This window comes from Saccopteryx bilineata, chromosome 3 (assembly GCF_036850765.1).
Source record: "Saccopteryx bilineata isolate mSacBil1 chromosome 3, mSacBil1_pri_phased_curated, whole genome shotgun sequence".
NCBI lineage: Eukaryota > Metazoa > Chordata > Mammalia > Chiroptera > Emballonuridae > Saccopteryx > Saccopteryx bilineata.
The window spans coordinates 315861597-315933685 of NC_089492.1; the positions used below are offsets into that span (position 1 = coordinate 315861597).

General features: G+C 41.7%; 1 protein-coding gene across 1 annotated transcript; it reads left to right on the forward strand.

Annotated features, from left to right (window-relative positions):
• The first annotated feature begins 29351 nt into the window (after window positions 1-29351).
• On the forward strand, window positions 29352-33884 carry LOC136330206 (carcinoembryonic antigen-related cell adhesion molecule 21-like). The gene is made up of 2 exons (XM_066266698.1): window positions 29352-29496; window positions 33567-33884. Exons 1-2 carry the CDS (start codon window positions 29352-29354, stop codon window positions 33845-33847), a joined length of 426 nt encoding a protein of 141 aa, XP_066122795.1. The 3' UTR covers window positions 33848-33884.
• Window positions 33885-72089: the final 38205 nt, after the last annotated feature.

The following is a 72089-nucleotide window of genomic DNA, read 5'->3' on the forward strand; positions in this document are numbered from 1 at the left end:
TACCCAGTAGAGGGATTGCTGGGTCATAAGGTAGTTCTATTTGCAGTTTTTTGAGGAACCACCATACTTTCCTCCATAATGGTTGTACTACTTTACATTCCCACCAACAGTGTATGAGGGTTCCTTTTTCTCCACAGCCTCTCCAACATTTGCTATTACCTGTCTTGTTGATAATAGCTAATCTAACAGGGGTGAGGCGGTATGGCCTCTCAATTTTATTCCATTGGTGTGTATGTCTGTTTTTCTGCCACTACCATGCTATTTGGATTATCGTGGCTCTATAGTATAGTCTGAAGTCAATTGATGTGATACGTCTAACTTCATTCTTTTTCCTCAGGATTACTTTGTGTATTCAAGGTTATTTGGTTTATTTATTTTGGTTTTGGTTTGGGTTCCATACAAACCAGGTGATTTTTTGTTCTATGTCTTTAAAATAATGACATTGGTATTTTGATGGGGATTGTATAAAATTTGTAATTGCTTTGTATAATATGGTCATTTTATCTATGTTGATTCTTCCAATCCATGAACATGAAATATTTTTCCATTTCACTCTGCCTTTTTAAATTTCTTTCAATACTGCTTTGTAATTTTCAGTATAGAGGTCCTTTGCCTCCTTTAAGTTTATCCCTCGGTATTTTGTTGTTGTTGTTGCAATTGTAAAATAAATTGGTTTTTTGTTTATTTTTTTTAAAGTTTCATCATTGGCATATCGTTTTGTATATTCATTTTGTATTCTGCAACTTTATTGTATTGGTTTATTGTTTCTAAAAGTTTTTGGTGGAATCTTTGAGGTTTTCTAGATTTAGGATTACGTTATCTGCAAACAGTGATCCTTTTACTTTTTCTTTTTTGATATTAATACTTTTTATTTTTTCTCTTGCCTGATTGCTCTTGCTAAAACTTTCAGAACTATGTTTAAGAAGAGTGGAGGGAGCAGGCAGCCTTGTTGTTCCTGATTTAGAGGAAAAGCCTTCATTATTTTTTACCATTTGGTATGATATTGTGTGATGGTTTGTCATATATGGCCATTACTTAGTTGACGTACTTTTCTTTTATACCCATTTTACTGAGTGTGTTAAACATAAAGGGATGTTTATCTTAACAAATGCCTTTTCTCACCTATTGATAAAATCATATGAGTTTTGTTCCTTTTTTTAAATCCTTTATGTGGTGTATTAGATTGAAAATTTTACATATGTTGAGCCATCCTTGTGCTCCTGGAATGAATCCCACTTGATCGTGATGTATTAATTTTTTTAAGTGTTTTGTGTTCCACTTGCCACTATTTTGTTTAGGAATTTTGTGTCTGTATTCATTAGTGCTGTGACCCACGCAACGAGTCTATTCCAGGATCTTGAGCTGGAAATGGTATGAAATTGAATGAAAAATAGACAGAGACTTAAGAATATATACAGGATGGGCTCGGGAGGATGCCACAGCTCCTTGCCAACAGTCACTCCTGTCCTGGCTGAGCCACAAAAATATGGCTGCCCCCAGAAAGACATCCTTCTTTATTCTTTGGGCAAGGCGGGCCATTAGCAATTCAATGATGTTTCCAAGGCAACACAAGAAAACCATGAGGTACAGAAAACCCCACCACCACTATTTAACATATATAACTTAGTAACTTCCTTCCAGTCCTTCCAGGGAACATGGGTGGGCAAGATGAGTACTGAAGCACAGCCCTTTACAACTTAATCAGGCAGGTGAGGTGGGGGCTTGAGCAGACTGTCAGCTTACAGTCAGCTCCCAGCACCTCTGTCCCCAAAAACCAGACTGCAAAATACCGTTTTGGGGGTTTTTTTTTGGTCCCCAACAGAGTTGTTGGTCTGCAGTTTCCTTCTTCTGTGTTGTCTTTGCCTGGTTTTGGTATCAGGGTTATTGTGGCCTCTTAAAATGTGTTTGAAAGTATTGCTACTTTTTTATTTTTTGGAAGACATTGAGAAGGATAAGTACAAATTATTATTGTATTGTTTGGTAGAATTTACTAGTGTAAACATCTGGTTCAGGATATTTATTTTGGGGGAGGTTTTTGATAGTTTCTATTTCCTCTCTGCTTATAGGACTATTTAGGTGTTCCACTTCTTGTGACTCAGTTGAGAAAGATTGCATAGTTCTATGAATGTATTTATTATTTCCACAGTGTTGAATTTGATGGCATATGATCTTGCATAGTATTCTAATATGATCTTTTGTATATCTATGATGTCAGTGGTATTTTTCATCTTTCATTTCAGATTTTATTTATGTGAGTTCTTGCTCATTTTTCCTTAGTGAGTTTAACTAGGATTTTGTCAATTTCATTGATATCCTCAAAGAACCAGCTGTTTGTTGTGTTACTGTATTTCCCCCTGTATGACACATCCTTTGTTCAAAAATTTGGGGTCTAAAAACTGGGTGCATCTTATATAGTGCTTGTGGCATTTTAAATGCCATAGATGAAACTGAGGATGAGGTAATATATGAAGACAGTCATTTGTCATCAGACACAGATGAAGACAAGCTAATGGATGGGAGTTTTGCCAATGATGAGGAGTTGTATGAATTTTATGATGAATAAAACTTGAATTCAATAACTTTATGTAATAAATTTTTTTTAATTCAGGGCCCCAAAATTAAGGTGCATCTTATACATGGAAGCATCTTATGCATGGAGAAATATGGTAATTTTAAAAATGATTTTTGTTTTTTATTTCATTGAATTCTGCTCTAATTTTTACTATTTCCTTTCTTCTGCTGACTCTGGGTTGCCTTTGTTTTTCTTTTTCTAATTTCTTAAGATGTAATATTAGTTTGTTTATTTAGGATTTCTCTTGTTTCTTGATAAATCTGTTAATGATATAAACTTTCTTATCACTGTTTTTGCTGCATCCCAGAAATTTTTATATGTTGTGTTATTTTTGTTTGTCTGTATATATATTTTGATGTTTGCTTTTATTTCTTCTTTGACCCAGTCATTTTTTAGAACTATGTTGCTTAATTTTTATATTTTTGTAGTTTTCTATACTTTCTTTTTGCAGTTCTAGTCTAATATCAAAGCCTTACGGTCAGAAAATATGATTGGTATAATATCAATCTTACTGAATTTGTTGATGTTAGTTTTCTGGCCCAATATATGGTCTATCCTTGAGAATGTTCCATGCACACTGAAAAAGAGTATATAATCTGATGTTCTGGGATGAAATGTAGTATAAATTCTATTGTTCATTTGGTTTAGTTTGTCATTTAAGACAAGTTTTCATTATTGATTCTCTGTTTGAATGATCTATCTAAAGCCATCAACTGTGTGTTGAGATTTACAAGTATTATTGTGGTTTTGTCTCTTTCTATTTTTAAATGAATTAGTAGATGTCTTATATATTTTGGTGCTTCCCAGTACAGTGCATATATACTAAAGATGTGTTCTGCATTCTTGATATAATGTATCTGTTATCATTATAAAATGTCCATCTTTGTCTCTTGTTATTTCATTGTCTTGAAGTCAACATTGTCAGATATTAGAATGGCTACCCTTGTTTTTTGGGGGTATTATTTGCTTAGAGGGGCATTTTTCAACCTTTTACTTTGAGTCTACTGTTGTCCTCCCAAGTTTGATGTATCTAGTGAACGCAGCATATGGTTGAATTTTGCTTTTTGATCCTATCAGCTACTCTGTGTCTCTTTATTGGTGAATTCAGTCTATTTATATTTAGGGTTATTATTAACAGGAGGATTTAATATAGTCATTTTATGTTTTGTTTCCTGGTAGCTCTGTGTCTCCTTTGTTTCTTCTCTATTGTGTTTCTGTAAGTTGTTTTTGTTTGGTGGTATAGCATACTTGCTTCCTGTTTCCTCTTTTTTTTAAGCTATGTGTTTCAGTGATGGTTTTTTTCTGTGGGTGACTAGCATTATATTACTAAGGAAAAAATTCTTGTATGTACAAGAGTTCCATTGTGTCCTGAGTACTTATGCAGTCCATCTACCTTTGCTACTGCAGATTTTTATCTTCACCCTTTTTATGTTAATGTTGTCAGAAATTATCCTTCTTTTTATTTTGACCTTGTAGCTTTTACCTGTAGTTTATTTATTTTGTTCTTTGTATCTGGTCAAATGACCACCTTAAGTATTTCCTGCAGTAGAGGTTTTTTGGTGATAAATTCCCTCAGCTTCTGTATGTCTGCAAAAGTTTTTATTTCTCCTTCAAATTTGAAGTATAACTTTGATAAATATCATATTCTTGGCTTGTAATTTCTCTCTTTGAGTACTTTATACATTTGGGTCCACTCTCTTCTGGCTTGTAGAGTTTCTGCAGAGAAGTCTGATGATAAACTAATGGTCCTTCCATAACATGTTATGTTCTTCTTTTCTCTAGCTGTCTTGAGGATTATGCCCTTGTCACTGACTTGTGACTATTTTATTATGCTGTGCCTTGGAGAAGGTCTGTTTGGGATGAGCTAACTCAGCATTGTTTGCTTCTTGGATTCAAAGGTCTAACTCTTTCCATTGGCTTGGCAAGTTTTTTATCTATTATTTGTTTGAATAGGGTCTTCATTCCCTCTCCCTCTATTCTTCTTCTAATATAACTATTAGAAGAATTATAATATTATTTTTATATTGGTTTTTCCAATGTAGTCAGAAAAGCCTTGTAAAGCTATCTTTTTCTAAGTTTATAAGTCTCTCTCTTCTTCTCTCTGTAGCATCTCTAGCTGCCTGTCTTCAATGTCACTGATTTTCTCCTGTATCTGACCTGATCTAATAGCTAAACTTGCTACCCAGTTTTTCAATTCATGTATTGAGTTTTTCATTTATGTTTCTTAAAGCTTCAGTATTTTTGGTGAAGTGCTTATTTTGTTTATTAATTTGTTTTTTGAGCTCATTGAATTGTCTATCAGTGTTTTCTCATGTCTCACTGAGTATATTCAAAACTTCATTTTTGAATTCTTTATCATTGAACTTCAATGTTTCCTTGTGATTCAGCTTGCTTTCCAATTTTTCACTTATTTTCTGAACTATGCCTCTGTTGTAAAGCCATAGCATTCAATTTTTTCTTCCTTGATGAAACTTGAGAGTTATATTGTTAGGAACTCTATGAAAAAACAACTGAAAATTGAAAAATATAAAATTTTAAAGAATGATGACAAGTAAGAAAGAAAAACCACAATGAATAAAGAGAAAAACAAAAAAAGTCAAAAGTGAACAAAACACCCACAAAAAGTAAGAATACAAATATAAAAATAAAACAAAATGAAATTTAAAAAGAACAAAAGGAGAAAAAAGATTTTTAAAAAGGGGGGGAAAGATATTTCAGTTTTGAAAGGTTTTTCTGTTTTCTTCCAATAGGTGCTTCTGTACTACAACTTCAGCTCTATGAAACTCTGGGACTGACTCTGCTGAGATGTTACTGTTGCAATGATATAGGGAGGGCTACAGTAATAGGCAGGGCTGCAGTAGCGCTGGTGGACGGGGCATGTTTGAGGGCTTGAGAGCTTTATGGCTTTAGCAATGGTGATCTCTGGTACAGGCACTCCTCCACACATGTCAGCACACCAAGGGACCAGACAGAGAGCTCCTCTGTTCTTCCGGGGAGAGAGGCTCTGCAGAGTTAGCTGTGGGGTCTGCCTCTGCAATTCTCTGTACCCGATGAAGTGAGGTAGGCGGGATCTGGGCAGTAGGGGCCTCACTTTGGGTGTATTATGTGGGGGCTGCCGGCAGACCACGGGACCACTTGCTGTGACCCCTCATTCTGCCACCACTTTGGGACAGTCTCTGCTTCCCTCCTCTCCAGAACCCCAGCTGACAAACACTCAGACAGTTGGGCTTTTTTCCTCTCTGGATCCAAACGCAAGTGTGTCTTATTTTCTGTCCCCCTTCTCAACCCGTACTACCTTTAGTTTACTTGGTGTCCAGATCTTTTAGGCAAGTCTGCGAGCCAAGCTTGGGTTGCTTTGTAGCATGATAGCTGTTTAATTTGTTGGAATTTCAAGGGGCGAGGTAAGGTTATCTCTCACACTGCTATCACTTTCAGTGAACCCAGTGAAGTTTCTTTTAACCAAACATTGTATCTCTGAGATATATATATATTCATATAAATTGGCATGTGTGGTTTTATTTCTCTCATAGCCATAACTATAACATTTTTACACTTCCTAAGGAAGATGCATTTATTAAATACAGGATCATTGACTGTCTACTGGACATGATCTGGATATTTTGAAAGGAAAAGGTCCTTACACAGCTAAAGGTATAGTAACCTTTACAAAGGGCAATTTCTGTACAGTTAATAAAGAGACACGGTTGTTTCATTTTTTTAATGACAAATTCATTACTCATAAAACTAGATATTGCATTTATAATAAACATGATTATTTTATTCTCTGAAAGTACCATATAATCTTATTTTAATGGATGACCTTATTAACTGTAGAAGACAAAAATGCCATTTATTAAAAATGGGTCATCATATTTTTAATAAAAATACATTTTATATTAAAGATAAGGAAATTATGTTTAATGCCAAGATTATAGAAGAAAACTATGAATGTATCATATAAGATTCTTTATCTAGAAAGCATGAGAAAGTTCATAAATTATACACATCAATTAATAATATATAATCAAGCTATTACCTGGGTGACCACTCAAATCAGGAGACAGTTCATTGCCAGCCTTCAGAAACATTTCTGTATAAATTCATGGCCATTATCTTTTCTCCTGAACCCAGCACTGACAATTCTCTGAATTCATGGTCATTTGTCCTATGTATTTACCTTAGTTTTCCCAACTACACTTATCTACAGATTGGGGTGTACAGTTTATCTCCTCCACCTCACAATAATGAATATAATACTCCAAGTACCAAATTTTCTTCAATCTACATTCTATTATTTTGTGTCAAGCCAATGGTGGCAAGCAGGTGGGCATTGTTTTAATTTCCATAACTTTACTTTTATTGTGGTAAAATACACATAAGTAAAATTTGTCATTATAACCATTTTAAGAGCACCATTCATTGGCATTAAGTGCATTCCTAATGTTAAGTATCCAAAACCAATGTTTATTTCAGGTGTAATTTTGTCATTTAAACATTTCAGGTCAATCTGGTTTTACAGATATTGTGTTCAATTTGTAAGCAATAGTTAATTCACAGTCATTGCTATGGATTGCAAGATATCACCTAAAAATGATGTTGTTTTTAAACATTTCACTGCCAATTGGCTATACAGAAAAGTAGACCTCTCGTCTATTACAAATACAGGCAGCCTTTCAATTAGTAATTAGACGTGTGCTTTACAAAGAGTGTTGATTCAAGGCCATATCATTATTCTGTTAAGGATATCCTTATTTTTATCTATGAGAAATAAAAGAATGCAGTCTATTAAGAGTTTCACATTAAGGCAGAAACTGCTCATCAAAGCTTCTTCTTCTAGCAGGCAAAGGACAGTATTTTCAGCCTAACCTTGTGGTGGTGCAGTGCATAGAGAGTCGGATTTGCACTAGAAGGACGCAGGTTGGAAGACCCACGTTTGAAACTCCAAGGTCACTGGCTTGAGAGCGGGCTCATCTGATTTGAGCAAGGCTCACCAGTTAAGCCCAAAGTTGCTGGCTTGAGCAAGGGGTAAGTCGGTCTGCTGTATATAGTTCCTTGGTCACAGCATATATGAGAAAGGAACCAATGAATAAGTAAGGTGCCACAATGAAGGACTGATGCTCCTCATCTCTCTCCCATTCTATCTGTCTGTCTGTCCTTACTGTCCCTCTCTCTGTCTCTATCACACACGCAAAGGTAAACGACAGTATTTTTATTTATAAGCAATATGATCTGAGCAATCAGTTTCAAATAAAACAGAGACTGAGGCACAGAGAGTATCAGGCGTAGTTCAAAGATGGAGGTTGAGATCTCATAACCAACCCAGAGGAAGCATGTCCTCTGATAAACAGCCGCCACTAGGGGGCGCTCAGGGTTATAGGAAAGATGGAGGTCTAGCAATTCCCTGTGAGGAGAGCCCACTGGGGAATGAGGACTGAGTGAGGGCAACCTAGGGGCTGCCTGTACAGGGGTGGGGTGGGGTGTCCCTAGTTTAGGAAGCTGAATGGATAGGCAGACACTAGCCTCTAGGACACGGAGTCCCCCATGAGGACAGGTCAACAGAGGAGCAGAAGGACACAGGGCGAAAGGAGACAGAATCCGGCAGGAACTAGGAGTCTAGAGCTCAGAGAGGTGCCAGGTGTCGAGACAGGTAGAAAAAGGCTGGAACCAAAGGTTTGAGGGTCTCCTGTCCAGCGAAGGAAGGCCTGGAGAAGGAGCAGTTGTGAGGTTTTCAAACTCCGGCCAAGGAGGGGCAATAATTATGGGCGTGCGGGTGAGACGTGTGTGGAGGGACCGCGGGTGCAGGATGAGTGCAGGGTCTCCAGTGTCCCGCTCAGACCTAGTGAGCCAGGAGTGCGGCTCTCAGAGCGCGGGCTGGGGTCCTCCCATTGAATCGTCACCCTGCAGTGTTAGAGCAGCAAACCCCCCACCATTATACCCCGCTGGTCCTGTGGCTGAAATGACAACTTTGCATAAAATATGGAAGAGATGAAAAAGAGAAACAGAGGTTCAGGAGCCAGTGAAGAAGAGCTTGGTGGGCAGTGTGAGAGGAAGAAGGATGGAGGGAGGTCAGAGGTTCAATGACGATAGAGTTCATGGAGCTCCCAAAAGAGAAAAAAAGGTAAAACCCCGGAGGACTTGGGCGCATGGCAGAGGGAGGGTATCTTCACATCCTCAGCGCCATTTCCACAGTTTTCTTTGAACTTGAAAGGATCTCAGTAGTGTACTGCTGTTCAAAACACTAATGCAAACCTGCCATGGAGGACATTTTCCCCAGAAAAACAGGTTTGATGTTAAACCCACTAAGACTTATAAATTGTTCAAGTCAGATTTTTCACTGTCATTTATGTGGAGGCTCCAAGAGAACAAATGGACACCTGGACAGAATCCCTTTGTGTGTTTTTTACAAAGTGACAGGGCTTTTACTGTTGCTTAGAGGTTGACAGTTACATGCATTGTTTTGAATGAAGAGGCACAGTTCCAGGTCAGTCCAGGAGAAGTGTCCCCAGTGAAAGATCGCTCCCCTCACATCCCCTCCTCTCCACGGTCTCTCTGACCCATGCAAGGATGTTTTTGCCTGAAGGAATACAAAGATCTGTCACCATCCTGTGTGCCCACACATGTGTAACCTGAAGGGCAGCCCCAGGGTGCTGAGCGCTCGGACCACTGACAGATGATAATACTGGAGTTTACTGAGACACAGGCTGCAAAGGTTCCCAAGGAAATGGAGGGTCAATTCTGCATACCCGGGGCAGGTGAATCTAGCTTGCGGGCCACGGCCAGGGGATGTGTGTCAGGTTCAGAAAATCTGGTAAGAAATCTTGGTTCTTACAGAAATGCTAATATAAACTACAATGAGAATCCTCAAAGCAGAATTACCATATGAACCAGCAATTATAGGTCTGGTTATTTATCCAAAGAAAACAAACCCTAATGAAAAAAAAATGCAGCCCCATGGCCAGTGCAGCTTTGTAAATCATAGTCAAAATATGGGAACCACGTAGATGCCCATCAGTAAATTAATGATTAAAGAAGTGTGATGTATATTAAATATATATGTATACATAAGGAAGAAAATTGAATATTAGTCATAAAAAAGAAGGAAATCTTACCTTATGCAATAGTATGGATGGACCTAGAGATCATTATGCTAAGTGAAATAAAACAGTCAGAAAAAGACAAGTACCATATTATTTCACTCCTATGTGGAATCTAATGAACAAAATAATCTAACAACAAAATAGAAGCAAACTCACATAGAGAGCAGGCTGACATATGTCAGTGTGGGGGCATGGTGAGGGACATGGAGAAATAGAACAAAACAGATCATAAAGAACTCATGGATAAGAACAAAGGTGTGGTGATGGCCGGAGGAAGGGAGGTGGAGGATGGTGCAGGGGGGATAAATGGTAATGGAGAAACACTTGACTTGGGGAAGGGGTGAACACACAACATGTTGTACAGAGATGTGTTGTAGAATTCGTCACCTGAAGCCTCTATAAGTACAATTATTTTAACGAGTATCACTCCAATATAATTCAATTAAATTGAAAAAAGAATAAAATCTGGGTATTTGTGACACAATGAATGGTTCTGGAGTGCGTTATATTTAAAGAAATAAATCAGAACGAGAAAAACAAATACTGTATGGGGTTACTGTATATGGAATCTAAATAGCAAGGCAAATGAAAAAACAAAGCAAAGACAGGCTTATATTATGGTGGTTTCCAGAGACGTGTGTGGGGGGGTGTTAAAAGTAGGAGAAGGGGATCAAAAGGTGCACACATCCAGTTATGAAATAAATAAGTCACCTGGCAGTGTAGCTCTGTTTGTTGGAGTGGCTTCCCAATACTCCAAGGATGTGGGTGCTACCACCCATCAGAGCACATACAAGCATCAATCGATGAATACATAAATAAATGGAACAACAAATCAATGTATTTCTCTCCCTTTCTCTCTCTCTACATCAATAAAATTATAAATAAAATAAAATAAGTCACTGAGGTTTTCCAAATAATACAGAGAATGAAGTCAAGAATATTTCAATAACTTTGTATTTGGCGACAGAGGGTAGTATTGATGACTTTATAGTGGATATAAATATCAAGTCACTATTTTGTCTACCTGAAACTAATAGGATATTGTAAGTTAATCATAGTTCATCTTCAAAAGACTTAAAAACACAATGATATTTTGTTTCATACCCAGTACGATGGCTATTAGCAAAACCAGGAAATAACAAGTGTTGGCAGTAATGTGGAGAGGTCTGAATTTTTGTGCTCTGTTGGTGGGAAAGGATAATGGTGCAGGCACTTTGGAAACCAGTGTGGTGGTTCCTCAAAAAGTTAAACATAGAACTCACTCTTAACCCAGCAATTCCATTTCTGTCTATATACTCAGAATATTTGACATCAGGGTCTCAAATACATAATTGTATATCCATGTTCATAGAAGCTTTATTTACAATAGTTGCAATGTGAATTCAGCCCTACTGTTCATCCATGGATAGGTGGGTAAGCATAATGGAGTTTAAACAGACAATGGAATATTCTTCAGCCATGAAAACATGATATTTTGTAATATCCTACAAAATAAATAACACTTGAGGATGTTATTCTAAGTGAAATAAACTGGACTCAAAAGGACAAATACTTTATGATTCTAATTATAAAAGGCACTTACATTAATTAGAATTCTAAAGACACAAGTTGCAATTGTGGTTTGGCAAAGTGCAGTGGGTTTTTTTTTTTTCTTTTTCTTTTTGTATTTCCTGAAGCTGGAAACGGAGAGGCAGTCAGACAGACTCCCGCATGCACCTGACCGGATCCACCCAGCATGCCCACCAGGGGGCGATGCTCTGCCCATCTTGGGGTGTCACTCTGCTGCAATCAGAGCCATTCTAGCGCCTGAGGCAGAGGCTACAGAGCCATCCTCAGCGCCCGGGCAAACTTTGTTCCGGTGGAGCCTTGGCTGCGGGAGGGGAAGAGAGAGAGAGGAAGGAGAGGGGGAAGGGTGGAGAAGCAGATGGGCACTTCTCCTGTGTGCCCAGCCGGGAATCGAACCCGGGACTCCTGCACGCCAGGCCAACGCTCTACCACTGAGCCAACTGGCCAGGGCCACAGTAGGGGTTTTGTAGAAAATAATTCTCTCAGCTTCTGTATGTCTGCAAATGATTTTACTTCTCCCTCATATTTGAAGAATAACTTTGATGCATATAGTATTCTTGGCTGGTGATTCCTCTTTCATTAATTTGAATGTAGGGCCCACTCTATACTGGCTTGTAGAGTTTCTGCGGAGAAGTCTGATGATAACCAAATGGGCTTTACTCTATATGTTATGTTCTTCTTTTCCTAGACTGCCTTGAGGATTTTTTATTGACATTGATTTCTGATACTTTATTATGATCTGCCTTGGAGAAGGTCTGTTTCAGTTCAGTGGTATTGTTGAGAACACTAAGAAAAACAAGTAAAATATTAAAAATAATTCTTTTTAAGGCAGAGACAGACTCCCACATGAGCCTGACTAGGACCCACCTGGCAAGGCCCCCTGGACAATGCTGTGCCCGTCTGGGGCTGCTGTTCAGTTGCTCGGCATTCAAACTTTTAGTACCTGAGGCAAGGCCATGGAGAAATCCTTACAGCCCAAGGCCAACTTGCTCAAGCTGTTTGAACCATGGCTCCAGGAGAAGAAGATAGAGAGGAGAGAGGGAGTGAGAAGGGGAAGGTGTAAAGAAGCAGATGATCATTTCTCCTATGTGCCCAGACTGGAAATCAAAGCTGGGACTTTCACATGCCAGGCTGACACTCTACTGCTGAGCCTACCAGCAAAGGCCAAAAAATAAAAATGGAAAAATACAATAAAAATATTAAAATTCTGAAAATAATGACTATTAAGAAAGAAACACCACAAAAGAAAAAAGAGTGAAAAAAAATAGGAAAAAACAAAACACATTCAAAAGAATAAAATTTAAAGAAAATAAAATACAAAATAAAAAAGAGGGTGAAATTTTCAGTTTTAAAAGGTTACTGTTTTCTTCTGTGTCACTATGTTACAAGTTTTAGCTCTGTGAAATTTTTGGGCTAACCTCCAATGAGAAGTTGCTATTGTAATGATGTACATGGGGCTACAGTCACATTGGTGGATAGCACTTGTTCTAAGGGCTTTACGGCTTTATGACTTTCATAATGGGGATCCCAGTCCTCTGGGTGCTCTTTCTCATGTCTCAACAGACCAGTGGACCAGACACAGAGCACCTCTGTTCTTCAGGGGAGAGAGTAGCTCTGGAGGGTTAGCTGTAGGGTCTGTTCCTACCACTCTCCATACCTGTGAGGTAAGGGAAGCAGGATCTGGGAAGCTGGGGGACTGCAATATGGTGTTCTGTGTCTCTGCTCTGAGTGTGGGCTGTGGACAGACCATGAAAACACTGGCTGTTACCCCTCATTCTACCATCACTTTGGTTTAGTCTCTTCCCCTCTGCACCTCAATCTATCTTCTCCTCTTAGCAGAAGTCACCATGGGTTACTCCCCTCAACACTGCCCCGGCAGATAAAACCCAATCACTCTGGGCTTCTCTCCTCTCCAGATCCCCTTTAGTTTATTAAGTACATGGATATTTCAGGAGCACTTACAAGCCCAGATGCAGTTCTTTCACTGTGTTATAGTTGATCAATTTGTTGAAATTTCAAGAAGAGAGCTCAGGAGTATCTCTTATGCTGCCATTACTCCACTCGATTTCCTGTAATGTGTTTGGATATCAAGAAATGTAAGCCTCTAACTTTGCTTTATTGAAGATTGTTTGGGCTACTTAGGGTCCATTGAGGTAACATATGAATTGAGATTGATCTTTTCTATTTATTTAAAAATCACCACTGAGATTATAATATATTACATTGGATCTATACAGCAATTTGGGAAGCATGGCCAGTTTAACAATACTGAATCTTCCAATTAATGAATTTGTTGCTAATAATTTTCAAAGAAGCAGTTGTTCTGATCCCCTTTACTGTGTTCTCTTTGGACTCAGCCTTCTGAGGGAGTTCTCTCACCTCTGTCATCCCAATCAGAGACAACCTGAAATGAGGGTAAATCAGAGGTTCCAAGGCTTCAGAGCCAGTATCTCTGTAAGATTAAGCAGACTGGACTATTTCTTTGCTCCTTCCATTTTATCTTTCTGGTTTAAATTTCTGTTAACCACGAGGGTGATTATAATCTGTAGTCTAAATGTCATTTTCTTTTGAAACTTAAACTCAGTTATGTCTGGCATAAATAATAACTGTATTCAATAAAAATCACCCATTTTAAGAATGTCGGTGACTGATTCATTGGACATATCACTAATTTGGCAGAAATATTTGAAAGTCATTCATGAGAAATATACTCAAATTGTTCATTAGAAATTCTAAAGCTTTGTCTTTCATAAATAAAAGAACTTAATCCAGAAGCGAGTTGAGGTAGGATGAGGCCCCAGGTGCAGAAGAAAATATTGGGCTTTTTACATTAGAAAAAAGTGTAAAGTTGGTGTTTAGTGGGGTCCTTCAAAAATCGGGGTCCAGGGCATGTACTCGGTGTGTCAACCATTACGTCTGCTTCTGACTAAATCCTAAAAAGATATATGGACTGTCTATTAGCTGCAGTCCATGTAATGACTTCAGAACTGCTGGCTTGGCTTTTTGCACAGTTACAGATCTGACCTGAGCAAACCCCAAACCCTCAAGAGCAGATCTTGGCCAAACAGCCTGTGAAATAGTGCCCACCTCCATCTTTACTCCAGTGTCACACATTCAAACTGGATTGTCTGAAAGGATGTCAGACAACACAAATATCCAAGGAGGTGAGAAACAATGAGACCCTCCTTCAGGGCTTGGACCATGAGGACTACAACTATGGGGACAACACTTACCCTGATCAAGTACCCAGGACTGCAACAGGGTAGTTTTTTAAGCTTTATACAATATGAAGATAAGATATCTTGAAGTGTTCTGAATACTGTGATAGAAATATTCATGGCTTTCTAAATATATTTCAAGTTATATTCCTAGAACTTGTGACTGTTACATCCCTGGTTAAAGAAGTTACAGGTGGTGAGATGGAAAGACTACTCTGGATTTTCTGGATTCTCCCTGGTGGAATCTCAAGTGTTCTTATGAGAAAGAGAGAGAGTAAATGACAAAATAAAAAAAGCAGATGTAAACATAAGAACAGGCAAGGGAGGATGCATAAGATGAGGACATGAACCAAGAAAGAGAACAGCTTCCAGAAACTAGAAAAGACAAAACAGATTCCCAGAGAGTCTGAAAAAGATCATGTTCCACAGACACACACCAGAGCCCCTGCACGGTGACGCCCATTTCAGCCTTCTGCCTCCAGGATTGTCACAGAATGTGTCCACAATCTGAATACCTTACTCACTTGCATGTGATTTGGAGACACCTAGTGTAAAGCCAGTAGCCAGGGCTACCATCACAGCAGCCCGGCCCATGCAGGTTCACATCGGACAGTTGGTAAAGAAACGATGGAGCCAAAAACTGATGGGCCATTATTTTTAATCCTAGCTTGCACCTGGCGGGCAAGTAAAAACACACACTGGGCACCAAAACCCACTCACATTCAGTTCTCACAAAGCTACTGACTTATCCAAGTTTCCTAGAATCAAAGGTTTCTAGCTCACTAGACTTATTCACCTCTGTTCCCCATCTCCTTCCTTCTCCCTGCACAAACTCTGCACAAACTGGCTTCTCACTCAGCACTCCGCTATTTTGGCTGCTTCTCCTGGCCTCCTCCATGTGGCCTTTCTCTGCTCTCCTCTCTGCTCTCTCCTGTAATGATAATCTCAGGAACCAAGCTCCCGTTCTGCCCCTATTTTATAGTGTAGAAATCAAAACATTTAATCCAATATACAAAATAGGGAAGTCTCTAATACAAAGTCACTTATCTGGGGCATGATGGGATTGCACCACTCCACATCAAAAAGGGTGGGAAAGGCTTAGTCCTAAAACCAAGCCCCAGGCTACAAGGATCCTGCCTGCCCACAGCCCACCCCCAACACACATTAATATCACCTGGGCAACGGGCTTCCATGTGGGCAGCACCATCTTCAACAAAGTGAGCATAATATATTTTATCTGCCCAACACCTAGGTAACTTACTTGCTCATTCCTTAGTCCTTTGTCTGAAATTTTCCCCATAGATTCCAAAAGATGCTCCATCTGGGAAAAGGAACTCTCTAAGATCTCACCACTAACATTGGCAGGAGCACTGAGCAAATTACATGTGTGAAAAATGACCAACAACTTCCTAGAGGGCAGGGAGGACCCTAACCACCAACATTGTTCTACTTCCACATACATTTCACCTCCTGTGTAAGGCAGTCGATGCACAATCCTTCAAAGATGTTCTGTCATAGAACCTTGACTGTGAGTAGAATGTAAAGATTCCTTAAAAGGTGGCAGAGGGGGAGAAGGAGAGGGGGCAAAAGGTGGGAAATGGGGGACAAGGCAGTGGGAGTGAGGAGATTATACTGCGTGGGGCACCTCAATCCATGTTAACACATAAATTAAAAATAATTAAAATTGCAGCAGAGTTGGGACCCAGCTCTGGTAGATGAACAGATGCTAAGCTGAGCATGTACCCTGCCCAGTGCCTTTATGCCCTGTGACCACTTAGCTCCCTGCAGGGTGTACCCACATCAGGGTAGACTTCCTGTTCTTCTCTGTTTCTTTCTTTGTTGTTCATACAAACGCCCTGTGCCTGTTCCAAAGAGAGTCTGCACATGGATACAGAGTAATGGAAAATGGACTCTACCCTCTGGGTTCTGCTGGGCTTTCTCTGAGTGAACACAAAAATGGTGTACAGACAAGTGTTATAAATTGGATAACTGAAACATATGTAATTATGTTAACCAGTTTTGTCCCAATTAAATTCAACTGAAAGAAAAAGAAAAAAAAAAAAAAAAGAAACAGGAGATCAGGGCAGGCTCCACTGTGAAGGTGACACTGAGTAAGAACTGAGAGGTGACAGAGCTCAGGGGTGGGCACCAAGGCTCAGGCTCCAGCCTTATCCATCCCTGCGATGCTCTGTGCCCTGTACTCAGGGAACCTGCTCTCACTCCCTGCCTGCTGAGCATCCAGGAATCACTGGTCCCTGTCTCCCTCAGAGCAGCCCTTTCCCAGCCCAGCTGTCACTCTTTCTCCCCGCAGAACCCAGATCACTCATAGTGGGGAGCAAAGGTTGCAGCAAGATTAAGAAACAATTTCCAGACTACTTCTATCTACTTGAGGCCCACCACAGTGCTCTTAGCCTCCTCTGCCCTTTTCTCCTCCAATATAACAGGTGCAACAGGCGAAGAGTGGCAGTTTCAGGCTGAATTCTCTCCCTCATCCAGGTAGGAGAGCCCAGAGGGATGCAGGTGACCAAGGATATGGAGAGATGGAACTGCAGAGACTCAGAGGCTCTGGGCTCAAGGAGGGTGGCTGCAGCTGGGAGAAGAGCTGTGCATCCCAACCTTCTCTTTGTTCCCCAGGTGTCCTTGTCCCAGGAGACCTGCATTGTTCGTCCTGTGTGCAGATGGGTGGATCCTGTTTAAAGTCTGAAAATGTCACATGCCTGAAAACACCACTCATTGCTATAAAGGTCACATCAGTCTCAGAGGAGGTGAGAGCTGAAGGCCAGGTCCCAAGGATGAAGGGGGTTGGGAGCCTGGACTCTCTGGTGCTATGCAGGGAGTGTGCCTGAGGCCCTGGTTTGTGGGTCTGTGGGTGGAGGGGGCTGAAAACCTAGACTTATAGCTCTGAGAGTAGAGTGGCTGTAAAGCCAGTAGCCAAGGCCACCATGACTGCTGCCTGGCCTATGCAGGTTCCCATTAGATTCAGACAGTCGATAAAGAAAAATTGGAGCCACAAACTGGTGGGTCATTATCTTTAATCCTAGCTTGCACCCGGTGGGCTAGTAAAAACGCACACTGGGCTCCAAAACCCACTCATTCAGCGCTCACAAAGCTACTGACTTAGCTTTCCGAGTTTCCTGGAATCCAAGGTGTCTACCTCACCAGCCTTATTCTCCTTTGTTCCCCATCTCCTTCTCTCTGCACAAACGCTGCACTAATTGGCTTCTCTTTCAGCACTCCGCCATCTTCACTGCTTCTCCTGGCCTCCTCTATGTGGCCTCTCTGCTTTCCTCTCTGCTCTACCCTTTAATGCTAATCTCAGGAACCAAGAGAGCAAGTTCCTGTTCTGCTCCACTTTATAGTGCAGAAATCAAAACCTTTAATCCAATATACAAAATAGGAAAGTCTCTAATACAAAGTCACTTATCTGAGGCATGATGGGATTGCATCATCCCACATCAAAAAGGGTTGGGAAAGTTAGTACTAAAAGCAAGCCCCAGGCTACAAGGATCCTGAATGCCCACAGCCTGCCCCCAACACACATTAATATCACCTGGGCGACAGCTTGAACGTGGGTAGCGCCATCTTTAACAAAGTGAGTATAATATATTTTATCTGCCCAACAGTGGCCTAAGAGCCTATTCTCTGGTCTGAGATGGGGAGTGGTAGGGTCTAGGATTCCTGAGTCTTAAAAAGTTTAGTTTTTGGTACTCTGGGACCACTCTGACACAATATTCACTTACTATTTGGGTTTTCCTCCATATTTAGCATTCATGGCTGCATGGTGCAACCATCCAACTCCTTGTCGAATCACATCAATAACCTTGGGCAGTTCTTTGAAATTCAGTTTTCTGAGGATGAGAATAATGGCTTCCAAAATCGGGATGCTTCTGTTTCCTACCTTGCTTGGGTGGTAGAGCTGCATCTATCTCTAGCTTTTTTGTATGGGATAACCTCCCTGCTAACTCCATTTCTTCATGACTCTTAGCCCTTGCTGATCCCCTAACTTCAACTCTCCCTCTGGCCTCATTCCCAAACATTTAGTTGTATTCTATTTTCTTCTTTATATTTTCATATCTAGTTTATTGTGTTGACATGGTTTCAAGTGTCCCACTCAATATAACACCCACTGCACACTGCACCGGTGCCCCCGTCCCCCATGCAAAGTTTCCTGCCACCCCCATTTTCCCCTTTTGCCCCCTCTCCCTGGCTCCATTCCCCTTTTTCTTCTGTCTACAGCCTCACTGTTGTCTGTATGTATGTGTTATGTATATATGATCTTGGCTAAACTCTTAATTTTTTTGATCCTGTCCCCCTTTCCCCATTCCCTCTGACACCTGTCCATCTGTTCTCTGCGCTCCTGCCTTTCTTTCTATTTTGTTCATCAGTTTATAGTGTTCATTCCACATTTTATCCAGAATTTATTGATCAGCTCATAAAGACTTAAAAATTAGTGACATTCATCTCACAATGTACTCCCAAGAGATGAAGACTTTAAGAATCATGACACAGCCCTGGCCGGTTGGGTCAGTGGTAGAGCGTCGGCCTGGTATGCGGAGTCCCAGGTTTGATTCCCAGCCAAGGCACACAGGAGAAGCACCCATCTGCTTCTCCACTGCTAACCCTCTCCTTCCTCTCTGTCTCTCTCTACCCCTCCTGCAGCCAAGGCTCCATTGGAGCAAAGGTTTGCCCGGGCGCTGAGGATGGCTCTGTGGCCTATGCCTCGGGCACTAGAATGGCTCTGATTGTGGCAGAGTGACACCCCAGAGGGGCAGAGCATTGACCCCTGGTGGGCATGCCGGGTGGATCCTGGTCAGGTGCATGCAGGAGTCTGTCTGACTGCCTCCCCGTTTCCAACTTCAGAAAAATACCGCCCCCCCAAAAAAAAAATCACGACACATTGGCCACTGAAAAAGCCATGAAGTAAAGACTGTCTTCCACATCATTGGGAGAGACCTTAACAGGAACCGAAATGTAAATGGACATCTAGTCCTGTCTTTGACACTTGTCTTCATCTATAGCAGTCAACGACTTCTTGAAGATGAGAAACCACTGACATCAGAGATAGACAGCTCTCCCAAGGCATCACCAAAGTTTGTAATCCTACAACTTGAAGTTGAACTTAATTCCTTTAATTGTCTTTATCTGTCTGCTAAATATTGTTATTTAATATAATAATAATTATAATTGTTCTTTGGGCTTTTCGAAAACACTATATGTATAGCCCAGCTGCTAACAATTGTTATAAGTTCACATGATAATTTTCGTATTACTAAAAATCTGCTTTTAATGATTTCTTTTTTTGAGTCAGGTTAGTAAGAAGCAAGAAATATTCCTTGGCAAGAGGAACAGGGAAACTAAGACAGATAGCTGAACAAAATGGTGGAACAGTGTACAGCCAGATACAGAGGGTCACCAAGGCAGGACTCCCTGGACTCCTAGCAATGAACAACTGCTGCTACACCTAGCCCCCAGGGTGACCTTCCTGCCCTGGCATGTCACTGATCATGTGGATTACAACACCTGCCATGCTGCTATCCAAACCAGTGCGGACATGACCCTGAAGGAGCACACCTAAAAACCTGATGCATGTTCTGTTGAGATCTCCACCGAGACTTTCTCTAAACTTCCCACCTTTGAAAAGCACATAAAAACCCTTCAAGACAAAAAAGTCAGCAGGTGTTCTCCTTTGGGCTCACCAACTTGAATCTCCTTTTTAAGTGAATTTTATTTCCCCTAAACTCTTAGGGTCCCCACAAGACTCTCAACCAGGGGTGTAGTAGGCAGCAGAAGCTCATTTTGGGCTAAACCCTTGAACCTGTCCCCAAGGCTCCTTTCCTCAGCTCTCCAGTGGGATGTGAGCAGCCCGCCCTGGCTCATTTCCTTCCAAAACGTCTCTAGGAACCCAAAGCAGCACTGTGCAGTCTGTCTCCTGCGACTTCTCCTACCCTCGGACTTTCTGTTTCATTGTTTCCAGCTGTAATAAATGTACTCTCAAAACCACCTGGACTCATGTTGTGAAATACTTCCTGAACAAAGTCAAGAACCCCACATTACTGTCCAGCCTTGGACAAACCTGTTATAAACCTGGCCCCGTTTCCAGTAACATTTTGAAATTTGGAAGGAAAGCTATTGAAAAATGAAGGAAAGAGAAGTTTGTGTTTTTTAGAGAACTTAAAATAAGTACTTTGTCCTAATAAGTTGGGTAATTTTGAATGAGTAAAAAGGGAGTAACTAAGAAGACCAAGGGAAGCTGTAGAAGGTTAGTGGAATAGAAATATTGAGAAAGGAATTCTATGCATAAATGCTAGATCCCAATAATGGGAATGTGCTTTCACCCTCAGCCAGCAAGGACTACTAACTATATTAATTCAAGTGGAAGCAGAAGTGGGATGGACCTCTATACCTGCTGCTGAGCCAAAGGAAATTTACTTATGAAACTCTACTGTCCTCCTGGCCTCTCAACTTCTTAGATGGTAGCTAAAATTTACAAAAGTATTTTCTTACAAACTTCACCCCAAAATGTACTTTAAGGTGGCAGTTCCCAATGGCACAACTAGCAGGAATGAGATTAATAACAGCACTTGAATGTTTCCAAGAGGAATTGGGCGGACCATTGTAAATGGGAACCTATCTCATGGTCCAATTGTGAAAACCAAAGATGTGTGTGGTGTGTCCTCAGATTATAATTAAAATGTTATACTGTACACAAAATAAAGAGAAGTGAGAGAGACGGCAAAACTTGGATCATGACAGCTTATGACCTGGAGTGCTTTTCTTAATAAAGGTCCTTGTAACCCAGCTGTTCCCTTTATTTGTTTTTTACTTTTGAAAAAATTTGACCTTGACTTCTATCTAAGGTAATACAGTTCTGCCCTATCTGTCCATCCAAGTACTAACCAGGCACAACCCTGCTTACATCTGAGATCACATGAGATCAGGCGTGTTCAGAGTAGTATGGCCATAGATGATCTTGCCCCATCCAGAATGGTCTATTGATCAGCAAGACAAATGCTCACACTAGGATTTCCTAGAAATGAGACTCCCTAGTATCATGAAAGCACATTATCTAACCAAAACATTGGTCTTCAATGCATCCTTGAAATTGATTTATGACCAAAGGGGAGGTGTGAATGAAAAAGGATGACATACTAAACCTGACAAGCTCAGAGGAATCCTGTAGGGTAGACCTTATAAACTCAGATTCCTGAAGTAACTGCATAGAATGACCTGAAACTAAAGGCTTTAACTGAAAGCAAGTCATAACAAAGCCAGAAGTATCACAGTACCTGACTTCAAATTATACTATAGAGCCACAATAATCAAAGCTTCATGGTACTGGCAGAGAAGCAGACATACAGACCAGTAGAACAGAATTGAAAGCCCAGAAATAAAACCACATATGTCTGAAAAATTATCCTTAAAAAGGAGTAAAAAAAAAAAACACAATGGAGAAAAGAAAGCCTCCTCAATAAATAATGCTTGGAAAATTAGAAACCTACATGCAAAGGAATGCAACTTGACTACAGTTTCTCCTTCTGCACAAAACTTAAATCAAAATGAATCAAGAACCAAAATATAAGATATGAAACAATAAATTACATAGAAGAAAACACAGGTACTAAACTCATGGACCTTGGTTGTAGAGAACAGTTTATGAATTTGACACCTAAGGCAAAAATAGTAAAGGGAAAAATAAATGAATGAGACTATTTCAAACTAAAACACTTCTGCACAGCAAAAGAAACTAATGACAAAACAAATACACAGCCAACTAAATGGGACATGATATTTACAAACAACAGCTCTGATAGGAAGTAATATCCATAATATATATAAACTCACAAACCTCAACAACAAACAAGTCAACAATCCATATATAAAAAATGAGGAAAGAACATGAACAGACACTTCTCCCAAGAGGACATACAAATGGCCAACAGATATATAAAAAGATGCTCTTCTTAACTAGCTATTTGAGAAATGCAATCAAAACTACAATGAGATACCACCTCACACCTGTTAGATTGGCTATTATCAACAAGACAAGTAATAATAAATGTTGGAGAGGCTGTGAATAAAAAGGCACCCTCATTCACTGCTGGTGGGAATGCAAATTTGTACAACCATTATGGAGCAAAGATGGTGGTTTATCAAAAAACTAAGAGTAGAGCTACCATATGAGCCAGCAATCCCTCTACTGGGTATCAACTCTGAAAACTTGAAAACATTGGTACGTAAAGACACATGCACCCAGATGTTCATCGCAATATTATTCACAGTGTTGAAAACATGGAAACAACCAAAGTGTCCTTCAATAGATGATTGAAAAAGGAGAGTGGTACATATATACAATGGAATACTACTCACCCATAAGAAATGATGACAGAGTGACATTTAGACCACCATGGATGGACTTTGAGAACATTATACTAAGTGAAATAAGTAAATCAGAAAAGTCTAAGAACTGTATGATTTCACACATGGGTGGGATATAAAACTGAGACTCATGCACATAGATAAAAGTGAAGTCCTTACCAGGGGAAGGGTGTGTGAGGAGGCACACATGGGGGAGGGAGATGTGAGGGAGGTGGTGGGGGGAAAGGGTATGAAGAAGGACAAATATAAGGTGACAGAAAATGATTTGACTTGGGTGATGAGTATACAACATAATGAACAGTTCAAATGCTATGGAAATGTTCACCTGAAACCTATGTAATCTTATTGATCAGTTCACCCTATTAAAGTTAATTTTCTAAATTAAAAAAAAAGCAAGTCATGCCAGGTAGTCACATCCTGGGCAGGTACCTTCTCTGACAAATGTTGGTCCTTTCCATAACTGAGTCTTCTATTCTCTTTTAGCATTGATAACACACCTAACACTGTCAGCCTCACTTCCTTTTTTCTGGACCCCTCCCTGACCAGATTAGAGTACACACAAGCCCTCAGTTTTATTTTTATTATGTTCATTACTAACTATCTTGCCCACACCAATGCAAAAGAAATTTGTCTCTTTTTTTTTTATTTTTATCTAATCCCAATGATTTCTTCCTGCTTTGCTTTCTTTGGCCTTTTTTAACTACAGCCAGTGGATTTCAGGTGACCCCTCAGGCCTATAGCTTCCCTTGTAACATGTAAAATAAGGAGCAAAAGGACTCTACTGGGGACCATTTTCTCAGTCAGTTGAGATATTGTTGTGGGGCTATTGTCATCGGTTTGGCTCAAATAAACTCCTAAGAACTCTCTACAAAGTTCAAGTTTTCTTACTTTGACGACTGAAAATTGCAAGATTCTAATCAAGACTTGGTGTTTTTGACGACCTGCCCTCACTGCAAACTATCTACGGACCCATCAGGAGTTGCCTCAGCAGGACAAACGCACCCTTATCACCCTCATTACGCAGAAGATTCCCAGAGTTTTAGTTGCTCTGTTCTAAGAACCAGGAAAGAACACCAAATATCTTTCTATGAAACAACACAAGGGAACAGGATTCTTGAGGTGGGGTCACTCACCCAGAGGCACACAGCTGCCTGTGGGCTCAGACATGCCACGCACTGTCTGCTGACACTTGACGTCTATGCTCCAAACTTTCCTGTGTTCCCTCCTATATCAGAGGGTCTGAAAGGTTAAACACTATGTTTTCCATTCCTAGTACTTGAGAATCCAGATGTGAATTAAGTTCAGCCTCTGAGATGCACGTGTGTGTAACTAGGAAGCTGGAATGGAGGTGGGGTCACTATTTCTGCTCCTGTGTTGACTGACAGGTGGGCTCTGGCAGACATGGCTTTATGGGAAGAAGCAGGTGTTTCTTTACCTGTGGGTGGGGGCTGTGGCAATGCGCCCAAGAATCCACACTCCCAGTGACAGCTTTCTAACTAACTTTTATCTAGGTCTGTAGTGGCTTCACAAGCACTTAATTCTTTTTGTTAAAGATCTTTCGGCCTGACCCTGGCTTAAAGCTTAATTGGTTAGAGCATCAACCAAAAGCACAGGGGCTGCTGGTTCAATCCCTGGTCAGGGCACATACAGGAGCCGATTGATGACTCTCTCTCTCTCCCTTCCTCTCTCACTAAATATCAATTTCTAAAAAACTTTTCCAAAAAAAGCCTCTCTGGCCTGACCTGTGGTAGTGCAGTGGATAAAGCTCTGACCAGGAATGTTGAGGTGTCCCGATTGAAACCCTGGCTTTGCACAATCAACGCACCTATGAGAAGCAACTATGAGTTGATGCTTCCTGTTCCTCCCTGCCAGCTTTCTCTCTCTGTTCTGCCTATAAAATCAATAACTATATCTTCTTTAAAAATACAAAATTAACAAAATTTTTTGGATAAGGGTTTATGGCACGTTTACTTGTAACAGCTCAAAATTGGAAACAACACAAAGTTCAGGAATAGATGAGTGAGTAAACCAATCAGGGCCATCCTGACAATGGAATAGAACCAGGGCATAAAAAGGAAAGAGCTATTTCAAAATAATCATGTCGATTCAAGAAGTCAACCTACACCAAAATTACCTATTATGTAATTCAAATTCCTAAAATAATAATAGAAACTAATGTATAATGACTATAAAAAATGAGAGTTTCCATAGCCCTGAGAAAGCAGGTGAGAGAGTGACTGGATGAGGAGGTTATCAGGGGGCCTGGAAAGACTTTAAGAGTGAAGAATAGCCTGACCTGTGGTGGCGCAGTGGGTAAAGGGTCGACCTGGAAATGCTGAGGTTGCCGGTTCGAAACCCTGGCCTTGCCTGGTCAAGGCACATATGGGAGTTGATGCTTCCAGCTCCTCCCCCCTTCTCTCTCTCTGTCTCTCCTCTCTCTCTGTCTCTCCCTCTCCTGTCTAAAATGAATAAATAAAAAAAATAAAATAAAAAATAAAAAAAAAAGAGTGAAGAATACATTCATTGTCTTTATTGTAACAACTTGTCTGGTGCATTAATCTGGCCAAATTTATAGACACAAAAGCACTGGTGTCCACATGGCAAGAGGCCACCCTGTGCCAGGAATGTCCCAGGGCCAGCTCTTTCCCTCTCATACAGTCAGGAGAGAGGACAGGGATCTCTCATCAGTGGGGTATGGAACCCACCTTCATTCCCCTAAAGGCCCAGTCCTGCCCACCCCACACTGTGAGTGACGTCTCGTCTCCACGGGGACTGGGCAGCAGCCTGTGTCTTTCGTTCTCACAGAGACTTGACCTGACAGAGACTCTGGGTCCTGCATTGCAGGTGCAGTTACCACCAGGGAGGAACCCACCTGACCTCAGAGGAATCAGGGGATGAAGGATGACTCCCAATCCCAAAGTCCCTGGGCTGTGGGCACTGGCCTATGGTTCCTGAAGTCCTGGGGAACAAGAGGAATTTCTCAGCAGGATGGGACACAAAGACCCCAAATCTGTGCTTGCTTCCACCTCAGAGGGAGTGCAGATCGAACAGGGAACTCTCCTCCTCTAACCCAGGGACCCACAGCATCCCCTTGAGACTCTCCATGGGTAACTGTTCCGCTCCTGGATCCATGGTGGAACCTTCAGCCAATAGCAGACAGGGACACAGGTGACTTGGATTCAATGCCCACTGCTGTGAAGGGAACACACGGGGAATTGTGGGGAACAGCCCTCCAGGCCAACCACCTCTCCCAAAAGCCCCAGGAGAACACTCACCAGGCCCTTCCTTAAAGATCTCAGGGACACAGACCTTCTCCCGAAACATCACATCCTCCTGAAGAAACAGTTCTCCTGACACTGCACTCACAAAAGTCTGGACAATGTTTGCTCTCACTGGGCTCACCCTGCCCTGGGATGGAGTCAGGCCCTACTGCCCACAGGAGCTGGGCTGAGCGGTCTCTCAGCCTGGAGGTCAGAGCCCACCTCGTCCAGGCTTCCGGATCAACTCTCACCTCTGGAACCTGGTCACCATCCCTAGTGCAGCACCTGACATTCACTGCAGCCAACTTCCTGACCTCCAGGTAGTGGCACTAAGACACACAGGCAACACAAAGGAAATTCACACAAGAACTGGGCTTTGACTAGGGAGGTGGAGAAGGAGCCTGATTTCCGTCTCCTGCTCTAACGGCCCTTCTGGGCCCCTCCACCAACCCTGTCCTGCTCCTTCTCGGGAAACATGAATGAAAATGGGCTGTGTATTAAACCTGACCAGCTCAGAGGCCACATGGCTTGCCTGAGAAGCTCAGTGACCAAAAGAACCCCCACAGGATGGTCTCATTAACATTCCAGCTGCGCAGGTGATGGCAAGTATTCACGTCCCAGACCCACGGCTTCTGGAGCAAAGGTCACCCTCTACCCTAACTGGCCCCTGTGCCTGTTCTTATGCAACCTGGATAACGTGCTTTTGACAGGTCAGAGAACTATTCTTTGCCAGACCATTCCAAGGATCAGCCCCTGTTACAGAGTACGAGACCGCAGAGCCCCGGGCATCTGGTTCCCTGCACACCATCTCTGTTGTGAGTGCTCATTATCCTGTACTCACCAATGTAAAAATGTATCTGTTTCTCCACTTCACCTTTGATCCCATTCTAGAAATTTCCTCGCATTGCTTTCTCTCACCTTGTAATGGATTTCATGCACTCCCTTTCTCCGTCTTTCATTATATTGTATAAAATAAGCTGCAAATCTACTGTTCTCCTCGGGACTTGAGAACCTGCTCCTTGGTATGTGATATCATTACTACTCAGGTAAAGTCATAAAAACTTTCTACACGTTTACACTTTTCTTACTAAACTGGGCCTAGGAGCACCTGCTCTCTCAGGGGTCCCTGTGCTGCTCCCCACCTCCAGCCCTGCACCACCACTGGGCAAGGCAGGGTGACCACAGGAAAGTCCCCCAGGCAGAGGGCAGAGGCTGCGAGCGGTAAGGGGTCACAAGGACAAGCTCAACCAATAGGGAAGGACGGAGAGGGTCTCCCTGCAACCGCCCACCAAACACCAGGGAGCCCCCGGCCACCTGACCACCAAACACAGTCCTCTCTTCCCAGGACACACAAGACACCTCTTTCTTCATACAAGGACTTGCAGGTATTTTGAGACACCTGGTCCCGGGTTCTGTCCCTGGAAGCAGAGGCCTGCCTGGTGACATTCTGAGATAGAATAAAGGTCCTTTCTACACTCCTGCCCATCTTGACCTCTTTTCACCTCCAACCTCAAATCTGTGACCCTCGTGGTGGGAGAGAATCCAGCCTCCCCAGAGCAGGAGAACATGGGGAAAGCCTGGTGTCCAGCTAGGTTTCTGTGTCACACACAGAAATAATCCTCCGGTGTGGGGACCCCTGGGGCTGTCTGTGTGGTGCTGGCAGACTCAAGAACAAGACACAGCAGAGGCCAATTCTAGGGTGAGAGTGTCATCCTCTCAGGGGGACACGTGCCCCCATCAGCACTGCTATTGCCAGTGTGCTCCAGAGGCCAGTAAGATCAGCCTCCCGTGAGAGCTTGTTAGAGGCAGGGTCTCTGGCCCACCGCACACCTGCCGAGTCAGAATCTACATGTACAGGATCTACAGACCGTCCCACTGCCCAGGAGAGGGGAAGGGGCTATTCTACCCGCACAGGGTTGACGCAGGAATTAGGAGGAGAGGGAGGGATCTGGTCACAGACCCCACCCCCCACCCACGTGACCAGGGAAGTTATCTTGCCCCAGGAGGAAGCTCAGGGTACATTAAGGAGTGACAGCAGATCCCATCAGTCTGGATAGATCTGGATCTCAGGCTTTTCTCACAGAGAGAGGGAAGAGCAGGCAGTGGACACCATGGAGTCTCTCTCAGCCACTCCTCTCAGAGGACTTGTCCCCTGGCCTGGGCTGCTGCTGGCAGGTAAGAAGACAATCCCTGGGCTGGGCGGGTGGTGGGAGAAGGAGACAGGCTGGGGTCTCCCAGGGAGGACAGTGCTCTGAGAGGGGACAGATGGCTTGGACCTGTGGGACAGTACAGGCAGCAGAGTAGGATGGGGGATGGAGCCCAGCTACAGGAAGATCTCATGATCTGGAAGGGGTGAGGGAACGGAAGACCTCGACTGCTGTTTACTTTCTAGTTAGTCATCCATTAACATTGAATTTTGGAAGCTGGGATGATTATAAGAATTTATGTCAAGTGACACCAGAGAAAACTGGACCAGGAGCGCTAAACATTGCCCTTCCTACCAACTTCTGAAACAGGCAATTACCCCCAGGAGGTGCAGGGTCCTGGGAACACTCTACATTCACCCACATGTATGTGCAGTCTGTGCAGGCACTGGGGGACAATATCAGACAAGCCCCTCCATATGGAGCTCTCATTCCATGGCAAGAAGAGAGACAAGGACATATCTAGACTTGATGACAGCCACCCACAAGTGCAATTGAGAAAACCGAGCAGGGACAGGTCAGAAATTGGAAACAGAAGATCTTTAGATCCTTGGGTCACACCTTTGCTGACCACCTTCTCTAAGTACCAGCAGGGGTCTCAGGGCAGTGAGGGACTGAATCGAACAGACATCAGAGAAGAGTATTCAAAAAAACCATAACAGGTTTACAGGTGTTAAAATAATGGCAGCCATGCTGCTGACTTTGACCATGGTACACATACACACACACACTCTCACACACTCACACACACACCAAGGCTGAGAGACCTGCTCAGGATCAATGGTCTCATCTCCTCATCCCTATGCACAGACTTAAATACTGCTCCATTTCTCTCTTCCCTCCTAGTGTCACTCATCACCTTCTGGAGCCCGCCCACCACCGCCCAACTCGCTATCGTGCCAACATTTGCTGCTGAAGGGAGTGATGTGGTTATGCGTTTGAGAAATAAGCCTCCCAGTGCTGAGAGCTATGTGTGGTACAGGGGAATAGGGGAAAATGAGAATAGGAGGATTGGATATATAATAACACCTCTGAAAAGAACATTTAAAAGATGGCCTATGGTCAGCAATCGAGAGGAACACAAAGATGATGGATTCCTAACGATGAAGAAGGTCACCCTGAAGGACTCAGGAGATTACACCGTAGTAGTGCACCTTCGGAATGGAAGAAAAGAAATCGGATTTGGACGGCTCACTGTATATGGTGAGTGATTGCTTTCTAACCTCTGGGTGCTGTGTTGGGTGAAATCTACTCCACACACAGGACAGACAGCCCTGGGCTCTGCCTCCACTGTTCTCTGCATCATGACCTACGTTGGGTTTGGGCATTTAGTGCAGGACACCCACAGTGGAGACAAACTTTCCAAGATCACTATCCCCTCCCCGGGTTCCACCCCTGCAGACATTCACCACAGAGAGAAGGGCCTTTCTAATGAGAGTAACTCAGCAGAGTGACACCAGTCTCATCCACACCCTGGGTCCCTCCCCATGACCATGACCCTAACAAAGCTACATCAGTGCCTCGCCTGAGTACATGCCTGGAATTTTAACGATGAAGCTCAGCTCAACAGCCTGGCCCCAGAACACTCTCCCAGGGCTCCTGACTCCAGGGACTCTGGGGACTTTGTGTCAGTTTGGGTTTTACCTGTTAGGAAGGGCTGACTCTAATAAACAGATTCTCGTGTGTACGAGTCACAAGACTCCTGATATGATCATCATCCAGTACTTAGCCTCAAAAGCTACATGTGGGCCTGACTAGGTGGTGGCATCGTGGAGAAAGCATTAGCTTGAAACACTGAGTACCCTGGTTCAAAACCCTGAGGTCACTGTCTTGAGCGTGGGTTGACCAGCTTGAGTATGTGGTCGCTGGCTTGAGCATGGATCATAGTCATGACCCCATGTTCGCTGGCTTGAACCCAAAGGTTACTGGCTTTAGCACAAGGTCACTGGCTTGAGCAAGGGGTCACTGGCTCTACTGGAGCCCCCAGATCAAGTCACATATGAGAAAAAAATCAGTGAACAACTAACGTGTTGAGACAACGAACTGATGAATTTCATTTCTCTCCCTATTTGTCTGTCTGTGTCTGCCTCTGTCTCTCTCTTTCTTTCTCTCGTCAAAAAAAAAAGCCACATTTGGGCCAGGTGAAGTTTCTGGTCCTTTACCTGAGGCTGTGTGTGGGGTGCAGAGCTGCAGAAGCTCCCCGGATTAATAGCCAACACTTCTGGGGCCTTAGGATGATCCAGAGGACAGTCAGCACCCCCAGGCTGGAATAGGGAAGCAGATGCTCCTGGCAGCTCCGCACCCACCAGGATCAGCCCCGGGGATTCTCTCTCAGAGTCGATCAATAACAGATGCCTCTTCTCTGAGCAGCTTCCCTATCCCGATATTCAGGTCTGTACACTGACCACCTAGAAACTGAGTATGCACCCTCCTTCAAGGAGAAACTGGGGCACAGGGAAACGCAGTCACTAAAGCAGGGTCCCCTGACCACGAGCTGCTGAGCAGAGTCACTCGATGTCTGTCTGCAGCCATAGCCCTGTCCACCCCCCCCCCTTTACTCCAGGTGTCTGTGGGTCCCTAGACGAGCCACTGGTCAGAGCATTTCTGTTTGGCCTCCTCAGCTCACAGGGAGAGATTCTGGTCTGGGAAGTGACAGCAAATTGAGAGACAATCTGGATTTACTCCAGAACCAAATTTCCTGCAGTAATAAACAGGCCTCAGTGCTGGGAGCACCCAGACCTCCCACTCCGGAGGCTGATCCACACCTCTCTGCCCTGGAGTTGAATCACTTCCTTCTTTGTTTCCTGATGTCTGCGTGTCACTGCCACGGGTCAGAAAGGAGAGGACTGTGCTTCTCACTCCCCACTCTCCACCTGCACCAGCTCAGGGACAACATGGAAGACACTCTGTTCCTTTTGATAAATTAGGAAGAAATAAATGATGATTGAATGAATGAATGAATGAATGAATGAATGAATGAAAATCTCTGCAGCCACTGGCATCTAGAAGCAAAGTCTTTAAAATTCTGGCCACACAGACAGCCTCCCTGTCAACCCAGGGGCTGATATCTGGGTCTCAGACCCTTTGCTGCTCTCTAGAAAAACATTCCTTCCTGAAATAGGTCTTAGGCTTTGGAGTATTAATAATAATTTTCACATATTGAAACATTTTACCTCTTTTTCAAATTATTATTTCATAACCACCAAGCACAAGGGGACTACCAGAACCAGAATTTCAGCCCGTCCATCTCCCTGTTGCAGTCCATCCCCCCATCTGCATTTACACAAGTTCCCACCTGCCCTCAGCACAGGGAGAATGACTCTATGCCCAAAGAGACAGAACACAGTTCTGCTGCCACAGTCAGCTCCTCCTGGCACCTGCTCTTTTCTAGTTTATTCCTTGGACTCTGTTCTGTCATTTATTGGCTCACTGGTTCATGTCAGTCACACTCACCTGGGAGGACCTGACCCACCTCTTGGCCCTGGAGCCTGAGTAATCAACTGACCACTGACTTGCTCTTGGTCCCCATGTGTAATTTCTGCGTGAACCCCAGTCTCGAGGGTGTCATGGAAAGTAGCACCTCATACACCTCGACTGGGTGCTGGAGGCTGTGCAGCTGGAAGGAATGGCCCCTGGTCAGCCGTCAGTCAGCAGACAGTGAAGAACCAGGAGGAGTGTGAGTTGGTCTCTAACTCGTAGTCCTGTGTCTTTCCAACCTGAGAAAGTCTGCACTTTTCCCCAGACATACACTGGGGTTCTATGTTCTCTTAGTGCTCAGGACCTCATGCATTTGTCTTGCGATAACTGACCTGCCTTATTCCTTTAAGGACTCAAGTTGGCTGAAAGGTGAGAGGTGGCAACTCTGATTGAAGGAATCTTTGAAAGAATCAAAGATGCCACGAGGGCAATGTTCTCTCTGTTCCTGACATCGCAGTTACCCACACCCAACATCACAAGCAACAGTTCTGACTCCGACAGCTTTACTTTACATTTTTCTAATGACAGTGATGTTGAGCATCTTCTCATGTGCTTATTGGCCATGCATATCTCCTTTAATAAAATGTCTTTACCAGTGCTTTGTCCATTTTTAAATTGGGTTACTGGGTCTTGTTGTTGAGTTGTAGGAGTTCTTTTTATATTGTAGATATTAAACTCTCATTTTGTATATAGGTTTCAAATGCTTTTCTCTTAGTCTTTAGATTTCACTCCGTTGATTGTGTCCTTTGATGAACAGAAGTTTTCCATTTTGACAAAATTTAATTTATCTCATGTTTTTGTCCTGTGTTTTTAGTGTCATGTTCAAGAACTCTTTGACAGATATAACATTATTATTCTTCTTCCTTTATTTTCTTTTAAGAGTTTTATAGTTTTAGGTCTTATTTTTGGGATTCAATCTACTTTGACTTAGCTCTTGTGTGTAGTATCAGTAAATGGTCCACTCATTCGCTTGCAGGTGGATATTGTTGTTCGGTACTATTTGTTGAAAAGACTATCCTTTTTCACATGGCTTCTTTGTCCAAACAATTTGATTGTCCTTTTTGATAAAGTTTTTATGCCAGTGTCGCACTATTTTGGTTACTTTAGCTCTGTAGTAAGCTTTCAAACCAGGAAGTTAAGGTTTCCAATTTTGTTTTTTGTATTTTTTTAAAAGTCATTACAAATATTTAGGGTCCATTGAAGTTCCATATGAATTTTAAGTTGGAACATTTATTTTTTCAATAACCAAGTAATTGGTATTTTTATACATATTGTGTGAAATATCTAAGTACTTGAAGATCTGTTGCTGCTTAATGAATAATTTAAAAAGACTTAAATGCCTTCTTACTCATTATAAATTTCCCTTGGCCTGAGAGATGGATCGAATTGGTAAGCCTGCCTTCTTCAATATACATGAAGTTTACATAAAGAGAGGGGCCGATCCTTTTGAAGACAAAGAAATTTCTAGAAAGGTATCAATGCAAGTTTATGAGTAAAAATTCCACTTGATGATGAAGTTATAAGTCACACGGTCTGGCAAACAATTCCCACGGAGATGTCCATGGGAACAGGTCGTGGTCACACTGGGATGATCTGGTGTCAGAGAGGAGGTTCAGCCCTCTCATTACACACTGTACCTGAACAAAAACAAATGTCCCTCCGCAGAGGTCAGGACCATCCTCTGGTGACCATTACAGATCTCAGTGTAAACTGAGTGGCTGAGATCTCTGAGAAAGCTGCGTGGCCCCAGGTCCCAAGCCCACTCTCGATCATTCACGTCCTCTGTTTCTCTGCAGAGCCCTTGAGAGTGCCCACCCTCCTGGCCAGCAAGACCACAGTCACAGAGAATAAAGATGCCGTGGAGTTCACCTGCTACACAAACGGGATCACCACCCACTGGTTATTCAATGCTGTGACACTGAAGCTCACGGACAGGATGAAGCTGTCCCCAGACAACAGAGTCCTCACTATAGACCCTGTCCGCAGGGAGGACGCTGGCAGTTACCAGTGTGAAGTGTCCAACCCCCAGTCTTCTACTGAAAGCTGGCCCGTTGAGCTGAATGTGAAATATGAGTGACCGTCCTGCCCTTCTCCATGTTCCTAAAATCTGAATAAATTTCTTTGCACCATTTTTTTTTTGTATTTTCTGAAGCTGGAAATGGGGAGGCAGTCAGACAGACTCCCACATGCACCCGACCGGGATCCACCCGGCATGCCCACCAGGGGGAGATGCTCTACCCATCCGGTGCGTTGCTCTGTTGCAACCAGAGCCACTCTAGCACCTGAGGCAGAGAACATGGAGCCATCCCCAGCGCAAGGGCCATTAGTGCTCCAATGGAGCCTTGGCTGCGGGAGGGGAAGAGAGAGACAGAGAGGAAGGAGAGGGGCAGGTGTGGAGAAGCAGATGGGCGCCTCTCCTGTGTGCCCTGGCCGGGAATTGAATCTGGGACTTCCGCACACCAGGCCAACGCTCTACCACTGAGCCAACCAGCCAGGGCCTGCACCATTTTAATAGAGTTGTTGTGAAGGATGAGAGTCCTTAGACTTGCATTAAGTCCATAGATATTCAGAATTGTGAACTAACATTTTTGTTATTGATAACTTAAGGTCACATTCCACACCAGATGCCACCTTCGGTTGGTCTTGACTGCACCATCTATGTAACAAAGTGACAGCAAGTCCCTCACAGAATGGGCAGTAACTGATCACTGTTGGGAGCATGTGATGAGTTCCGAGGAATATGAGCTCTGACCCTTCCTCAGGGGATGTGTGCAGCGTGTGTGGACACTGTAGTGGACACCAGGAATGGACAGGTAGACACCAATGTGGATAGCAACAGTGATCTTTCAGTTTGAGCTTCCTGATTGATTTTTCCAAAGAAACTTCTGAAGTCCTCTGGACCGTTCCTACTGTCATGGCAACAGACTTATTGACATAAGTTCAGTGTGACCCTGTCCTCTTTGTAATAGAATATAATTGGCAATACAACCAAGGCTTTGACTCAAGTGTTCTCATTCAGAAAGGTGCCCACACATTTAAAAATGACCTCATTCTTTGTGGAACTAATTTAAACCTGATGTGTATTTTAGTATTTCCTGGAGAACAGTGCATCACCCAAAGCTAGAAAGACTGCAAGTGAAGTGTGAGGGTGAGGCTTCCTAACCACAAGAGGCTGTTAAAACTTCCTTCTTCGTTCTCATAGAAAAACCTGTCTCAAAGCATACTTGTGGTGAATGTCAGTTCCTCTGCACTTAGGTAACTAACCAGGCCAAATCAAGTGACACTAACCATGTAGGATCAAAAATATTCTTCTTCCTTGGAGATGATGTTTGATCCAAGGGAAAGTGGCTCCATGGAAAACTCAAGAAGCACAGCCTTCTGGGAGGTCAGATCCTGGCCCTGCTCAGGGTGTCTCAGCTACTCTACATTGTTTATGAGTGGCTGGGAATTAGCACGTCTTTACCAGTAACAGAAATTTTAGACAGGTTCTTCCTGACGGTAGGCTTCTACCTCCATATTTTTAGAGCATTTGCTTAAGAAATGTAGTTGCAATTTGTAATCGCAGATTCTTTCTCTGCCCTTTTGAAATACACATAAGTTTTCTTAAAAACCTCTTGCCAGTGTCTTGACACAAAGAATATTTGTCCCCAGGGCCTGGTCCATCCTTTTAAATTTTCATCTTCCTGACATCCCTCTGTCTCAGTACCTGAGGAAGGGCAGGAGCCTAACTCGCATCAAGACCTATACAACCGAGATGTAAAATGACCTCCTGTCAGGGTTTCAGGAGAAGTTTTACTTTTCTTTAGTGTAAAAACAATTAGCAAACACACATGCCTATGACTCCTTCTCCTGTCCTTAAAATCCCCCAGCCTTTTGTTTCAGGGATGTTGAGTTCAGTCTCACTGCACTATTGCAAGTCTTGAATAAATCCTTCTTGCCTCTTTGAATTGGCCTGAGGCATGTTTTACTCTGATATCACCGAACTGTCACCAGTTGATCGTGTCATGTTGTTCACGGTGTTGATTGTTACCATGTTTTCAAGCCTTCCATTTTTTTTTCTTTTCTGGCTAAAACCGTTCAAATAAACGTTTCCGAAGTTCCTCCCTCCCTTCCGACGTGGCATGGACAGTATGCATTACCTCACTGCTCATATCCTTCCGGTGCTCCAGGTTCTGACATGGGGTAGAGGACGTGGGACAGGGGACCAGGGGAGAAGAGTTGAGCGTCCACTGGGAGACAGGACTCTAAAGAGCGATGGGGATTGGAGGACTGAGGACTCCATGAACACAGAAGGCGATGAGCTGAGGCAATTATGGGGTTTGAGTCAGAAAGAAAGCTGGAGCGTGGAGTAGTCGGACTAGACAAGGGGTTGGCATGGAGCCTGGGGACGGTGGGGAATACAGGCTATGCTTGGGGTGAAAACCCAGCTGGGGGCCAGCAGTATCTACTCTGCAGTTCTGACCCACTAGTGAAATGTGCAGCTGTCATTCAAAGAATGGCTTGGCAGCAGCTGTTTCCACATGGCCTTGGATAGTTGTAGAAACCAAATCTCACCCCACTTTCCCTAAAACTGCCGCAGCTGCGTCAACATGTTAGCCATGTCCCAGCGGGTTTGTGTGTCAGTGAGGGAGTCTGAATAGGAGCTGGAAGGGGCTCGGGACTGGCTGAGGTGTGTGCTTTGGATGAGCGAGATTGAGGGCTGGGAGGAACTTGGAACCAAGCCTTTAGCTACTATGTTGACTAGTCAGTGAACTTTCTGTGACTCCACAGGTGAGAGCTATGTGACTGGTCCCAGTGCTGGAGTGGTAGGTGTCAATGGTCTGGGCCACCTGTCCTTGTCTAATCCAGCATGTATCACTTCCGTCTGTGACAGATGCTGGTCTCCCCATGTGTTCTTATGTTGGCTGATGTTATAGGACCCAGGTCATGATGAGCCGTTCTGACTACCTGGTCATATTACTGCCCACATCAGATTACCCAGCCCTACTGACGGCTAAAAGCTGGTCAGGAGCTCTGGTTCTATTGCTGTAAAAGGCGTGGTCTTGCTCCAAACCCTAGTTGTCTGTATGAAATTCTATTATTAGGCTTCACCAGAGGCTTCACAGAGCTCCTTTCATTATTCTAACATTGATAAGGTGGAGGCAGAAGTGCAGTATCTTGTCCTTTAACCTGGATGATATGTCTAGCATGGCCCTGACTCTGCACATTTATAAAAACCACATAAATGTGGCATATCACTGAATGGTCACAGATGTCTCCACAGCCCCTGCTTTGTTTAAATTGCTGATCATGAGAGCTGATCTTGTCACTGCTCTCACTGTCATCACCGATGCCATTGTCTTAAAACATCAACATTCGCAGTCACCTACTTCCACCATTCAGAGCATTTAGAGAACTAAGTTTTGTTCACCTTTAGTGAGAAAGCCTCTGGTTCTTACCCTTGAGGATGACATGGCTGTATGTCTGTAGGTTTCTATGACTTGAATTTGGTGTGGAATTGGTTTGAAGATGAACACCCACATTTGCCCATTAAGAAGGGCTGGCTCCACGGGCTCACAATCCATGCCATCATTTACAATGGTCTGTGGTAGGTTTCACACTCTTGCTTTTGTTGTCCTGAAATTCTTAATGACTGTAAACAAAGAGCCTAAATTTTCACTTGACTCTGACTTTTTCTTGTTCTTCCCCTAGGAGTGCCACCAGGTTGGAAAACTGGTATGACCCTAAAGAGAGATGAAATTTTTAATGTGATCCCTAAAACGCGGCACCACCACAAAGTTACCGGGAGGGGTTGTGAAGGGATGAAGGAGTTGGGGCTTTTTGTAATTAGTTTGTCTCACCTAAGTGTCTGATGAGCAGGAGCACCACTCATCCAGACTGTAGCTCACAGAAGGAAGTTTCTTCATCTCTGATGCACTTCAGAGATTCAAATTGAAAGAACTCACAGAGAGATGGCTCAAATATCAGTAGCATTAAACAGACACAGAAAAGTCTACACTAAATATTGTTCTTTAAAAATACATGAGAGTGATTGGAAGGGGAGAAAGTGAGAGAAGGAGAGAATGTGTGTGCATGTGTGTGCATGTGTGCACGTGTGTGTGCATGTGTGCGTGCGTGTGTGTGTGTGATTGTGTGAGTGTGTGTGGGTCTGTATGTGCGCCTGTGTGTGGGTATGTGTTGATTATGAGGAAGAAACACCTGAGTCATTATCTTCCAAGAGGGAAAACCTTGGATGAGATAAAGCCTAAAAGAGAAAACAGTAATTATCCTCAAAGCATGTTATTCACAAATGGCTTTGGTGCCCCCCAGGGCAAGTGTCATTGTTTGGGGCTGATCTTCTCAGTGTGACCCAGACAGGGAACACAGAACTTCTTGTGATTTATCTGAAAGAAGACACATAGAGACACAGGGCTTAACATGGCAACATCCAGCATCATCACAAATACAAGAAACATCATCCAACAAATGGGGGCAGCGTGCTAGATTTGCCCACAGTGTGAATGTCAGCTATGAGAGAATAATTTCATATTCCAGACACAATTCTATTTAAAGTCTCCATGGGATTGTAGGCGATCACATCACAACAATATGCCTCCTCTGGGTCTTACACATTGATTTAGATTTGGCTGAGAAGCCAATAATTCTTGGTTCTTTGTCTGAATGACATAATGGGCACTGACATGCTCTGTCTTTGTTTTGTTTTGGATATCAGGAATATAGAATTAAATAATTATAATCTTTGGTCTGTGAACCAGTTGATAAATGTTTTGCCTGCTTCTTTTTAGAAAGCTATTACTTATTTAACTTAATTTATTTATTCTTTTTACTCATGTATTTGGAAGCAGACTCAACTTGCAGCTTCCAAGAATGATCTTCAGTGGCAGGATTGAAGAATCTTTCTCTTCTCGGGTAAGGTCAGCTACTTCCTTCAAGGTGTTCTAGTCAGAAATCTTGTCATATGCTTGATGCCACTCTTACTCTACCAGAAATCTCTAATCCACCAGCACAGCTTTTGTTGGTCTACCAAGTAGAGATAGAGCCCAAACACTCAGATCCCAGCCACCATCAGCACATAGGGTTGTAGTAATAGTCGCCTTAATTAGTTTCATCTTGCCTAGCCTCCCCCCCCCACACACACATACCTTATAGCGATCTCCCCAGACTAAGGCCAATAAATCCTTAGAATAATTTTCAAAAATCCAAGTCAGGTCAACTGACCAGTGGTGACACAGAGGATAGAACATAGAGCTAGGAAGCTGAGGGCCCCAGTTCAAAATTTCAAGTTCGCTGGCTAGAGTGTGTGTCATCAACTAAAGTACAAATCACTGGCTTTAGTGTGGGATCATCCACATAATCCCAAGGTCACTGACTTAAGCAAGGGGTCACAGGTTCAGAATCAGACCCCAGTCAAGGCACTCTGTGAAGTAATCAATAAAAAATACTACAGAAGGCCACATGCTTAGACATACCCAGATTTATTCCATGAGCAAATACATAGGTAGTTGTCTTTGCCTTCCTAATTATATCTGTATGTGGAACATAAGACCCATAAAAAGGGCCCTGACCAGGCGGTAGTGCAGTGGATAGAGCGTCAGACTGAAACACTGAGGTCACCAGTTCATAACCTGGGCTTGCCTGGTCAAGGCACATATGGGAGTTGATGCTTCCTGCTCCTCCCCCACTATTCTCTCTCCTCTCTAAAGTGAATAAAACCTCTTAAAGAAAAAAAAAAAAAACTAAAGTGAAGCAATTCTGAATTAATGTTTCTCATTTCTCTCCCCCACCTCTCTCTTTCTTCCTGTCCCGCTCTCTCAGTAAAAAACGAAACAAATCAAATCAGGTTGTTTTTTAAGTTCTCAAAGACATCCTGTCATTCACATCTCAATCACACCAAGTTACGATGTCTTCACCACAGATCACAAGATCCTACATTAGTGCTGTTCAAAGCACTGATTTCAATAAAGACAAGGAACATCCACCAAAAGATCAAACCACTTAATACTTTGGTTCAGAAATACTTGCAATAAATAACATGTCAGTTGAAGTTAACAGGACACTTCATGAGGAGGTTGGTTTACTTTCTGTCACAGGCTCCATACTTCCGTGAACATCATCTTTTGATAACATTGCCTTAAACACTGTGGTTCGTTTTTTGATCCAAGATAGTGGCTGAGTTGGTAATGTTACTCTCACTCCTCCCAAGACCAAATGAAACTTAAGAAAAATCATCCTGAATAACCAACTCAGATCTTAAAACCGAGGATTACAGAAAAGGCTACATCAATACTGGTAGGAAGGGCAAAGTTGAGAAAAAGGCTGGCCCCACTCCTGAGAAAGACTGCTGATCTCAACTGTGAGGAGTTTTCCTCTGACAAGTATGGGGCTTAAACCTCAAGCTGGTTCCCCAGCCCAGAGCACTAGAGCAAGGAAGAGGCAGCCACATAAACTTTGGTTGTGAAAAGTAGCGAAGTTTCTGTTGCCAGAAAGAGATGGGAGTCTACAGAGATGCACACAATCCCTAAAAGTTTCCATGCACAAAACCTCATTTACGGTCAATTATCCTGGGATTTGGCAAAGGGAGGGCTGGTCAGACTAGAGTCACATGAGGAGAGTCTCAGGTTTGTGGCTCTGGGGAGAGACACAGGGGCATAGCCACCAGGATTCCTATGCTTAGTCACTCTCTAGTACCATAGTTGCCATCCCCTTGGTGGAATTCTCCCCTTTGTATGTCATCAGCCTGAGTGAAAGCAGAAGCCCCACTCTCAGAAATCTCATTTGCCTCAGCCTCCAGAAATTAGGCCCCACTGAGGATTCAGGGTCCTGGCCAGGAATGGGGAAGTCTAAACAAATGCAGGTAGTGACAGTGACTCAGATTTCTAGTTTTAAGGCTTGGGCCATTCCACCCACTTTCCCTTGATCTGACTAGTGATGTTCCCTTACAGGAGACTCAATACAACCTCCCTTTCGGCTGCTAGCAGAGCCAACCTCCAGGTGCTAGAGGCCCCAACCACTCAACCTTTGGTTGCTCTACTGTGCTGAGGTTGTGGCAAAATCCAGGACAGAATGAGACCTGTGGCACGGGGTTGGGAACCACACCCACCTACTTTCCTCAAGACTGACTGGCACCTTCCCTTCATGGGAGATAAAGTAGTCCAACCCTTCCAATTCCACCACAGGTTTATTCAGTAACTGAGCCTAACAGCAGCCAGCAAGCAGAGGCAGACAGAGGCAAATAAAAATGTGCCTTGAGACTTTTGCTGACATGCTGCCTGGTCTAGTGCTAGTAAACGCCAGCCATGGTGTGTAGTTTTGTCTACCTGTGCACACAATTTACTTCACAGGATGCATATCAAAGGGAGATTTTGTCAGGCACAAAACTCAGCTGAGGTGAACTCCATGTCTTGTGGTCAGCACCTGTACAGCAACTTGAATGCTTTGACAAGGTAAGGCATTACAGTCTAACAACCTGAGGTCAACCCACGTAGAATGGCCAATAACAATCAAGACTCAAGTACAACAGGAAAGTCCACATAATCCACAAAGGACATTCTTGAAACACTCAGCTCAGGAAAAGTGGAGAGACTGAGGGACAGAGGGGAAGGAGCTGAGTGAAGGCAGGTGTGCAAACAAGAGCAGGACCACAACAGTTCCCGGCATCTGCCTGCATCACAGGGCTCCATCTGAGATGACAGGCACTGGTTGGGCACATAGCAGGAACTTGCTCAGTGCCAGCATCTGCCTGCATCAGTGTGATTGCAGATGCTGGTTGTGCATATAGCATGCAGCGGGCTCCTGAGATCGGTGTGTGAATAGTTCATGTAGATCAGCCAGAGGTGCACTGAGGTGTGCTCATCTACCACGAGGCCCACAGAGTTAGGCCTACATGAATCAAAGGTGCCCGCTCTTCCCACTCCTGAAGCTCTGGCTCTCTTGTATGCAGACCCTGCCCTGCCCAGGACCGTGCTCTCAGTAGTATTGAAGGAAGGTCCAGGCTTTTCATTGCTCCCTTGCTGTGTGAACACTGGCAATAGCATATCCCATACAGCTGAGTCTCCAGGCCACTCTCTCCTACGAGAGGCAAAGGTGCTGGGTGTTTGATCCCCTACCCTGTTGGGACGTGGGGAGAGACTTCTGGAGACCTGAGACAGCCATTTCTAGAGCCATAAAATTGCAAAGCCCTAACGACAAGCCCCACCTATCAACACAGCTGCGGCCCTATCTATGTCATTACAACAACAACAACACCTTAGCAGAACTCCGCCCAAGAACCCCACGGAGGCAAAACTTGTTGTACAACGACACTTGCCAGAAAAAGGAAAAGGTTTCCTCTCAAAACTGGAAAATACATTTTTTTCCTGATTTTTCTCATTTTTTCTTCTTTCCTTTTTTCTTTTTCTTTATTTTCCATTTGAACTCCATAATCCATAGTTGTTATATTTTTTATTTGTTTGTTGTGAGGGTTTTATTTCTGACACCTTCTCTTTTACTTCTCTTTTTTTCACTTCCTCTTTCTTTTTTCTTCTTCTCTTTTTCTTTCATTCTCCTCATCTGAATATCATTTATTGTCAAATGATTACATTTTGGACTCATAATTTTTTGTGTCATTTTGCTTGTTTTTGACATAATTTTTTCTCTCTTTTGTTATTTTCTTCAGTTAATGTTCTTTGTTCTCTGTAGTTTCTGTTTCATTTATCATTATTTATATAATTTTTATTTTTTCACTGTAATTTTAATTTTAAATTTTTTTAGTTATCTCTTGTTAGTGTTATTAACAATACCACTCTCAAAAGCCATCATGGAAAAAAAATCAAATATAATGGATAAACAAGGAAAAGACGTAGTTCAGATAGATGATGAAAAATATCTAGAAAAAAAATCTCAATTACATGGAAACCATGGAGCTAAATTACAGAGATTAGAAAATTGAAGTTCTATAAAGACTCAAGTAGATACAAAACACTAAAAGGCAATTTAGTGAGCTCAAAAAACAATTTAATGAACAAAAAGAGTACTTCACCAAGGAAACTGAACCTATATAAAGAACCAAACAGAGATGAAAAACGCAATACATGAACTGAAAAATGAAGTAACAAACTTAGCTAATAGAACAGGCCTAATAGAAGAAAGAATCAGTGACATTGAAGACAGGCAACTAGAGATACCACAGAGAGAAGAAGAGAGAACCTCATGCATTAAAAAAAATTAGAAAGTCCTACAAGAATTGTCTGACTCCATCAGAAAGCGCAATAGGAGAATAATGGGTATATCAGGAGAGGAGAGAGAAAAAGGAATGGAGAACATATTCAAATAAATAACCAGTAAGAACTTCAAAACGTGTGGAAAGAGTTAGAGCCTCAAATCCAAGAAGCAAATAGAACACTGAGTTACCTTACCCAAACAGAACTACTCCAAGGCACATCGTAATGAAATTATCACAAAACAATGACAAAGAAAGAATACTCAAGGCAGCTAGTGGAAAAAAGAATAAAACATATAAAGGATGGCCTATTAGGCTATCATCATGTTTCTTAGCAGAAACTCTACAAGTCTAAGAGAGTGGACGCCAACCTTTAAAGTACTGAAAGAGAGGAATGACCAGCCAAGAACACTATATTCATCAAAGCTATCCTTCAAATATGAAGGGGAAATAAAAACATTTACAAATATAAAGATGATGAGGAAATTTGTCACCAGAAAACCCTCACAAACCTTTAACCAGGCACATCAAGAAAAAGAGAGTGAGACCTCAAATAAATAAAATTAGAAATGAAAATGGAGAAGTAACAACTGACACTGAAAAAAGACAAAAGATTGTAAGAAATCACTATGAAGATATATATGCCAAAATATTGGACAACCTAGGTGAAATGGATAAATTCCTAGAAACATACAATCTTCCGAAACTCAATTTGGAAGAATCAGAAAACCTAAACAGACCAATTACAACAAATAAAATTGAAACAGTTAGGGCCCTGGCCAGTTGGCTCAGTGGTAGAGTGTCGGCCTGGTGTGCAGAAGTCCCGGGTTTGATTCCCGGCCAGGGCACACAGGAGAAGCGCCCATCTGCTTCTCCACCCCTCCCCCTCTCCTTCCTCTCTGTGTCTCTCTTCCCCTCCCGCAGCCAAGGCTCCATTGAGCAAAGATGGCCTGGGCGCTGGGGATGGCTCTGCCTCAGGCACTAGAGTGGCTCTGGTCTCAACATAGCGACGCCCCGGATTGGCAGAGCATTGACCCCTGGTGGGCAGAGCGTTGTCCCCTGGTGGTCGTGCCGGGTGGATCCCGGTTGGGCACATGCGAGAGTCTGCCTGACTGTCTCTCCCCGCTTCCAGTTTCAGAAAAATACAAAAAAAAAAAGTTAAAATTGAAACAGTTAACCAAACACTCCCAACAAACAAAAGTCCTGGACCGGATGGCTTCACATCAAATTTTATCAAATATTCAAACAAGAACTAATACCTGTCTTTCTCAAGTTAATTCAAGAAATTCAAGAGGAGGGGAGACTTCCAAGATCCTTTTATGAAGCAAGCATTATCCTCATTTCAAAACCAGGTAAAGACACTACAAAGAAAAAAAACTATAGGCCAATATTCCTAATGAACACAGCTGGTAAAATTTTCAACAAAATATTAGCAAGCCGGATCCAATAATACCTCAAAAATGTCATACATCATGATCAAAAGGGATTTATACTGGGGAAGCAAGGCTGGTACAATATTCACAAATCAATCAATATGATTCATCACATAAACAAAAGGAAGGATAAAAATCACATGATTATATCAATAGATGCAGTAAAAGCATTTGATAAAATCCAGCACCCAAATATGATCAAAATTTTCAGCAAAGTGGGAATACAGAGAAATTACCTCAACATAATAAAGCCCATCTATGACAAACCGACAGCCAACATCATACTCAATGGGCAAAAATTAAAAGAAATCCCCTTAAGATCACGAATAAGGCAGGGTTGCCCTGTTTCACCAACTTATTCAATGTAATTTGCGAAGTCCTAGCCACAGTAATCAGATAAGAAGAAGAAATAAAAGGCATCCAAATTGGAAAAGAAGAAGTAAAACTATCATTATTTGCTGATGGCATGATACTGAACACAGAAAACACTAAAGTCTCAGTCAAAAAAACTACTAAACCTGATAAATGAATTTTCAAAGTGGCAGGATATAAAATTAATATTTAAAAATCAGTAGCATTTTTATGCACCAACAATAAACAGTATGAAAGAGAAATTAAGAAAACAATACCCTTCACTATTGCAACAAAAAAAGTAAAGTATCTAGGAGTAAATCTAACTAAGGAGGTAAGAGACTTGCACTCAGAAAATCATAAGACATTGAAAAAAGGAAACAAGAAAGATGCAAACAAGTAAAAACATAGACCGGGTTTATGGATAGGAAAAATAAACATCATTAAAATGTCTATATTCTCCAAAGAACCTATAGATTCAATGCAAATCCTATTAAAATACCAATGACATACTTCAAAGATACAGAACAAATATTTCAAAAATTTATATGGAACCAAAAAAGAATGTGAATAGCCTCAGCAATCTTGAAAATGAAGAATAAAGTAGGAGGTATCACACTCCCTGATATTAAGTTATACAACAAGGCTACTGTCATCAAAACAGCTTGGTAATAGTATAAGAACAGGCATGATCAATGGAACAGAACAGAGAACCCAGAAATAAACCCATGCCTTTATGGTCAATTGACATTTGACAAAAAAGTAAGAGCATACACTGCAATAAAGACTGTCTCTTGCCCTGGCCAGTTGGCTCAGTGGTAGAGTATAGGCTTGGCGTGCAGGAGTCCCAGGTTTGAATCCTGGCCGGGGAACACAGGATAAGCACCCATCTGCTTCTCCACTCCTTCCCCTCCCCTTCCTCTCTGTCTGTCTCTTCCCCTCCCGCAGCTGAGGCTCCATTGAAGCAAAGATGGCCGGGCACTGAGGATGGCTCTGTGGCTTCTGCCTCAGGCGCTAGAATGGCTCTGGATGCAACAGAGCAATGCCCCAGAGGGGCAGAGCATTGCCCCCTGGTGGGCATGCCGGGTGGATCCCGGTCGGGCACATGCGGGAGTCTGCCTGTCTGCCTCCCTGTTTCCAGCTTTGAAAAATGAAAAAAAAAAAAAAAAGACTGTCTCTTTAATAAATGGTGATGGAAAATTTGAACGAGTACATGCAAAAAAATTAAACTAGACCACCAACTTATTTCATTCATGATAATAAACTCAAAATGGATAAAAGACCTAAATGTAAGTTATGAAACAACAAACATCTTGGAAGTGAACAGTGGAAGTAAACTCTTCAACATCTCTCATAGCAATATTTTTGCCAATTTACCTCTGTGGGCAACTGAAATAAAGAAAAAATAAACAAATGGGACTATGTCAAACTAAAAAGCTTTTGCATAGCAAAAGACACCATGAACAAAATAAAAAGACAACCCACACAATGAGAGAATATATTTGCCAATATGCCTGATAAGGAGTTAATAACAAAAATTTGTAAAGAACTTCTAAAACTAAACACCAGAAAGGTAAATAATCCAATTTAAAAATTGACAAAAGAACTAAATAGACACTTCTCCAAAGAGGACATACAAATGGCCAATAGGCATATAAAAAAAACGTTCAACATTATTAATCATCAGAGAAATGCAAATTAAAACAACAATGATATACCACCTCACACCTGTCAGAGTGGCACTCATTAGCAAAACAACACATACTAAGTGCTGGTTAGGGTGTGGAGAAAAGGGACCCTTATGCACTGCTGGTGGGAGTGCAGTTTAGTGCAGCTGCTCTGAAAGACAATATGGAGATTCCTCAAGAAATTAAAAATGGGACTGCCTTTTGACCCAGCCATCCCACTTTTAGGAATATATCTTACGAATATCATATTATTCACTCAAAAGAAGACATGCATCCCCATGTTTATTGCAGCACTGTTTACAATAGCCAAAATCTAGAAACAGCCCAAGTGTCCATCAGTGGTCAAGTGGATTAAAAAGCAGTGGTACATATACACAATGAAATAATATGCGCCCATGAAAAAGAAAGAAATCTTACCTTTGCGACAGCATGGATGGACCTGGAGATTATTATGCTAAGTGAAATAAGCCAGGCAAGAAAGACAAATATCAAATGATCTCGCTTATATGTGGAATCTAACGAACAAAGTGAACGGAAACAGAATAGAGGCAGAAGCGGGGTCAAAGGGAGCAGAGGGACAGCTGTCAGAGAAAAGGGGAATGAGGGAATGGGATCAGAGAAAGTGAAGGGATTATTGAAATTACATGTACATAACACATAGATACAGATGACAGGACAGCGTGTTCCTGAGGAAAGGGGAGAGGGAGTTGGGAGGGCTGCAAAGGGGATGCAATGAGGGAAAAGGAAGTGGTGGCAAGGGAGTTGCACTGAGTGGGACACTTGGATCCATGTTACCACAATAAATTTTAATTAATAAAAAATTTTAATAAAACAGAATAAGGCAGGTCTGTGTAGCATAAGACAAATGCACGGGGATCTGAGTGCTCAGAGAACATAAGGCCTCCAGGTGTACATCTGGGGGAAAGCACAGACTCTCTCAGGTGTCAGATAAGTATCAGGGTTTGGTCATGGGAAACACATAAGCCTGGGAGTCAGAGACCACGCCACACTCCTGGTTCTTCACTGACTGATGACTGCCTGGCCAATCAGGGGCCGTATCTTCCAGCTGCACGGAACTCCATCACTCAACTGAAATAAGTTTCTATGAGGCACCATTTCCCAGGACATACCTGAGAGGGGTTCTAGCAGAAATAATATGTAGGGACCAATGGCAAGTTGGTGATCAGTTGATTACTCAGGAACTTGGGTAAAGAGGTGGGTCAGGTCTTCTCGGGTGAATGTGACTGACATGATGAGCACAGTGGGCTAGAAAAGAGCAGGGGCCAGGAGGAGCTGACTGTGGCAGCAGAACTGTGTTCTGTCTCTTTGGGCATAGAGTCATTCTCCCTGTGCTGAGGACAGGTGAGATCTTGTGCAAATGCAGACGATGGGGTGAATGGCAAGAGAGGAGATGGACGGGCTAAAATTCTGGCTTCTGTGAATGACTTGTGTTTGGTGGTTTTGAGATAGAAATTTGGAAAGAACTGAAAATTCTTGCACATGTGAAAATTATTATTCATACTGAGGGTATAAGAGCAATTGCAGGAAAAAATATTTATCTTGAGAGCAGAAAGGCATCTGAGACATGGGTCTCATCCTTTGGAGGGACAGGGAGCCTGTCCCATGTGGCCAGAATAACAAGAAGTCTAAATCTAATTCCAATCTCTGAAGAGATTTTGGATCCTTCATTCATTCATTCACTCACCATTTATTTCTTCCTAACTTATCAAAAGCTACTAAGTGTCTGTTACGTGTTGTCCCTGGGCTGGCTGCCGGTGGAGAGTGGGGAGTGAGAAGCAAAGTCCTTTTCATGTCCAGTGGGAGTGACATCCACTCATCAGGAAAGAAAGAAGTGATTTCATTTCTTTTAAGATGATCTTTTTCTAAAAAAAAAAAAAAAAAAAAACTTTATTGACTTAAGAGAGGAGAGAGAGAAAAAGAGAAAGAGAAAGAGGCGAGGAACAGAAAGCATCAACTCCCGTATGTGCCTTGACCAGGCAAGCCCAGGGTTTCAAACCAGTAATTTCAGCCTTCCAGGTTGATGTTTACCCACTGTGCCACCACAGGTCAGGCACAAAGCAGTGACTCAAGTCCAGGGCAGGGAGGTGTGGATCGGCCTCCGGAGCAGAAGGCCTGGGACTTCCCAGCACTGACTCTGATTATTACTGCAGGAAATTTGATTCTGGAGTAAAAACAGAGTAATTCTCCATTTGCTGTCTCTCCCCAGACCAGAATCTCTCCCTTGAGCTGGGGACACCTAAGGAGAAAGGATCTGATTCAGTGGTTGGCCTAGGGACACAGACACCTAAGAAAGCCCCCAGGGTGGAGGAGAGAACAAGTGATGGCTGCAGACAGGTCTCAAGCATCTCTGATCAGCTGCTCATGGTCTATGTGACTGTTCTTTAGAGAGTGTAGCTCCCTGTGCCTCAGTTTTTCCTCAAAGAAGGATAAATATTTGGCATCCAGGTCGTCAGTAATATTAACCATAAAATATTCACAGTGTATGACCTAAATCTTGGGGTAGGGGAACTGCTCAAATGAGGAGTGTGTTATTGACTCCAAGAGAAACTTCCCTGAGCTGATCCTTGATAGAGAAAGAGCTGCCAGAAGCATCTTATTTCTCAGTTTCTTTCTGGGCCCGCGGAACTTTCTCTGGATTCCCCTAAGGCCAGCTAATGATGTGCCGTTGTGTAGTCAGCGTTGATAAAGATGAATTCTTTAAAAATGATGCTGGGATAGTGTGTGCTAGGAAACAGAAAGGTTCCCTCACTGCTGGCGACGAGTGTGTTCACAGGACTTCAATGGCTTACCCCATCTTTACTTAGTTTTTAGCCCAATATGCAACAAAATGACATTACAGTCTCACTGTGATGCACTGGGCAGGTGCAGCTCCCCATGGGAAATACCGTCAGAAACGATCAGTGACTCTCATTGTGCAGAAACAGACAAACCCAGGCTGTGGGACGTTCCACAGAAAAAGAGGAAAGTGACTTTCACAGGGAACCAAAGTGTGGGCACGTCTAGTTTGAAGGGGACCACAGATGGCAAAGGCAGCCATGCCCCAGGATTGCTTCCCTGACCAAAACCAGAATCAGTATAAAGGATGTTATTGAATTATGGAGGAAAATTGAAAATGGAGTGTATATTAGACAGTACTGTAGCAATGTAAATTACTGGGGTGTCATACTGGTCTCGGGGCAGCACGAGGGTTTTATTCTTTATTCTTAAGAGGTACCTGCTGATGCACTTAGCAATAAGACTCATAGTGTCTACAACTTGTGTTTAAATTTTACAAACATTTTTAAATTTTGTGTGTAAACACAGCAAAATGATAGCAGTTCATGAATGTGACTAAATGAGTGTCCTTGCAGCTATTTGGTATGTTATATATTTTCAAAAAAAAAAAAACACTAGGGAACAAAAAGAAATAACCCTTTGAAGACATGTGGGTATGAACTTTCTTGACCCTCAAAAGCCCTCCTGTGTGGACGGGGCCCTGTGTTGAGCCTCCCCAACGATTTAGAGATGAGCAGACAGATAGGGACAGTCACTGCCCAGGGTAGTTAGGGCAGTGACGGAGGCAGGGGCTGGACTGGGGAAACCTCAAGGAGAAGTACTTATTCCTCTAGTCATTAAGGAAGGTTGGGGTAGGGAGGGGGAAATGTGTTTGCTGGACATAATTATGGAAGCAACCCAAAAAAACGTTGAAAATTCTGACTTTGTCGTCTGTAGATAAATCTTGAGAGCAAATTCTAACCTGACGCATATCGGGTGAATGCAGCCTCCAGTCCAGAAGAAGAAATTGGAAGGAATCAGCCAAACTGTGAACTAAGGGACCTAGAACTGACTTAGAGGCCTTGGCAAGGTCTGTCTATCAGTGTCTGACTCCTGTTTTTCATGGGAGCTAGGATTGTTGCCACTGTTGCACCCAATGACAAGAAGAGAAAAGAAAGGAAAGAAAGGAACCAGACTTGCAGTGCTGGGTGAATGTCTTAGGGTTCTTAACAATGCACTCTATAGAATTCTTGAGGTGAGATAGCGTTTATCATTGTTAGTAATCCTGTTCTTGCTATAAAGTTGGTATTCTTAGAAATGCACAGAAGATCCTCGTGCAGGGGTAGTGGTTAGAAACTGGACCCTGAAGGTAAATCTGTCTCCAGCTCTAGTGTGAGCACTGTGTCCCACCCAGATGCCCTTGGCCAGCTGGCATGGGCTGAGAACACCTCACAGTGCCTTTACTCAGTGGGACCTCTAGCCACTCAGCCTTCACACTCTCCACTCAGAGGCAAGATTTTGGACTATGACTGACTAGAATGGGGGTGCAAAATGGTGGCGTTCTTCCATGACAGGTGCAACTCTGTGGTGCAATATGTCAGATTGAACTAAAGTGCAATTTCAGGCAAAACACCTCCTTCCGTAGTGTCTCTGTCCACCCTACCTCCTTTCCTCACTCCCCTTCTCTTGAAAATGCTCCCTCAGGAAAGCACTTGACGAAGAAGCTCTGTCTTCGGTTCTGCTTCCAGGACATCCATCCCAAGGAAGCACTTCCTAATTGTGTGCAGTGTATTAGAAATTCTCGTTTCTACAACAAATACCTCATTAAATTGAGTTTCTGGGGTTTCATTAGGCTAGGGAGCTAAATATTAGTAAGGGAAGAAAGCAGAAGGAATCAGATGTGGAGCATAATAAACTAGGGATGAGAGAATCAAATAATAACATTAATAAAACTGGGAAGGCTGCTTCAGTAAGAAGTCCCAGCATTCCATTTACTGGAAAGCCATAGCATTTGCCACAGGGATTGCCTTGCTAAAAGGATTAACACCCCTTTCTGTCTCTTGTAGGGAGGAGGGATGAGCTCATCAACCTCCTCAGGGTACAAGCAGTCCATTTGCAGACTATGGGGTAAGGTGCTTCTGTGCTTCCACTTCAGGGAATGTGCAGTGGAAGCCAAGATGACACCCACAGAGGCCATCTAACCTAGAAGAAGGATCTGATTGGTTAGTGGGAGCAACCAACACAAGCCCACAATAGATTAAGAAGTTAATTGGTTAGTTTAAGGAATAAAATCAAAGTTGAGAAAAGACCTTCCCTTTTTCTTCCTGCCTTGAAAACACGTTCTCACCCTGTTTGCTTGTGGGCTCTCCAAGAAGCCATGCAGCTCTAATGGCTGTCTGGGGCTCAGCAGCAGCACGGGTTCTAACTGGGGGCTCCAGATGTTGGCCTCAGTGCAGCACCAGCCTGGGTGAAACCAAAAAGTTTATACTGGTCAGATAGGGACAGGGACAAACTGTACTGAACTATAGCATGGAATTCCTGAACATTGGTTTTTGCACTGGACTTAATGAAGACAAGATTGGACTTTTTCCATGATTCAATGAACAGAAATGAGATGCTGGGAACCTACAGACAGCCTTCTATTTCAGTCCGGAATACATCTTACCATGGAAGCTTCACAACCCCCGTACGTGAGTCCTTTGGAATGCTTTTCTGAGACTCCATAAAAGAAGACCATTTTCACCACAACAGTTTAACATAAGAGAAATTTATTTCTCACTTACAACATGCCAACTTGGTGGAGAATTTTGTGAGGTGGAGGTGTGCTCTGTTTCACTAACTCTTTCAGGGACTGAGGCTGATGGAGTCTGTGCAATCTTTTTTTGTGGCTCCAAGGTCACCCTTGATGGCCACATAGATGGGAGGAAAGGCACTCCTGCTTTTATATCACTCAGGGTCAGAAGTGACACTAGTCATTTCTGACAGATTCTGTTGGTATGAAATAGTCACATGGTCGAGCTACAGGGAAGCATGGCTGGAAAGTGTAGGTCTTGCTGAGCCGTCACCACTTAGTAAGAGTTCTAACCCTGAAAGGAGCATGGGTCTTTGGAAGGCAGTTATATCTGCCACACTGTGTGACCTTGGGCAAGTTATTTTCCTTTGGGGAGCTCAGTTTCCTTACCTATAAATATGAACGATTAGTAGAATCCCCTCATCATGTGGTCATGACTCAATGACTTGAAACATGCAAAGTGTGGGCTAGGACTTAGACAGAGTAGGGGCTCAGAATATCAACTTTTTTTTATCATTGTTTGAGAACCGATTTTGGATAATATCGATATAATCCTCACCACCATCCATGACATGCAGATAATCATTACACCTGCCTTACAGAGAAACAGGATAAAATTCAGAGAGGGAAAGTGAATGAGCTGTGGCCCCACAAGTAGAGAGCAACAGAATCAGGCTGAGTAGCCAACAGAAATGTACACCAAGAACTGTCAAACTTTTTACTAAGAAACCTCACAACCAACTTTTGCGTTTGCTAATTGAAAGAGAAAGAGCTCCCAGGACGGTTACCTTATTCTCCCGAGTTCCCTCCCTGGCCGGCCTCTGCCAGCCTTATCACTCTTATCCTCCACCACTCTCCCACTTAGCCCCTACAGTCCAACATTTGCTTTCTTTCTAACCCTCACTTATACCCAGTATGATCCCACCTCAGGGCCTTTGCATCTGCTCTCACCTAATCCTAGAATACCCCTGCCACCTGTCTCTCATGACAGGCTTTTTCTTTTCACTCTGCTTGCAGCTCAAAGGTGACCTCCTCCTCAGGCAGGCCTCCCTGATTCCAGTTCAGTCACTTACATTCACATGATTTGTCCAACACCCAGCACCATTTAAGATTTGTTTGTGCTCACGTATTTGTTTAGTGTCTTGTCTCTCTCAATAGGCTGTGAGCGCATCAAAGCATGGCTCTCCTTCTGTTGTTCTTCTGTATCCCCAGTGACAAGGACAGTGCCTGGCACAAAGTCTAGCCTCCGTACGTATTTGTTGACTAAATGAAGACATTTAGTGGGTGACCTGTGACCCTATGTGCCTCTTTCTCAATCTTCTTTCCCTTCTACCTCCAGGGACCCTATTTCAGGCCATGCACGACTTCAGAGAGCACCACTCACACACAACACTGTGACTCATTGGGGAGGTGACAGCATTTCAGGAGTGCACAACATATATAAATATAGTGATGGCTCTGTTGCCATGTTTCCATCCTCTTCATTCATTAATTCATCCATTCATTCACTCACTCAATCTGTAAATATCTACTGAATACTCATGATACACCAAGCTAATAATGCAGACAGTGGAGATAAAACACCTCTGTGCCAGTGCGACAAATTTGGAACTTACAAACAAAATAAAAATAAAATGTATATCAATGTCAAAAACTAAACCTCATTGTGATGTATTTATTTTGATTTCTTCTCTATTGTTGTTCTCACCCTTTCTTTTCACCTTTTGAGCCTCTGTATTCCTGACAAATGCCCCTGGTCTTCTCCTGTCTCCCTCCTATCCCATGGGCTAAGCTGGTTTGCACACTCCTGCAAAGCTGATTGTAAAATATTTAGAGATTTGGGCATCTAGTTGTTAAACTGTTGATAGCTTCAAATACAGAGGTAGCAGGAATACTGGCATCATAGTTATAGCCCAACCTTATGAGGCAAGAGCTATTGATGCTATTTTATTGGAAAGCTCATTTTCTAGCATTTCACTGTTCCCACCTGTTTCTAGCAGAGAAACTTTGCTTTATCAAGGAATACTCGAGGTCTCTCAGTGCTAGTCAGCCTCCCTCTGTCATACCTTAGCTCTCTCCTGGGCAGCAGGAACGACAGACTCTAAGCTAATGCTGTGCTGACAGGGGAGAGACAGAAGAAAGAAGAGGAGTGGAAAAAGCATGAGAAACGGTCGTGAAAAGAGGCATAAAAATGAAAACAAGAGGGGAATGAAAGAGAAAGAAAGGAGAAGTAGGAATCTGTTGGGGACTGAGGTTAGAGTAACAAAATCTTGGGAACCAGCCAAGACTCACCACGCAGTGTCCTCACAGGCGGTTGGGCCATCTCCCCACCTGGGACTGGGAGGTGGTCAAGCTGCCATGAGAAATGAGAAATGGCCATCCAGAAACATGAAGATGATGCCGTGGAGACCCATACAGGAAACTGAAGAGGAACAAAGGCTGTATGTGGACCAAAGGGGGGTGGTGGTCAGAATGTCTGAGTTTTTAACTGTTGAGATCTCTGGGGCCAGAATCCCAGGTCTTAGGGAGGAGGGACGCATGAACTCTTCAGTCTGAGGGAAAAGGAAGGACTCAAATTTCTCAGCCTTTAAGCTAGTTGAACTAAGGGAGCGGCCTCAGTGTCCTTTTGCAAGGATATCTATTCCGTACCCCTTTCCTGTCTGCCTTGGGTAAGAGTGGCTATAAAAGGCTCAGTTTCCTCGGGACAAAAAGAAAAAGCAAAATAATTCTAACTGCCTTGACCATGATACCTGCACTGCTGACAGCCGTCCTGGGCCTCACCCTGCAGGTGCCCCATGAGTGAACACACCAACATGGGGTGGATTTCCCGGGAAGGTGAGCCAAGACAAATTTGCTGTTTCTATCTCAGTGGTGCAGGCCCTGACCAGTGAGTGGGGAACCCTGAAGTCTGTGAAGAACACAACAGAACTGCCCTTGCACTAGACATCTGGCAAGGAGGTCTGCAGGGATGGCCAGGGTTGCCAAGACACGCTGATGCTCATTGAGAATGGTGAGAAGGGACCCAAGATCCCAACCCTGACCCCCATCCTCACCTGTGCAGATATCCCTTCCCTGACCAGCCCTGCCAACTTTCCCTGTGGTGAACCAGAGACACCTCTTCTTAGAGCAGGAGTTGTCCTTCCCACCAGAAGGTGCACGCCCTCAGCTGCCCAGTAGCCTCCGCTCTAGACTCTCAGCATATTCATACCTTTCCTCTAGGACACTGGAGTCCTGATCCTCACCTGGTCTCTTTCTCTGTCACTTAGAAACCCGAGTGCTTCTAGTAATCAGCAAGGGTTGTACCCAGAGAAAGGATCTAGAGACCCAGGTCACCATGCACAGGGCAGTATCTGGCCTCTCCGTCATCTTCTACACGCATATGTGTCACCACAATGATTTCTGCAGTAACGTGTCAGCACCCTCCTGCTCTGGACTCTGCCCACCAGTGCAGGTGCAGACAAGGAGGGAGAGGAGGAAAGGAGAGGAGAAAGGTGGTGGGAGGAGTGGATCACAGAGGTACTGTTCATTTAGACCCCAGTTCTGTCCCAGGGCCTGACACATAGTTTCTAAGATCAGTTTTTGTCATGGATTCCACCCCTGCAGACATTCACCACAGAGAAGGACCAGTCTGATGCAGTAACTCAGCAAAGGGAGACAAGTCTTAGTCCAGCCCCTGGTCCCCACTCCATGATGTGAAACTGAGAAAGACACTTCAGGGCTCCATCAGGGCCTGGCCTGAGGAATCCTCACAGTGAAGTGAAGCTTGAGCAACCCCTCCCCTGACTTCTGTCCCAGGGGTCCTGACTCTTAATACCCCGGGAACCTGAGACAGGTTGGGTTTGCTCTACTGGAAAAGGCTGACTGATAGCAAGTTTTCCCAAGTGCCAAAGTCACAAACTCCTGAACTGGTCACCAGCCAGGGCTCAGCCCTCAGGAACCACATCTGGACAGAAATGGAGCCTGATCTTTCACCTGCGACTGGGTTGGGTGTGGAGAGCTCAATGGACCAGGTCACCAGGACATTTGTGGACTACCCTAGGGGCCTTAGCAGAGTCCAGAGGATGGTCACCATCCCCAGGTCGAAACAGGGAAGAGAAGCTCCTGGCAGCTTCCTGCCCACCAATGATCAGCCCTGGGGATTCTGCCTTGCACTCGATCAATGACAAATGCCTCTTATTTCAGAAGCTCTTGTACCCCAAAACTTAAGTCAATGCTGTGAATATTTTATGGTTAGTATACTGACAACCTGGAAGCCAAATGGTCATCTTTTTTTACTGAGAGGAAATTGAGGCACAAGGTGATACTGCCACTAAAGAAAAGTCACACAGGCCAAGAGCAGCTGGTCAGTCTGCAGCCATAGCCTTGTTCCCTCTTTCACCCTATGGGGCTTATTTGGTGTCTGTGGATCCCTGGACCAACCATCGGTTCAAATCGTTTTTATTTTAGGCCTCCGCAGCTCGTAGGGATGAATTCTGGTCTGGATAGTGACAGAAAATGGAGAATTAATCTGTTCTGACTCTAGAACCAAATTTCCTGCAGTTACAATCAGAGTAGGTGCTGGGAGCACCCAGGCCTCTCACTCAGGGGGCCGATCCACACCTCCTTGCCCTGGACTTGAGTCACTTCCTTCTTGTTTCCTGCTGTGTGAGTTTCACCGCCACTGGACAGAAAGGAAAGGACTGTGCTCCCCACTCTCCACCTGCAACCAGCTCAGGGACAACTTGTAACAAACACTCAGTTTCTTTTGATGAATTAGGAGGAAATACATGGTGATTTACTGAATGAATGAGTGAATGAATGAATAAATGAATGAGTGATCCAAAATCTCTTCAGAGACTGAAATTGGATGTAGAATTCTTACAAATCTGCCCATATGGGACAGGCTTTCTGTCCCTTCAGGGGTGAGATCCATGTCTCAGATGCCTTTCTGCTCTCTAGAGAAATATTCTTTCCTGCAATTGCTCCTATGTCTTAAGTATGAATAACAATTTTTACATATGCAAGAATTTTATCTTTTATTCAAATTTCTGTCACATAACCACCAACAATAAATGGTCCAAAAGAGGCAAATTTCAGGAAGTCCATCTCCCCTCTTTCCATCCATCCCTTTGTCTGCATTTGCAGAAGCCCTCACCTGCCCTCAGCAGAGAAAGCATGACTTTAATGCCCACGTGCAGAGCACATGGTTCTGCTGCCACAATCAGCTCCTCTTGTGCCCTGGACTTTTCTAGCTCATGTCTTGAGCTCTGCTCTATATTACTGGCTCACTGACTCATGTTCAGTCACCTTGCTTTCAGAGCACGTGACCCACCCCTTGCCCCTGGCACCTGAGTAATCAGCTGAACACCAGCTTGCTCCCTCTCCCCATTTTATTTCTGTTGGAACCCCAGGCTCGAGGCTGTGGTAGGAAATGGTGCCTCACAGATACACCCCAGGTCTGTGCAATGTAGGCTGTGCAGCTGGAAGGGATGGTCCCTGGTCAGCAAAGTGGTCAGCGGTCAGTGAAGAGCTAGCTGTGTAGGGTGATCTCTGAATCCCAGTCCTGTGTCTTTCCATGACCAAACACTGATACTTAACTGACAGCTGAGAAAGTCTGTGCTTTCCCCCAGACGTAGAGCTGGAGGCCTTACGTTCTCTGAGCACTCAGATCCCCATGCATCTGTCGTGAGATACACGGATCTGCTTTATTTTTTAAAGAACTCAAGTTGGCTGAGAGGCGAGAGGTGCCAACTGTGATTGAAGAAGCCTTTAGAAAAGTCAAAGGAACCACATGAGGCCATCTCTCTCCTCCCTGCACAGCTGAGTTACCCAAACTCAACATCACAAGCAGGAAGTTCGACCCTGAGAGTTTTGACTTCTCTTTTCCGAATAGAAGTCATGCTGAGGATCTTTTTCTGTGCTTATTGGCCATCTGTATATCTTGTTGGAAAATTGAGTATTCAAGAGCTTTGCCTATTTTTCAATCAGGTATTTAGTTTTGTTATTGTTGAGTTTACACTTGTTTGGATATTCTTGATATTAACCTCTCATCTTATTTATAATTTGCAAAATATAGCCTTTCATTTCATAGGCCATATTTCATTCTGTTGTGCCCTTGACAAACACAGCTTTTCATTTTGAAAAAATCTTATTTATTTAAATTATTCTTTCTTTTTTGCAAGTGTTCTTAGTGTCATACTCAAAAACTTATTGCCAAATCCAGTGTCATAACACTTTCTTCTATATATTCTTCTAAGAGCTTTATAGTGTTATAGCTTACCTTTGGGATTTGATCCATTTTTTCTTATTGTTTGTTTATGGTATAAGGAAAGGTCCACTTGATTTGTTTGCATGTAGATATTGCTGTTCAACGCCATTTGTTGAAAAGACTGTGATATCTCCACTGAACAGTCTTGACTTTATTGTAGAAATATCTGATTGTGTCTTCTGATGAAGAACGGTTTTTAAGTCACTATCACAATATTGTTTACTTAGGCTGTATAGTAAGATTTGAAATGAAGAGGTGTGAGACTTCCAATTTCATTCTCCTTTTTAAAATACTTGCAACCATTAAGTGTACATTGAAATTCCATAAAAACTTTGGATGGGTTTATTTATTTTCACAACAATGTCAATGGGATTTTGATAGGGATTGTATCAAATATGTAGTTGGGGTCTTCCAATCCATGAACATGGATGTTGTTCTTTCTAGTTGTTTCTTGTTTACTTTCTTTCAGAAACACTTGGTAGTTTCCAGTGTGTACATATTCTACCTCCCTGTTTCAGTTTTTTCCTAATATTCTATATTGTTTTCTGATGGTGTTATAGTGGGACTGTTCCTGGTTTCATTTTGAATTTGTTCATTGTTGTTGTAAAACAATAGAAATGATGTTGAGTGTTGATTTTTATCTCCTGCAACTTCACTGAATTTCTTCTGATAGTCTTTGTGTGTGGTGGGGTTGCAGAATCTTTAAGGTTTTCTATATATAAGATTATGTTGTCTGTTAGAGGAGAGAATTTTTCTTCTTTATTCCTAATTTGGATACCTGTAATTTCATCTTCTTGCCTAATTGTTTTGCCCAAACTTCCAGTATTATGTTCAATTAGTGCAGAAATCAGCATTGTTGACTTTTTCACAATCTTATTAATGTTTTTGAAGTTTCTCTATAAATTATTGTTTTAGCTGTGAGATTTTACATATGACTTTTATTATATCAAGTAGTTTTGTTCTATCTCTACAGTCACTAGCTTATGTTACAAACATAACCCCTTCTCTTAGAGATTCATTTCACCATGATATTCAATCTACAGGCTAGGAAGTAAACTGCAATTCAGAATGAAAGATATTTTGGATGAAACTTCTCCAAGTCAAGGTCATAACGTCTGGGTGGGCCATCTTTATTGCCTAATAAATTATGTAACAAGAGGTAAATATCTTCCCTCTTACTGTAAAGTTCCTTTGGCTCTAGAGGTGGCCAGAGGTGGCAAACAAGCTTTCTCAGCAAATACAGAAGTTTACATGAGGAGAGGAACTTGATCTTTTTTGAAGTCAAAGAAAGTTCTAGAAAAGGATCAATAAAAACTCATGAGAGAAAAATTCCATGTAATGATGATGTGATAAGATACCTGAGTTGAGAAAGGGTTTTCTATGCTGATATAGCAGAGATGTCCATGGGAATAGGTCAGGGGTCACCCTGGGGTTATCTGGATTCATAGGATAGACTCAGCCCTTTTCTTACACATTGTCACCTGAACAAAGAAAAACCTCCTTCTGCAGAGGTCAGGACAATACCCCTGTGAACTTTACAGAGCTCTCTGTGGAGTGTGAATGTGTGGAGTGTGAACACATATTGCTGATGTGTTCCTATTCATTTATCTTTGCCTTCACTTCTCTTGCCTTTGGAGTCAAATTCATAAAATGCTCTTTAAAACCCAGGTCCATGAGTTTAGTACCTATGTTTTTTTCTATGTACTTATTGTTTCGGGTCTTATATTTAGGTATTTGATCCATTTTGAATTAATTTTAGTACAAGGGGACAAACTATAGTTGAGTTTCATTCTTTTGCATGTGGCTTTCCAGTTTTCCCAGCACCATTTGTTGAAGAGGCTTTCTTTTCTCCATTGCGTGTTGTTGGCCTCTTTATTAAAAATGATTTGACCATATCTATGTGGTTTTATTTCTGGACTTTCTATTCTGTTCCATTTGTCTGAGTGTCTATTTTTCTGCCAATACCATGCTGTTTTGATTGTTGTGGCTCTATAATATAATTTGAAGTCAAGTATTGTAATGCCCCCAGCTTCATTCTTTTTCCTTAGAATTGCTTTGGCTATTCAGGATTTTTTATAGTTCCATATAAATCTGGTGATTTTTTGTTGCATTTCTTTAAAAAATGTCATTGGAATTTTGATGGGAATTGCATTAAATTTGTATATTGCTTTGGGTAATATGGTCATTTTGATTATATTTATTCTTCCTATCCAAGAACAGGAAATATTTTTCCATTTCATTGTATCTTTTTCAATTTCCCTTAACAATGCTTTGTACTTTTTGTTATATAGGTCCTTTACATTCTTTGTTATATTTATTGCTAGGTTTTTTGGGGGTTTTTTGCAACCAGGAAGTGGCTTATTTTTTTGAGTTCATCTTCTAATGTTTTATTGTTGGCATATAGAAATGCTATGGAGTTTTGTATATTAATTTTGTATCCTGTGACCTTACTGTATTGGTTTATTATTTCTAGTAATCTTTTTGTGGAGTCTTTGGGGTTTTCTATGTATAGGATCATATCATCTGCAAAAAGTGAAACCTTTACTTCTTCTTTTCCGATATGGATGCCATTGATTTCTTTATCTTGTCTGATTGCTCGGGCTAGAACTTCAAGCACCACGTTAAATAAGAGTGGAGGGAGTGGACAACCCTGTCTTGTTCCTGATTTAAGGGGAAAAGTCCTCAGTTTTATACCATTTAATATGATGTTAGCTGATGGTTTATCATAAATGGCCTTTATCATGTTGAGATATTTTCCTTCTATACCCATTTTGTTGAGTGTTTTAAACATAAAATTGTGTTGTATTTTATCGAATGCCTTTTCTGCAACTATTGATAGGATCGTGTGGTTTTTGTTTTTTGTTTTGTTGATATGGTGTATTACGTTAACCGCTTTACTTATGTTGAACCATCCTTGAGATTCTGGGATGAATCCCACTTGGTCATGATGTATTATTTTTTTAATATGTTGTTGTATTCAATTTGCTAGTATTTTGTTTAGTATTTTAGTATCTTTATTCGTTAGAGATATTGGTCTGTAGTTTTCTTTTTTTGTGCCGTCCTTGCCAGGTTTCAGTATGAGGGTTATGTTGGACTCATAAAATGTGTTTGAAAGTATTGCTTCTTCTTCAATTTTTTGAAAGACTTTGAGTACAATAGAAACCAAATCTTCTCTGAATGTTTGATAGAATTCACTAGTATAGCCGTCTGGCCCTGGACTTTTATTTTGGGGGAGGTTTTTAATAGTTTTTTCTATTTCCTCCCTGCTTATGGGTCTGTTTAGGCTTTCTGCTTCTTCATGACTCAGTCTAGGAAGGTTGTATTGTTCTAGAACTTATCCATTTCTTTTAGATTGTTGAATTTGGTGGCATATAATTTTTCATAGTATTCTACAATAATTCTTTGTATATCTTTGATATCTGTGGTGATTTCTCCTCTTTCATTTTTGATTTTGTTTATATGAGTCCTTTCTCATTTTTCCTTGGTGATTCTTGCCAAGGATTTGTCAATTTTGTTGATCCTTTCAAAGAACTATCTTCTTGTTTTATTAATTTTTTCTATAGTTTTTCTGTTCTCTAATTCATTTATTTCTGCTCTGCTTTTTATTATTTCCTTCCTTAGGCTGGTTTTGGGTTGTCTTTGTTCTTCTTTTTCTAGTTTCTTAAGGTGTGAAGTTAAGTGGTTTACGGTTTACGTGTGCTTTCTTTTGTTTGTTCATATAGGCCTGAAGTGATATGAACTTGCCTCTTATTACTGCTTTTGCTGCATCCCAGAGATTCTGATATGTTGTATTTTCATTTTCATTTGTATATATCTTTTGAGCTCTGTGCTTATTTCTTCTTTGACTCACTCATTTTCTAAAAGTATGTTGTTTGCTTTCTACATTTTTGTGCGGTTTTTACCTCTTTTTTTTGCAGTTGAATTCTAGTTTCAAGGCTTTATGATCAGAAAATATGTTTGGTACAATTTCAATTTTTCTGAATTTGCTGATCTTATTTTTTGGCCCAATATATGGTCAATTCTTGAGAATGTTCTATGTGCACTAGAGAAGAATGTATACTCTGTCGCTTCGGGATGAAATGTCCTGTCAACGTCTATCATATACAATTGCTCTAGTGTTTCATTTAAGGTCAATATTTTTTTATTGATTTTCTGTTTCGATGAACAATCTAGAGCCATCAGCGATGTATTGAGTTCTCCAAGTATGATTGTATTTTTGTCAGTTTTTGTTTTTAGGTCAGTAAGTAGCTGTCTTATATATTTTGGTGCTTCTTGGTTGGTACATATATATTAAGAAGTGTTATGTCTTCTTGACTCAGTGTCCCCTTAATCACTATAAAATGACCATTTTTGTCTCTGATTACTTTTGTTGTCTTGTAGTCAGCATTGTTAGATATGGGTATTACTACACTTGCTTTTATTCGGATGTTATTTGCTTGGAGTATTGTTTTCCAGCCTTTCACTTTGAATTTGTTTTTATCCTTGTTGCTTAGATGTGTTTCTTGTAGGCAGCATATAGTTGGATTTTCTTTTTTAATCCATTCTGCTATTCTGTGTCTTTTTATAGGTGAGTTTAATCCATTTACATTTAGTATAATTATTGACACTTGAGGGTTCCCTATTGCCATTTTATATATTGTTTCCTGTTAGTTTTCTCTCTTGTTTGATTCTTCTTTTTTGTTTTTCTATCATTTGTTTTTTGTTTGGTTGTAATCCATAATTTTTTCCTCTGTTACTACCTTTCTTAAGTCATGTGCTTCTCTGGTGGTATTTTCAGGGGTGGTTACCATTAAGTAATGAAAAGGGTACCTACCATGCTCATTGTAGTACACTATCTTATGGGAGCTTCTGCACTCCATCATTTTTTACTACTATTAATCTTTGTCCTCTCCCCTTTTTTGTTTTTGTTGTCACTGTTTAAATTTGATTTTATTGTGTTCTTGGTGGAGCTTTTACTTGCAGTTTTGTTTTGCTTTTTTCTTTGTATCTGGTTGGAAAACCCTTTAGTATTTCCTGAAGTGGGATTTTCTTTTTCTTTTTATAAATAAATTTTTATTTTAATGGGGTGACATCAATAAATCAGGGTACATATATTCAAAGAAAACATGTCCAGGTTATCTTGTCATTCAATTCTGTTGCATACCCATCACCCAAAGTCAGATTGTCCTTCATCACCTTCTATCTAGTTTTCTTTGTGCCCCTCCACGTCCTCCTCCTTCCCTCCCCCTGCCCCTCGTAACCACCACACACTCTTGTCCATGTCTCTTAGTCTCATTTTTATATCCCATCAATGTATGGAATCCTGCAGTTCTTGTTTTTTTCAGATTTATTATTTCACTGCATATAATGTTATCAAGATCACACCATTTTGTTGTAAGTGATCTGATGTCATCATTTCTTATGGCTGAATAGTATATCATGGTGTATATGTGCCACATCTTCTTTATCCAGTCTTCTATTTTTTTTTTTACAGTGATTAAAACCTTTAAGCAAACTCTTGGCCAATACAGCAAGAATCCATAAAATAGTAGTGTCCTTAACATGTTCACCAAGTCCAAGTTGGCCCCAACACCATGCCAAATCCCTGAAAAATGCAACCCAACCCCAGTTCAGTCTGTTAGGAACTTTCCCAAGGAGCAGGAGTCTAGGAAAAGTCCACATCCAGGAAAAGTTTTCATGGCACTGGAATTGTTGTCACAATTCTATACTTTGCAGCTCACATCCAAGTCCCAATGATCGCTGCTTCTAGCTGGGGAATTTTCTGATGATAAATTCCCTCATCTTTTCTGTTTCTTTGAATGTTTTTATTTTTCCTTCATATTTGAAGGATAGCTTTGATGGGTTTAGTATTCTTGGCTGGAAGTCCCTCTCTTTCAAAACTTTAAATATTGGGATCCACTTTCTTCTAGCTTGTAGAGTTTCTGCTGAGAAATCCGATGATAATCTAACAGGCCTTCCTTTATATTTTGTATTCTTCTTTTCCCTGGATGCCTTGAGAATTTTTTCTTTGTCATTGGTTTGTGTCAATTTTCTATGATGTACCTTGGAGTAAGTTTGTTGGGGTTAAGATAACTCGGTGTCTGTTTTCTCCTTGAATTCGAGGCTTTAGTTCTTTCCACAGGCTTGGGAAGTTCTCATCTATTATTTGCTTGAATATGTTCTCCATTCCATTTTCTCTCTCTTCTCCTTCTGATATGCCTATTATACTTATGTTACTCTTTTTGATGGCGTCAGACAATTCCTGTAAGGCTTTCTCATTTTTTAAAATTTGTAAGTCTCTTTCTTCTTCTCTCTGTTGTGCCTCAAGTTGCCTGTCTTCTATGTCACTAATCCGCTTTTCTATCTGGCCTGTTCTATTAGCTAAGCTTGTTACCTCATTTTTCAGTTCATGAATTGAGTTTTTCATCTCTGTTTGATTTATTTTCATAGTTTCAATTTCCTTGGTAATATATTCTTTGTGTTCATTGAGTTGTTTTTTGAGCTCCCTAAATTGCCTTTTTGTGTTTTCTTGTATATCTCTGAGAATTTTAAGGATTTCTACTTTAAATCCTCTGTTGTTTAACTATAAGGTTTCCAATCTATTAAATATTTTTTCTATAGATTTTTCCTCACCTATCAGTGCTACATCTCTGTCTTTTGTATTTATGATATTCTATTTTTTTTCCTTAATGGAATTTGAGGGTGGTTTTGTTAATACCACTAATGAGAATTAATACGGAATAAAAAGTTTAAAAAAGACAATAACAAATAATTTTAAAAATTATTATTTCTTATTTTCTTTATTCTTTCCTTCTTTGAGAAAAGACCATGAAAAACTGAGAATTATATTGTGCTAAGTGGAACAAAAACTACCTATAACAGAGGGCCTGAGTTGGGGAGAAGTGATAAAGGGGCAAAAAGAAGGTAGGGACCTACAAAATGCAAAAAAGGAAAAAATTTGGAACAAGAATAAAACAATTTGCTTGTAAATGATGTTCAACTGAGAGATATAGTGAAAGGGATAAGAGGAAAACAAGAAAAAGAAAAAAATATTATTGTATTAAGTGGAACAAAAACTACCATAAAATAGAGAGCCAGGGTTGGGGAGAATGCTAATGAGTTAAAAAGTAAGTAAAAAGTATGCAAAATGCCACAAAGAAAAAATTTGAATCCAAAATAAAATAATTTGTTCATAACTGAGGACCTAATGAAAGGAAAAGTAAAGGAGAAAAGAAGAAACTAAGTAAGAGGGAGAAAATAAAAAGGAAAAAAAGGAGAGAGTTAAGGGTTTTGGAGTGTAACCCTCATAGATAGAAAGAAAAAGAAAAGAAAAAGATGGGAATTGTAGTTCAAGATCAAGAGAAGAGTAAGATGAACAGAGAATAAAAGGATCAAGGTGGAAGAAAAAGAAAAAATAATAAATAAAGATAAGATGAAAGAAACAAAAAAAAGTGGAAAAAGTAATAAAGACTGTTAAAGACTGTGGATTTTTCTTCATTTTGAGAGATTCTCTTCTTACTTTTTCTTTCCTCCCCCTCTTCCTGGTCGGTGGCTCTGTACCCCAGGCTCTGCCCCTGTGACACGCTTAGGTAGAAATTTGCAGTTGATGTGTCTCTATGGCGATGTCATATACTAGGCCTCAGTCTCATTGGTAGTTGGGGCTTGTTAGCATTTGCAGGCTCCAACAATGGGAGAGTCCGTTTTCCCAGAGCCTCTCTCCTAGTCTCTCCTTCCTGAATTAGCAGATGATCCAGCTATGAGGTTGCCACTGCCACTGCCTGGAGATTAAGAGGCTCAAAGAGCTGGCAGATCCCTACTCTATCCCTGCTCAGCTAAGGGTTCTGGGTAAAGTTCTGTCAGTCAGAGCCACCAGCATAATCAGGCAGGACTGGGAGCCAATTTCTCTCAAGGTGTCTTTCTATGAGCCTCCAGGTATTTCCAGTATGTCTCAGCACTCTGTGGGACCACTCTCCCCAGGCTTTTTGCACTTTGTAACCTGTATTGGCTGGGAAGAAGATGCCCTAATCGCTGCCTGCAGAACAGGAGGTCTGAAAAGCTTCCAAGTCCCTCTTTTTAGTGCACATCCCTGAGTATGAAAGCTCTGCCAATCAGAGCCACCAGCTTAAGCGGGAAGGGGGCATGTTGAATTCTGTTCAGTTCCCCAAGTATATCTAGTTAAATTTGCTCTAGCATTCCATGGGATTGCTTTCTGCAGGCTTCTTCCTTGTTAAAAAAAAACCTACAGCCTAGCCTGTCTAACTTCTGCAGTGCTCTCTGAGGTTCGTTCCGTAGGAATGTGTTTTTCAACCTGTATCGGCTGACAGCAAGTTGCCCCGCCCCTACGTTCAGAGTAAGAGGCACTAAAAAATATCACATCTCTGGTCTTAGATTGCTCACCTGAGAGAGACCTTGTCAACTAGAGCCACATAAGCCAGTTGGGCGGTGACCAGACTTTGGCTTAAGTTTATTCCAGTGATTGGATCAGCATATCTGCTCCAGAGACAGTCTGCAAGCTGCCTGCATGCCCCTCCCTCAGCGCTTCCATATTTTTTCTTCCCTGGGATATTAGCCTGAATGGTTGGGTGAGGAGCCCCGCCAGCCCAAAAAAGTTCGGAAGTAGGGAAATTTGCTTTCACACATTTGCCACGCACTGTGGCTGGTGGAGCAGGGACTATGCTGAGACTCTGCTCACAACTCATGCAGAAGCCTCTGACCCTGCCCCTCTGTCCAGGAACACAGGCACCCATGCCCAGGGTGCTAGGAGGAACGTCTTGCACACTGTCCGTGCTCGCTGAACCAGGATATCAGGGGTAATGGTAGCTGTCGCTCACGCACCTTTGCTGGGGTCCTGCGCCGACGTTAGCTCACATGGGCTGAGTCGCTGCGGACACACTTTCCTCAGCTTGAATGTCTGTGCCCCAGCCTGGCTTTCTCCACACCCCCAGCCCCCATTCTCTCTCAGTTCCAAGTGAAGCAGCCCTTGCTCAGGTTAGTGAGGAAGGCAGAGTGTTTCATTCTCCATCTTATTTCCTTCAGTGTTGATTATATATTTAGTCAACTTTTTGCCCAATCATACCTTCTTGTTCAGTGTGTGTGGTATTTCCAGACGTTCCAGGGATAGATTTTTTGTCTCTGGTTGTACAACTTGTTCAAATTTTGAGAAGAGGTATTGGGAGCGCTCCTCACGGCCCCATTTCTCTGATGTCACTCCGACTGTGTGCTTTTAGCTCCTGTTTCAATGATGGTTTTCCATATATATATATATATGATTTAATTGCCAGCCTCTCAATTTTATTCCATTGGTTTGTATATCTGTTTTGTTGTTTGTTTGTTTGTTTTTTGCCACTACCATGCTATTTTGACTATCATGGCCCTATAGCATAGTTTGAAGTCAGTTAGTGTGATACTTCCAACTTCATTCTTTTTCCTCAGGGTTGCTTTGTCGGTTCGAAGTCATTTTGTTTATTTGTTTTGGTTTTGGTTTTGGTTCCATACAAACCAGGTGATATTTTGTTCAATGTCTTTAAAATAATGACATTGGGATTTTGATGGGGATTGTATTAAATTTGTAATTGCTTTGTATAATGTGGCCATTTTAGCTATATTGATTCTTCCAATCCATGAACATGAAATATTTTTCCATTTCATTCTGTCTTTTTTCATTTCTTTCTATACCGCCTTGTAATTTTCAGTATAGAGGTCCTTGACCTCCTTTAAGTTTATCCCTAGGTATTTTGTTGTTATAGTTGCAATTGTAAAATAAATTGTTTTTCTGGAGTTCATTTTCTTTAAAGTTTCATCATTGGCATATCATTTTTATTCTGCAGCTTTACTGTATTGGTTTATTGTTTCTAATGGTTTTTGGTGGAGTCTTTGAGGTTTTCTAGATATAAGATCATGTCATCTGCAAAATGTGATCCCTTTACTTTTTCTTCTTTGATATTAATGCTTTTTATTTTTTTCTCTTGCCTGATTGCTCTAGCTAAAACTTTTAAAACTATGTTTAATAAGAGTGGAGAAAGCAGGCAACCTTGTCTTCTTCCTGATTTTAAAGAAAAAGCCTCCATTTTTTTTACCATTTGGTATGATATTAGCTGAAGGTACATCATATATAGCCATTATTTAGTTGACATAATTTTTTTCTATACCTATCTTATTGAGTGTGTTGAACATAAAGGGATGTTGTATCTTAACAAATGCCTTTTCTGCACCTATTGATAGGATCATAAGAGTTTTGTTCTTTTTTTTCATTCTTTAAGTGGTGTATTAGGTTGAAAATTTCACATATGTTGATCCATCCTTGTGCTCCTGGAATGAATCCCACTTGATCATCATGTATTGATTTTTTTAAGTGTTTTGTATTTCATTTACCACTATTTTTTTCAGGAATTTTGTGTCTGTATTCAGTATTGTTGTTGATCTGCAGTTTCCTTATTTTGTGTTGTCTTTGCCCAGTTTTGGTATTGGGCTATGGTGGCCTCATAAAATAGGGAGTATTGCTACTTTTTTATAATTTTGAGGACATTGAGAAGGATACGTACAAAATATTGGATTCTTTGGTTTTTAACTCTCCTTCAAATTTGAAGTACAACTTTGATAAATATAGTATTCTTGGCTGGTAATTTACGTCTTTGAGTACTTTATACATTTGGGTCCACTCTTTTCTGGCTTGTAGAGTTCCTGCAGAGAAGTCTGATGATAGGCTAATGGTTCTTCCATAATATGTCATGTTCTTTTCTCCAGCTGTCTTGAGGATTATGCCTTTGTCACTGACTTGTGACTATTTTATTATGCCATGCCTTGGAGAAGGTCTGTTAGGGTTGAGCTAACTCAGATTGTTTGCTTCTTGGATTACTCTTTGCATAGGCTTGACAAGTTATTATATATTATTTGTTTAAATGGGCTTTCCATTTCCTACTTCCTCTATTCTTCTTCCAGTATAACTATTATTCTTATATTGCTTTTTCCAATGTAGTCAGATAAATCTTGTAGAGCTATCTTTTTCTAAATTTATGAGTCTCTCTTTTCTCTCTGTAACATCTCTAGTTGCCTGCCTTCAATGTCACTGATTTTCTTCTGTATCTGACCTGATCTATTAGCTAAACTTTCTACCTGGTTTTTCAGTTCATGTATTGAGTTGTTCATCTATGTATTTTAAAACTTCAGTATTTTTGGTGAAGTGCTCATTTTGTTTATTAATTTGTTTTTTGAGCTCATTGAATTGTCTATCAGTGTTTTCTCATGTCTCACTGAGTATATTCAGAACTTCAACTTTGAATTCTTATCATTTGACTCCAAGATTTCCTTGTGATTGAGATTGCTTTCCAATTTTTCATTTATTTTCTGAACTGCATCTCTGTTGTATAGCCATGGTATTCAATTTCTTCTTCCTTGATGACACTTGAGAGTGGTATTGTTAGGAACTCTATGAGAAAACAACTTAAAATGGAAAATAAAGCTGGAAATATAAAATTTTAAAGAATAATGACAAGTAAGGGAAAAAAAACACAATGAATAAAGAGAAAAACAAAAAAAATCAAAATGAACAAAACACCCACGGAAAGTAAGAATATAAATATAAAAATAAACTAAAATTTACAAAGAAGAAAAAAGGTAAAAAGAGGGAAAAAAGATATTTCAATTTTGAAAGGTCTTTCTGTTTTCTTCCAATCGGTGCTTCTGTACTACAACTTCAGCTCTATAAAACTCTGGGACTGACTCTACTGAGATGTTGCTGTTGCAATGATATAGGGAGGGCTACAGTAATAGGCAGGGCTGCAGTAGCGCTGGTGGACGGGGCATGTTGTGAGGGCTTGAGAGCTTTATGGCTTTAGCAATGGTGATCTCAGGTACAGGCACTCCTCCACACGTGTCAACACACCAAGGGACCAGACAGAGAGATCCTCTGTTCTTCCGTGGAGAGAGGCTCTGCAAAGTTAGCTATGGGGTCTGACTCTGCCACTCTCTGTACCTGATGAAGTGAGGTAGTCCGGATCTGGGCAGTAGTGGTCTCACTTTGGATTTACTAGTCTCTGCACCATGTGGGGGCTGCCGGCAGCCACGGGACCACTTGCTGTGACCCCTCATTCTGCCACCACTTTGGGATAGTCTCTGCTTCTCTCCTCTTCAGAGGCCCAGCTGAAAAAAAACCAGACACTTGAGCCTCTTTCCTCTCTGAATCCAAGAGCAAGTGTGTATTATTTTCTGACCCCCTTCTCAACCCTTACTACCTTTAGTTCATTTGGTGCCCAGATCTTTCAGGCACGTCTGCAAGCCCAGCTTCGGTTGCTTTGTGGTGTGAGAGCTGTTTAATTTGTTGGAATTTCGAGGGGTGAGGTAAGGTTACCTCCCACACTGCCATCACTCTCAATGCAACCCAGTGAAGTTTCTTTTAACCAAACATTCTGTCTCTGAGATATATATATTCATCTAAGTTGGCATGGGTGGTTTTATTTGTCTTATAGCCATCACTATAACATTTTTACACTTCCCAAGGAAAGATGCATTTATTAAATACAGAATTATCGACTGTCTACTGGACATGATCTGGATATTTTGAAAGGAAAAGGTCCTTACACAGCTAAAGGTATAGTAACCTTTACAATGGGCAATGTCTGTACAGTTAATAAAGAGACATGTTTTTTTTTATTTTTTTTATGACAAACTCATTACTCATAAAACTAGATATTGTATTTATAATAAACATGATTTTTTATAGTTTAAAAATGCCATATAATCTTATTTTAATGAATGACCTTATTAATTATAGAAGACAAAAATGCCATTTATTAAAAATGGTTCATTATATTTTTAATAAAAATACTTTTATATTAAAGATAAAACAATTATGTTTAAAGCCAAGATTATAGAATAAAACTATGAATGTACCTTAAAAGCTTGTTTATCTAGAAAGCATGAGAAAGTTCATATATTATACACATAAACTAATAAAATATAATCAAGCTATCATTCTGCTGACCACCCAAATCAGGAGACAGTTCATTGCCAGCATTCAGAAACACTTCTGTGTATAATCATGGCCATTATCTTTTTTCCTGAACCCAGCACTGATAATTCCCTGAATTCATGGTCAGTTATCCTATGTATTTACTTTAGTTTTCTCAACTACACTTTATCTACAGATTGGGGTGTAAATTTTCTCTCCTCCACCTCACAATAATGGATATAATACTCCAAGTACCAACTTTTGTTCAATCTTCTACACTCTATTATTTTGTAAGTGTCAAGCCCAGGATGGCAAGCATGGGGCTATTGTTTTAATTTCCTTAACTTTACTTTTATTGTGGTAAAATACACATGAATAAAATTTGTCATTGTAACCATTTTAAGAGCACCATTCATTGGTATTAAGTGCATTCTTAATGTTAAGTATGGAAAACCAATGCTTATTGCCAGTTTAATATTGTCATTTAAACATTCAGGTCTATCTGGTTTTACAGATATTGTGTTCAATTTGTAAGCAATAGTTAATTCATAGCCATTGCTACTGGTTTGCGAGACATCACCTAAAAAATGATGTTGTTTTTAAACATTTTGCTGCCAATTGGTTATAGAGAACAGTAGACATCTCATCTCCTACAAATACAGGCAGCCTTTCAATTAGTAATTAGATGTGTGCTTTACAAAGAGTGTTGATTCTTTCTTTGGGTATATCATTAGTTTCTTAAGAATATCCTTATTTTATCTATGAGAAATAAAGAAATGCTGTCTATTAAAAGTTTCTCTAGCATTATAGTAAGATATGAAATAATTGAATGCTTGAGAAACACAATGTGTATCTTCTTATATCAATCCCAGTTATAACTTCATTCCCAGAGAGTCTGCTATAAAAGAAGTC

Bases quoted from the DNA above. Each gene is read 5' to 3' on its own strand.
- LOC136330206 (XM_066266698.1), top strand. From the start codon at position 29,352: ATGGTCAGCAATCGAGAGGAACACAAAGATGATGGATTCCTAACGATG. The intron at 29,497-33,566 runs GTGAGTGATTGC...GTTTCTCTGCAG, and splicing joins TGGACGGCTCACTGTATATG to AGCCCTTGAGAGTGCCCACC.